We start from the raw sequence: 59,209 nt of genomic DNA, 5'->3' as shown, positions 1-59,209 counted from the left end.
TCACCCCCAAGAAGAAGCAGTTCAATAACCCCATCCTGGACCAGCCATGTCCGGTTCATACGAAGATGGATGAAGAGGGCAACCCCATATATGCGAAGCATACCACTCGACAGTGTCGCCTCCTGATCCAGGGGTTCGGCGAAGGGCAACCGAGTGGAAAGGACAACGAACAGGATGAGGAGGATAAGGAGGATCCGTTCCCCCAAGTCCATGCAACTCTCATGATTTTTGCTGACGTTGAGAGCAAGAGTCGACTGAAGCTGGTGAACAGAGAGGTGAACATGGCCACCCCCACCAACCCCAAGTTCCTCAAATGGTCTCAGACTGCGATCACCTTCGACCAGTCGGACCATCCGGCACATGTACCCACCCCCGGGAGACAGGCTCTGGTCGTCGACCCGGTGGTGGAAGGAGTTCGACTGCACAAAGTCCTCATGGACGGCGGCAGTGGCTTGAACATCATGTACGCCGACACACTCAAGGGGATGGGCATCCCGATGTCCAAACTCAGCGAGAGCAGCATGCAGTTTCATGGAGTCGTCCCTGGACGGAAGGCCAAGTCACTCGGCCAGATCACGTTGGACATCGTTTTCGGCTCCGACAAGAACTCCCGCAAGGAAAAGCTGGCGTTCGAAGTGGTCGACTTCCAGAGCGCTTATCACGCAATTCTGGGCCGCCCAGCGTATGCACGTTTCATGGCCCGTCCATGTTACGTATACCTGAAGCTGAAGATGCCAGGCCCGAAGGGTGTGATCACCATCACAGGCAATCGGCAGCGAGCCGAAGAGTGTCTGCGGCAGGGATCAAGAATCGCCGACCAGCAGATGGCCGTCCTCGAGCTTGACGAGTACAAGAAAACAGTCGACCCCGCCGACCTAATGCGCTCGAAGAAGCCAGCTTCAGAGTCTGCATTCCAGTCGGCGGGAGAGACGAAGAAGGTCAGCATCCACCCGACGGACGCCACTGCTGCCCCGACGAACATCTCCACCACCCTCGATCCTAAATAGGAAGCCGAGCTCACCCAATTCCTCTGTGAGAACTGGGACATCTTCGCATGGAAACCCTCTGACATGCCAGGTGTACCCAGGGAGTTGGCTGAGCACCGACTGCACGTGGATTCCACCGCTCGGCCTGTCCGAGAGCGCCTGCGCCGGTCAGCCGCGCACAAGAGGAAGGCAATCGGGGAAGAGGTGGCCAAGCTGCTGGCGGCCAACTTCATTCATGAGGTTCACCACTCCGAGTGGCTCGCCAATGTTGTCATGGTGCCCAAGAAGGATAAGTCGCTCCGAATGTGCATCGGCTTCAAGCATCTCAATAAGGTCTGCCCGAAAGACCATTTTCCGCTCCCCCGCATAGATCAAATTGTCGATTCGACTGCGGGTTGCGAGCGTCTGTCATTTCTTGATGCATATTCGGGCTATCATCAGATCCGTCTGTATGGTCCCGATGAGCTAAAAACAGCCTTCATCACCCCATTCGGGTGCTTCTGCTACATCACTATGCCATTCGGTTTGAAGAATGCAGGAGCTACCTTTATGCGCATGATCCAAAAATGTCTCCTCGACCAGATCGGTCGGAATGTGGAGGCGTATATGGATGATATCGTAGTCAAGTCATGCAAAGGTTCCGACCTGCTGACTGACTTGGCAGAAACATTCGCCAACCTTTGTAGTATGATATCAAGCTCAACCCCGCCAAATGTTCATTCGGCGTTCCCAGCGGAAAGTTACTCGGTTTCTTCGTTTTCGAACGAGGGATCGATGTCAACCCCGAAAAGATTGGGACCATCGTCCGAATGGAGAGGCCGGTCAGAATACACGATGTTCAACGGCTCACAGGTTGCCTAGCGGCTTTAAGCAGGTTCACCAGTCGACTCGGCGAGAAAGCACTTCCTCTGTACCGACTCATGAAGAAATCAGATACTTTCGAGTGGACAGACGAAGCCCAAGTCGCATTCGACGACCTCAAAGTCCTACTTTCCACCCAGCCGGTTCTTACTGCTCCGCTCAGTAAAGAGCCTCTTCTTCTGTACATCGCGGCTACAAATCAAGTCGTCAGTACTGTTCTTACAGTCGAACGAGAAGAAGAAGGCAAAGCATACAAAGTTCAGCGGCCAGTGTACTACGTCTCCGAAGTCCTGACTCCTTCCAAGCAGAGGTATTCCCACTATCAAAAGCTTATCTACGGGATCTACATGACTGCGAAGAAGGTGGCCTATTATTTCCAAGACCACTCGGTGTCTGTCGTTTCTGATGCTCCGTTGTCGGAAATTCTCCACAATCGAGACGCGTCAGGCCGAGTGGCGAAGTGGGCGATGGAGATGTTGTACTGCGATATCAAGTTCGAGGCCAAGAAAGCTATTAAGTCTCAAGCTCTGGCTGACTTCATAGCAGAATGGGTAGAACAACAGCAACCGACCCACATCTACTCGGCCCATTGGACAATGTTCTTCGATGGATCCAAGATGTTGAATGGATCCGGCGCTGGCATTGTGATCATATCGCCAAAGGGCGACAAACTCAAGTACGTGCTACAGATACACTTCGATTCCTCCAACAACGAGGCAGAGTATGAAGCTCTCCTCTACGGATTGCGCATGGCCGTCTCACTCGACGTCCGTCGCTTGATGGTCTACGGAGATTCGGATTTGGTGGTCAATCAAGTGATGAAAGAGTGGGACGTCAGGAACCCCACCATGACCACATACTGCAATGCAGTGAGGAAGCTTGAGAAGAAGTTTGAAGGTCTAGAACTTCACCATGTTCCGAGACTGAAGAACCAAGCAGCTGATGAGTTGGCAAAACTCGGATCCACTCGGAGACCAGTCCCGAGTGACGTCTGCCTCGAGCACCTTCACCTTCCCTCAGTCAAAGAAGATCCTTTTACAGAGGAACCAGTACAACCAAAGAGTTCAACAGATTCGACTGAAGTCGATGTACCTGATGTGGTTGATTTGATCATGGAGATTCTTGCTGTCATCCCCGATTGGACTGTGCCGATCATTGCATATATCCTGAGGCAGGAATTACCAGAAGACGAAGTCCAGGCCAGGCAGATAGTCCGAAGGTCGAAGTCATTCACTGTCATTGATGGCCAATTGTACAAGGAAAGCGTTTCAGGCGTTCTTCAACGATGCATCTCTCCAGAGGAAGGGCAGCTGATCCTGGAGGATATTCACTCGGGAACTTGCGGTCATCAGCCTCTTCGAGAGCAATCGTCGCCAAGGCATTCAGGGCTGGTTTCTTCTGGCTGCAGGCGAACGAGATGGCTAAAGATATGGTTGACCGATGTGAGGGCTGCCAGTTCTACTCCAACAAGTCCCACAAGCCGACGTCTGCGTTGAAGACAATCCCTCTTGTGTGGCCGTTTGCAGTGTGGGGATTAGATACAGTCGGTCCATTCAGGACAGACCAAGGTGGATACACACATCTGTTGGTGGCAGTCGACAAGTTCACGAAATGGATCAAAGCCAAGCCCATCAAGAAGCTCGACGCCTCAACAGCCGTCAAGTTTGTCAGGGACATCATCTCCAGATTCGGTGTACCTCACAGCATAATCACGGACAACGGGACAAGCTTTGACTCGGACAGATTCAAAGGTTTCTGTACAAGCCAAGGTATCCGAGTGGACTTTGCTTCCGTGGCGCACCCGCAATCCAATGGACAAGCAGAGCGGGCGAACGGACTTATTCTGCAAGGTTTGAAGCCCCGACTCCTGCGAGAGGTAGGACACGCCGCTGGCGCTTGGGTCACTGAGCTACCTTCAGTGCTTTGGGGTCTTCGCACAACCCCGAACAGATCTACATGGCGATCACCGTTCTTCCTCGTCTACGGAGCAGAAGCAGTCCTTCCGAGTGACTTACTTCACAACGCTCCACGAGTCGAACTCTTCTCCGAAACTGAAGCAGAACAAGCAAGGCAAGACGGAGTGGACCTTCTAGAGGAGGAGCGCGAGATGGCACTGACTCGCTCAACCATTTATCAACAAGATCTGCGGCGTTTTCACGCGCGACACGTCAGGAGTCGTACGTTCCAAGCAGGCGACCTGGTGCTCCGAGTGGATCAGCAAAGACCTCACAAATTGGCTCCTGCCTCGGAAGGACCCTTCATCATCTCAAAGGTGCTGAACAATGGAGCATACAGACTCTACAACGTCGACAGGGAGATAGACGAGCCGCGAGCATGGAACGAAGACCTCCTGAAGCGCTTCTACACGTGACCGTCGACTGAAGCAATGTAAAGAACAAGTATTGGTGAAATAATATAAAGCAGATTGAGTTTTTTGCAGGTTCAAAGTTCTTCCACGGTCACAGACTCCGGTCTCAAAAAAAAAACTTAGCTGCAATCCAGAATCGCCTAAGTATTAACCCTCTCCGAGTGTGCACTTAACGTCACACTCGAAGACTTAGCTGCGATCCAGAATCGCCTAAGTATGAACTTTCTCCGAGTGTGCACTTAACGTCACACTCGAGGACTTAGCTGCGATCCAGAATCGCCTAAGTATGAAATTTCTCCGAGTGTGCACTTAACGTCACACTCGGGGACTTAGCTGCGATCCAGAATCGCCTAAGTATGAAATTTCTCCGAGTGTGCACTTAACGTCACACTCGGGGACTTAGCTGCGATTCAGAATCGCCTAAGTATGAAATTTCTTTGAGTGTGCACTTAACGTCACACTCGGGGACTTAGCTGCGATCCAGAATCGCCTAAGTATGAAATTTCTCCGAGTGTGCACTTAACGTCACACTCGGGGACTTAGCAGCGATCCAGAATCGCCTAAGTATGAACTTTCTCCGAGTTTGCACTTAACGTCACACTCGGGGACTTAGCTGCGATCCAGAATCGCCTAAGTATGAATTTCTCCGAGTGTGCACTTAACGTCACACTCGGGGACTTAGCTGCGATCCAGAATCACCTAAGTATGAAATTTCTCCGAGTGTGCACTTAACGTCACACTCGGGGAATTAGCTGCGATCCAGAATCGCCTAAGTATGAACTTTCTCCGTGTGTGCATTTAACGTCACACTCGGGGACTTAGCTGCGATCCAGAATTGCCTAAGTATGAAATTTCTCCGAGTGTGCACTTAACGTCACACTCGGGGATTTAGCTGCGATCCAGAATCGCCTAAGTATGAACTTTCTCCGAGTGTGCACTTAACGTCACACTTGGGGACTTAGCTGCGATCCAGAATCGCCTAAGTATGAAATTTCTGCTGGAATTATGCCCTAGAGGCAATAATAAATATAGTTATTATTATAATTCCTGTATCAAGATAATCGTTTATTATCCATGCTATAATTGTATTGAATGAAGACTCATTTACATGTGTGGATACATAGACAAAACACCGTCCCTAGCAAGCCTCTAGTTGGCTAGCCAGTTGATCAAAGATAGTCAGTGTCTTCTGATTATGAACAAGGTGTTGTTGCTTGATAACTGGATCACGTCATTAAGAGAATCATGTGATGGACTAGACCCAAACTAATAGACGTAGCATGTTGATCGTGTCATTTTGTTGCTACTGTTTTCTGCGTGTCAAGTATTTATTCCTATGACCATGAGATCATATAACTCACTGACACCGGAGGAATGCTTTGTGTGTGTCAAACGTCGCAACGTAACTGTGTGACTATAAAGATGCTCTATAGGTATCTCCGAAGGTGTTAGTTGAGTTAGTATGGTCAAGACTAGGATTTGTCACTCCGTGTGAACAGAGAGGTATCTCGGGGCCCACTCGGTAATACAACATCACACACAAGCCTTGCAAGCAATGTAACTTAGTGTAAGTTGCGGGATCTTGTATTACGGAACGAGTAAAGAGACTTGCCGGTAAACAAGATTGAAATAGGTATACGGATACTAACGATCGAATCTCGGGCAAGTAACATACCGAAGGACAAAGGGAATGACATACGGGATTATATGAATCCTTGGCACTGAGGTTCAAACGATAAGATCTTCGTAGAATATGTAGGATCCAATATGGACATCCAGGTCCCGCTATTCGATATTGACCGAGGAGTCTCTCGGTTCATGTCTACATAGTTCTCGAACCCGCAGGGTCTGCACACTTAAGGTTCGACGTTGTTTTATGCGTATTTGAGTTATATGGTTGGTTACCGAATGTTGTTCGGAGTCCCGGATGAGATCACGGACGTCACGGGGGTTTCCGGAATAGTCCGGAAACGAAGATTGATATATAGGATGACCTCATTTGATTACCGGAAGGTTTTCGGAGTTACCGGGAATGTACCGGGAATGACGAATGGGTTCCGGGAGTTCACCGGGGGGGGGGGGGGCAACCCACCCTGGGGAAGCCCATAGGCCTTGAGGGTGGCACACCAGCCCTTAGTGGGATGGTGGGACAGCCCAAAAGGGCTCTATGCGCCAAGAAGAGAAAATCAAGAGAAAAGAAAAAAAAGGGAGGAGGTGGGAAGGAAGGGGGACTCCCTCCCACCAAACCAAGTCCAACTCGGTTTGGGGGGGGGAGTCCTCCACCCTTGGACTCGGCCGACCCCCTTGGGGCTCCTTGAGCCCCAAGGCAAGGTCCCCTCCCTCCCACCTATATATACAGAGGTTTTAGGGCTGATTTGAGACGACTTTTCCACGGCAGCCCGACCACATACCTCCACGGTTTTCCCTCTAGATCGCGTTTCTGCGGAGCTCGGGAGGAGCCCTGCTGAGACAAGGTCATCACCAACCTCTGGAGCGCCGTCACGCTGCCGGAGAACTCTTCTACCTCTCCGTCTCTCTTGCTGGATCAAGAAGGTCGAGATCATCGTCGAGCTGTACGTGTGCTGAACGCGGAGGTGCCGTCCGTTCGGTACTAGATCGTGGGACTGATCGCGGGATTGTTCGCGGGGCGGATCGAAGGACGTGAGGACGTTCCACTACATCAACCGCGTTCACTAACGCTTCTGCTGTACGATCTACAAGGGTACGTAGATCACTCATCCCCTCTCGTAGATGGACATCACCATGATAGGTCTTCGTGCGCGTAGGAAATTTTTTGTTTCCCATGCGACGTTCACCAACAGTGGCATCATGAGCTAGGTTCATGCGTAGATGTCTTCTCGAGTAGAACACAAAAGTTTTTGTGGGCGGTGATGTGTGTTTTGCTGCCCTCCTTAGTATTTTCTTGATTCCGCGGTATTGTTGGATTGAAGCGGCTTGGACAGACATTACTCGTACGCTTACGAGAGACTGGTTTCATCGTTACGAGTAACTCCGTTGCTCAAAGATGACTGGCAAGTGTCGGTTTCTCCAACTTTAGTTGAATCGGATTTGACCGAGGAGGTCCTTGGATGAGGTTAAATAGCAACTCATATATCTCCGTTGTGGTGTTTGCGTAAGTAAGATGCGATCCTACTAGATACCCATGGTCACCACGTAAAACATGCAACAACAAAATTAGAGGACGTCTAACTTGTTTTTGCAGGGTATGCTTGTGATGTGATATGGCCAATGATGTGATTTGATATATTGGATATATGAGATGATCATGTTGTAATAGAAATATCGACTTGCACGTCGATGGTACGGCAACCGACAGGAGCCATAGGGTTGTCTTTATACTAACGAGTGTGCTTGCATATGCGTTTACTATTTTGCTAGGATGTAGCTTTAGTAGTAATAGCATGAGTAGCACGACAACCCCGATGGCAACACGTTGATGGAGATCATGGTGTGGCGCCGGTGGCAAGAAGATCATGCCGGTGCTTTGGTGATGGAGATCAAGAAGCACGTGATGATGGCCATATCATGTCACTTATGAATTGCATGTGATGTTAATCCTTTTATGCACCTTATTTTGCTTAGAACGACGGTAACATTATGAGGTGATCTCTCACTAAAATTTCAAGACGAAATTGTGTTCTCCCGGATTGTGCACCGTTGCTACAGTTCGTCGTTTCGAGACACCACGTGATGATCGGGTGTGATAGACTCAACGTTCACATACAATGGGTGCAAAACAGTTGCGCACGCGGAACACTCGGGTTAAGCTTGACGAGCCTAGCATGTGCAGACATGGCCTCGGAACACATGAGACCGAAAGGTCGATCATGAATCATATAGATGATATGATTAGCATAGGGATGCTTACCACTGAAACTATACTCAACTCACGTGATGATCGGACTTGAGCTAGTGTAAGTGGATCATGAACCACTCAAATGACTAGAGAGATGTACTTTTTGAGTGGGAGTTTAGCGAATAATTTGATTAAGTTAAACTCTAATTATCTTGAACATAGTCTAAGTCCACTTTGAATATATTTGTGTTGTAGATCATGGCTCACGCGATAGTCATCCTGAATTTTAATACGTTCCTAGAGAAAGCTAAGTTGAAAGATGATGGAAGCAACTTTGTAGACTGGGCTCGTAATCTTAAGCTAATCTTACAAGCTGGGAAGAAGGATTATGTCCTTAATGCTGCGTTAGGAGATGAACCACCCGCTACGGCTGATCAGGATGTTAAGAACGCTTGGTTAGCACGTAAGGAGGACTACTCAATAGTTCAATGTGCAGTCTTGTATGGCTTAGAACCGGGACTTCAACGTCGCTTTGAGCGTCATGGAGCATTTGAGATGTTCCAGGAGTTGGAGTTTATCTTTCAGAAGAACGCCCGGATCGAGAGGTATGAGACCTCCGATAAATTCTATGCTTGCAAGATGGAGGAAAACTCATCTGTTAGTGAACATGTGCTCAAAATGTCTGGGTACTCAAACCGTCTAGCTGAGCTGGGGATTGAACTCCCGCAAGAAGCTATCACTGACAGAATCCTTCAATCACTGCCGCCAAGCTATAAAGGCTTTGTGTTGAACTACAACATGCAAGGGATGAACAAGTCTCCCGGCGAGTTGTTTGCGATGCTGAAAGTCGCAGAGTGTGAACTCCGTAAAGAGCATCAAGTGTTGATGGTGAATAAGACCACTAGTTTCAAGAGAAATGGCAAAGGCAAGAAGGGCAATTCGAAGAAGAGCGGCAAGCCTGTTCCCGATCCGACGAAGAAACCCAAAGCTGGACCTAAGCCGGAAACGGAGTGTTACTATTGCAAGGGTATGGGTCACTGGAAGCGCAATTGCCCCAAGTATCTGGCAGATAAGAAGGCGGGCAAAGAAAAATCAGGTATATTTGATATACATGTTATTGATGTGTACTTAACCGGCTCTCGTAGTAGTGCCTGGGTATTCGATACCGGTTCTGTTGCTCATATTTGCAACTCGAAACAGGAACTGCGGAATAGGCGAAGGCTGGCGAAAGATGAAGTGACGATGCGCGTAGGAAATGGTTCCAAGGTTGATGCAATCACCGTCGGCACAGTGTCACTTCAGTTACCGTCAGGATTAGTGATGAACTTAAATCATTGTTATTTAGTGCCTGCGTTGAGCATGAACATTATATCTGGATCTTGTTTATTGCGAGACGGTTACTCTTTTAAGTCAGAGAATAATGGTTGTTCTATTTCTATGAGTGACATCTTTTATGGTCATGCACCGAATGTGAGAGGATTGTTCATATTGAATCTTGATAGCGATACACATATACATAACATTGAGACCAAAAGAGTTAGAGTTAACAATGATAGCGCCATATTTTTTTGGCACTGCCGCTTAGGTCATATTGGTGTAAAGCGCATGAAGAAACTCCATGCTGATGGACTTTTGGAGTCACTTGACTTTGATTCACTTGACACGTGCGAACCATGCCTCATGGGCAAGATGACTAAGACTCCGTTCTCAAGAACAATGGAGCGTGCAAGTGACTTGTTGGAAATCATACATACCGATGTGTGTGGTCCGATGAGCGTGGAGGCACGCGGCGGATATCGTTATTTTCTCACCTTCACTGACGATTTAAGTAGATATGGTTATGTCTACTTGATGAAGCACAAGTCTGAAACATTTGAAAAGTTCAACCAATTTCAGAGTGAAGTGGAAAATCATCGTAACAAGAAGATCAAGTTCCCGCGGTCTGATCGTGGGGGTGAATATCTGAGTTTCGAGTTTGGTGCTCACTTAAGACAATGTGGAATTGTTTCACAGTTAACACCGCCTGGAACACCACAGCATAATGGTGTGTCCGAACGTCGTAATCGTACTCTATTAGAGATGGTGCGATCTATGATGTCTCTTACTGATTTGCCGTTATCATTTTGGGGCTATGCATTAGAAACAGCTGCATTCACTTTAAATAGGGCACCATCAAAATCCGTTGAGACGACACCATATGAACTGTGGTATGGCAAGAGGCCAAAGTTGTCGTTTCTTAAAGTTTGGGGATGTGATGCTTATGTCAAAAAGCTTCAGCCTGAAAAGCTGGAACCCAAAGCGGAAAAGTGTGTCTTCATAGGTTACCCAAAAGAGACAGTTGGGTACACCTTCTATCTCAAATCCGAGGGCAAAGTGTTTGTTGCTAAAAATGGAGCTTTTCTCGAGAAGGAGTTTCTCTCGAGAGAATTGAGTGGGAGGAAGATAGAACTTGACGAGGTTGTCGAACCTCTCATCCCTCTGGATGGTGGCGCAGGGCAAGGGGAAACCTCTGTCATTGCAACGCCGGTTGAGGAGGAAGTTAATGATGATGATCATGAAACTCCAGTTCAAGTTTCTGTCGAACCACGCAGGTCGATGAGACCACGTGCTGCTCCAAAGTGGTACGGTAATCCCGTCTTATCAATCATGTTGTTAGACAACAATGAACCTGCGAATTATGAAGAAGCAATGGTGGGCCCAGATTCCAACAAATGGCTGGAAGCCATGAAGTCCGAGATAGGATCCATGTATGAGAACAAAGTGTGGACTTTGGAGGTACTGCCTGAGGGCCGCAAGGCCATTCAGAACAAATGGATCTTTAAGAGGAAGACGGACGCTGACGGTAATGTGACCATTTATAAAGCTCGACTTGTGGCAAAGGGTTTTTCACAAGTTCAAGGAGTTGACTACGATGAGACTTTCTCACCCGTAGCGATGCTTAAGTCCGTCAGAATCATGTTAGAAATAACTGCATTTTTCTATTATGAAATCTGGCAGATGGATGTCAAAACGGCGTTCCTTAACGGTTTCCTTAAGGAAGAGTTGTATATGATACAACCCGAAGGTTTTGTCGATCCTAAGAATGCTAACAAGGTGTGCAAGCTCCAGCGATCCATTTATGGACTGGTGCAAGCATCTCGGAGTTGGAACAAACGCTTTGATGAGGTGATCAAAGCATTTGGGTTTATACAAGTGGTTGAGAATCTTGTATTTACAAGAAAGTGAGTGGGAGCTCTGTGGCGTTTCTAATATTATATGTGGATGACATATTACTGATTGAAAACAACGTAGAGTTTTTAGAGAGCATAAAGGATTACTTGAATAAAAGTTTCTCTATGAAGGACCTAGGAGAAGCTGCTTACATTCTAGGCATTAAGATCTATAGGGATAGATCAAAACGCCTGATAGGACTTTCACAAAACACATACCTTGATAAAGTTTTGAAGAGGTTCAAAATGGAACAGTCCAAGAAAGGGTTCTTGCCAGTTCTACAAGGTACGAGATTGAGTAAGACTCAGTGCCCAGCAACTGATGAAGATAGAGAGCATATGCGCTCCGTCCCCTATGCTTCAGCCATAGGTTCTATCATGTATGCGATGTTGTGCACTAGACCGGATGTTAGCCTGGCCATAAGTATGGCAGGTAGGTTCCAGAGTAATCCAGGAGTGGATCACTGGACAGCGGTCAAGAATATCCTGAAGTACCTGAAAAGGACTAAGGAGATGTTTCTCGTGTCTGGAGGTGACGAAGAGCTCGCCGTAAAAGGTTACGTCGATGCAAGCTTTGACACAGATCCGGACGACTCTAAGTCGCAAACCGGATACGTATTTATTCTTAATGGGGGTGCAGTAAGCTGGTGCAGTTCCAAGCAAAGCGTCGTAGCTGATTCTACATGTGAAGCGGAGTACATGGCTGCCTCGGAGGCGGCTAAGGAGGGTGTCTGGATGAAGCAGTTCATGATGGATCTTGGAGTGGTGCCAAGCGCACTGAATCCAATAACCTTGTTCTGTGACAACACTGGTGCCATTGCCTTAGCAAAGGAACCACGGTTTCACAAGAAGACCAGACACATCAAACAACGCTTCAACCTCATCCGCGACTACGTCGAGGGAGAGGACGTGAATATATGCAAAGTGCACACGGATTTGAATGTAGCAGACCCGCTGACTAAACCTCTTCCACGGCCAAAACATGATCAACACCAGAACTGTACGGGTGTTAGATTTATTACAATGTAATTCACATGGTGATGTGAGGGCTAGATTATTGACTCTAGTGCAAGTGCGAGACTGTTGGAATTATGCCCTAGAGGCAATAATAAATATAGTTATTATTATAATTCCTGTATCAAGATAATCGTTTATTATCCATGCTATAATTGTATTGAATGAAGACTCATTTACATGTGTGGATACATAGACAAAACACCGTCCCTAGCAAGCCTCTAGTTGGCTAGCCAGTTGATCAATGATAGTCAGTGTCTTCTGATTATGAACAAGGTGTTGTTGCTTGATAACTGGATCACGTCATTAGGAGAATCACGTGATGGACTAGACCCAAACTAATAGACGTAGCATGTTGATCGTGTCATTTTGTTGCTACTGTTTTCTGCGTGTCAAGTATTTATTCCTATGACCATGAGATCATATAACTCACTGACACCGGAGGAATGCTTTGTGTGTATCAAACGTCGCAACGTAACTGGGTGACTATAAAGATGCTCTACAGGTATCTCCGAAGGTGTTAGTTGAGTTAGTATGGATCAAGACTGGGATTTGTCACTCCGTGTGAACGGAGAGGTATCTCGGGGCCCACTCGGTAATACAACATCACACACAAGCCTTGCAAGCAATGTAACTTAGTGTAAGTTGCGGGATCTTGTATTACGGAACGAGTAAAGAGACTTGCCAGTAAACGAGATTGAAATAGGTATACGGATACTGACGATCGAATCTCGGGCAAGTAACATACCGAAGGACAAAGGGAATGACATACGGGATTATAGGAATCCCTGGAAGTGAGGTTCAAACGATAAGATCTTCGTAGAATATGTAGGATCCAATATGGACATCCAGGTCCCGCTATTGGATATTGACCGAGGAGTCTCTCGGGTCATGTCTACATAGTTCTCGAACCCGCAGGGTCTGCACACTTAAGGTTCGACGTTGTTTTATGCGTATTTGAGTTATATGGTTGGTTACCGAATGTTGTTCGGAGTCCCGGATGAGATCACGGACGTCACGAGGGTTTCCGGAATAGTCCGGAAACGAAGATTGATATATAGGATGACCTCATTCGATTACCGGAAGGTTTTCGGAGTTACCGGGAATGTACCGGGAATGACGAATGGCTTCCGGGAGTTCACCGGGGGGGCAACCCACCCCGGGGAAGCCCATAGGCCTTGAGGGTGGCACACCAGCCCTTAGTGGGCTGGTGGGACAGACCAAAAGGGCTCTATGCGCCAAGAAGAGAAAATCAAGAGAAAAAAAAGGGAGGAGGTGGGAAGGAAGGGGGACTTCCTCCCACCAAACCAAGTCCAACTCGGTTTGGGGGGGGGGGAGTCCTCCACCCTTGGACTTGGCCGACCCCCTTGGGGCTCCTTGAGCCCCATGGCAAGGTCCCCTCCCTCCCACCTATATATACGGAGGTTTTAGGGCTGATTTGAGACGACTTTTCCACGGCAGCCCTACCACATACCTCCACGGTTTTTCCTCTAGATCGCGTTTCTGCGGAGCTCGGGCGGAGCCCTGCTGAGATAAGGTCATCACCAACCTCCGGAGCGCCGTCACGCTGCCGGAGAACTCTTCTACCTCTCCGTCTCTCTTGCTGGATCAAGAAGGCCGAGATCATCGTCGAGCTGTACGTGTGCGGAACGCGGAGGTGCCGTCCGTTCGGTACTAGATCGTGGGACTGATCGCGGGATTGTTCGCGGGGCGGATCAAGGGACGTGAGGACGTTCCACTACATCAACCGCGTTCACTAACGCTTCTGCTGTACGATCTACAAGGGTACGTAGATCACTCATCCCCTCTCGTAGATGGACATCACCATGATAGGTCTTCGTGCGCGTAGGAATTTTTTTGTTTCCCATGCGACGTTCACCAACAGTTTCTCCGAGTGTGCACTTAACGTCACACTCGGGGACTTAGCTGCGATCCAGAATCGCCTAAGTATGAACTTTCTCCGAGTGTGCACTTAACGTCACACTCGGAGACTTAGCTGCGATCCAGAATCGCCTAAGTATGAACTTTCTCCGAGTGTGCACTTAACGTCACACTCGGAGACTTAGCTGCGATCCAGAATCGCCTAAGTATGAACTTTTTCCGAGTGTGCACTTAACGTCACACTCGAGGACTTAGCTGCGATCACGAATTGCCTAAGTATTAACTTTCTTCGAGTGTGCACTTAACGCCACACTCGGGGACTTAGATGCGATGCAGAATCGCCTAAGCACCCACATGCCTTCGACTGTATCCTACAGGTACACTCGGGTAATCAACTGACAACTACATGAGTTGCAGACCCTCATTGAGGCTCATGTGGGTGTCAAAACAACTGACAACTACATGAGTTGCAGACCCTCATTGAGGCTCATGTGGAGGTCAAAACAACTGACATCTACATGAGTTGCAGACCCTCATTGAGGCTCATGTGTATGTCAAAACAACTGACAACTACATCAGTACCAACTCGCCCCGAGTGCGACCTGATAGTCGCACTCGACAATCTAGCGGCGATCCTACCGATCCACTCGGTGACAATACGGAGCCAATCGGAAATTCCACGGACCCTCAATGAGGCTCATGCAGATGTCAAGACAACTGACATGTTCCGAATGTTTGCCTTTGGCTTCACCAAGAAACGCCAAACAAAAACTCGAGTCAAAATTGCAACAGAAGAGCAAAAGATTCGATTCAAAGTTCAACCAAAGATAGTGCCTCGGTGTAGATCAAGCTTACCCACACCGAAACAAGAATGTGACGGCCAACAACAGTGGCAAAAGTTTCTTACAAATCAACACTCGGCATACCGAGGATCAAGTTTTCTTACGCGTCGTCTGGAGTAGCGCCAGGACTGGAGGGCTCCACGAAGGTGTCCAGGTCGATTCCGTCGGCGATGCGGGTGGCACTTTCAAGGAAGGTTTCCATGAAGTCTTCGAATTGAAGTTTCTTCGTGTTGGCGACCTTCAACGCTTTGAGCTTCTCCTCGCGCACCTCCTTACAATGCACTCGGACCAAGGACAGAGCAACATCTGCACCACAGCGAGCCGCCGATTTCTTCCATGACTGCAGTCGGTTGGGGACCTCCTCCAGTCGACTCATCAAGTTCTCCATCTCCTGCCGCGACTCATCTTCCGGCCAAAGCTCCTTGTCGATCCGGCCGATGACTTCTCTCAGTCAACCGATGAAAGGACCAACTTTGCCCACGCGAATGTGTGCTGCGAGTAGATCTCGATTGGCGTCCTTGCCGAGTGGAACGTTCTCACGAATCGACCGCTCCACATCAGTTGCTTCAGCTTCAGCGTCAATGCAAAAATATGCAACAACAGGACAAGCAAACAATAAACGCCGAGTGTGACGCACATACCACAACCACTCGGAAAAAGCAGGACTTACCAGCCAGACGCGTCATCATCTGCCGAGCCCAGTCACTGACGTATTTCTCCTGCGCTCTGCACCGTTTGTTCAGCACGTCCATTTGTCCCATCAGAGCAGTCCTTTGTTTCCCCATCTTCTCAACTTCCTCAGTCAGCACTTTGTTCGCTTCACGAGCCTCCTCCAACGACTTCTCTCGTTCCGCCAGAACCTCCTTCATACCACCCATTGCAAGCAGTGTCGCATCCCGCTCACTAGCAAACTGAATCTTCTCCACCCTCAGAGTCTCATATGCTGTCCCCATTTCACAAGTTTTCTGCCAGCCAGCACCAAGAGACAATCAGACAATTCAACAATAAAACTCTAAGTTCTTCAGACCCCTGCCGACGCAAGCAGTCGACAGCGGTCTCGGGGACTACACCTAGTGGGTTCACTAAGAGTGACCTCACTGGCATGCAACTCAAGCAGGCCCGCCCTATTGAGATACATGTTACCACCTACGCCTACGAGGCTCATACTACCCGACCTGAGTAAAATTACTCTCGGAGACTCTTATAGTAAGTGCACCCCGACTGCCACAACTGTTTGCAGTCAACCATATTATTTCCATATCTGACCAAGGCAAAGACAATATGTATAAACACAACTGCCGGTGCAAGCACTCGACAGAAGTCTCGGGGACTATACCCACTGGGTTCACTCAGAGTGAACCCATTGCAAACATCATCCGATAACCGAGAACACCCAGTGGGTTACAAGAGAAAAGTAAATACTTACTAGCCCACTTACTCGGATATCTTCCCGCAGCTCCAAACTGTTGGGGAACGTCGCATGGGAAACAAAAATTTTCCTACGCGCACGAAGACCTATCATGGTGATGTCCATCTACGAGAGGGGATGAGTGATCTACGTACCCTTGTAGATCGTACAACAGAAGCGTTAGAGAACGCGGTTGATGTAGTGGAACGTCCTCACGTCCCTCGATCCGCCCCGCGAACAATCCCGCTATCAGTCCCACGATCTAGTACCGAACGGACGGCACCTCCGCGTTCAGCACACGTACAGCTCGACGATGATCTCGGCCTTCTTGATCCAGCAAGAGAGACGGAGAGGTAGAAGAGTTCTCCGGCAGCGTGACGGCGCTCCGGAGGTTGGTGATGATCTTGTCTCAGCAGGGCTCCGCCCGAGCTCCGCAGAAACGCGATCTAGAGGAAAAACTATGGAGGTATGTGGTCGGGCAGCCGTGAGAAAGTCGTCTCAAATCTGCCCTAAAAGCTCCATATATATAGGAGGAGGGAGGGGGACCTTGCCTTGGGGTCCAAGGGACCCTCAAGGGGTCGGCCGAGCCAAGGGGGGGAGGACTCCCCCCCCAAACCGAGTTGGACTTGGTTTGGTGGAAGGAGTCCCCCTCCCTTCCCACTTCCTCCCTCTTTTTTTTTCTTTTCCTTTGATTTCCTTTTCTTGGCGCATAGGCCCCCTTGGGGCTGTTCCACCAGCCCACTAAGGGCTGGTGTGTCTCCCCAAAGCCTATGGGCTTCCCCGGGGTGGGTTGCCCCCCCGGTGAACTCCCGGAACCCATTCGTCATTCCCGGTACATTCCCGGTAACTCCGAAAACCTTCCGGTAATCAAATGAGGTCATCCTATATATCAATCTTCGTTTCCGGACCATTCCGGAAACCCTCGTGACGTCCGTGATCTCATCCGGGACTCCGAACAACATTCGGTAACCAACCATATAACTCAAATACGTATAAAACAACGTCGAACCTTAAGTGTGCAGACCCTGCGGGTTCTAGAACTATGTAGACATGACCCGAGAGACTCCTCGGTCAATATCCAATAGCAGGACCTGGATGCCCATATTGGATCCTACATATTCTACGAAGATCTTATCATTTGAACCTCAGTGCCAAGGATTCGTATAATCCCGTATGTCATTCCCTTTGTCGTTCGGTATGTTACTTGCCCGAGATTCGATCGTCAGTATCCGCATACCTATTTCAATCTCGTTTACCGGCAAGTCTCTTTACTCGTTCCGTAATACAAGATCCCGCAACTTACACTAAGTTACATTGCTTGCAAGGCTTGTGTGTGATGTTGTATTACCGAGTGGGCCCCGAGATACCTCTCCGTCACACGGAGTGACAAATCCCAGTCTTGATCCATACTAACTCAACTAACACCTTCGGAGATACCTGTAGAGCATCTTTATAGTCACCCAGTTACGTTGCGACGTTTGATACACACAAAGTATTCCTCCGGTGTCAGTGAGTTATATGATCTCATGGTCATAGGAATAAATACTTGACACGCAGAAAACAGTAGCAACAAAATGACACGATCAGCATGCTACGTCTATTAGTTTGGGTCTAGTCCATCACGTGATTCTCCCAATGACGTGATCCAGTCATCAAGCAACAACACCTTGTTCATAATCAGAAGACACTGACTATCATTGATCAACTGGCTAGCCAACTAGAGGCATGCTAGGGACGGTGTTTTGTCTATGTATCCACACATGTAAATGAGTCTTCATTCAATACAATTATAGCATGGATAATAAACTATTATCTTGATACAGGAATTATAATAATAACTATACATTTATTATTGCCTCTAGGGCATAATTCAAACAGTCTCCCACTTGCACTAGAGTCAATAATCTAGCCCTCACATCACCATGTGAATTACATTTTAATAAATCTAACACCCATACAGTTCTGGTGTCGATCATGTTTTGGCCGTGGAAGAGGTTTAGTCAGCGGGTCTGCTACATTCAGATCCGTGTGCACTTTGCATATATTTACGTCCTCCTCCTCGACGTAGTCGCGGATGAGGTTGAAGCGTCGTTTGATGTGTCTGGTCTTCTTGTGAAACCTTGGTTCCTTTGCTAAGTCAATGGCACCAGTGTTGTCACAGAACAAGGTTATTGGATCCAGTGCACTTGGCACCACTCCAAGATCCGTCATGAACTGCTTCATCCAGACACCCTCCTTAGCCGCCTCTGAGGCAGCCATGTACTCTGCTTCACATGTAGAATCTGCTACGACGCTTTGCTTCGAACTGCACCAGCTTACTACACCCCCATTAAGAATAAATACGTATCCGGTTTGTGACTTAGAGTCGTCCGGATCTGTGTCAAAGCTTGCATCGACGTAACCTTTTACGACGAGCTCTTCGTCACCTCCATACACGAGAAACATCTCCTTAGTCCTTTTCAGGTACTTCAGGATATTCTTGACCGCTGTCCAGTGATCCACTCCTGGATTACTCTGGAACCTACCTGCCATACTTATGGCCAGGCTAACATCCGGTCTAGTGCACAGCATCGCATACATGATAGAACCTATGGCTGAAGCATAGGGGACGGAGCGCATATGCTCTCTATCTTCATCAGTTGCTGGGCACCGAGTCTTACTCAATCTCGTACCTTGTAAAACTGGCAAGAACCCTTTCTTGGACTGTTCCATTTTGAACCTCTTCAAAACTTTATCAAGGTATGTGCTTTGTGAAAGTCCTATCAGGCGTTTCGATCTATCCCTATAGATCTTAATGCCTAGAATGTAAGCAGCTTCTCCTAGGTCCTTCATAGAGAAACTTTTATTCAAGTAACCTTTTATGCTCTCCAAAAGCTCTACGTTGTTTCCAATCAGTAATATGTCATCCACATATAATATTAGAAACGCCACAGAGCTCCCACTCACTTTCTTGTAAATACAAGATTCTCCAACCACTTGTATAAACCCAAATGCTTTGATCACCTCATCAAAGCGTTTGTTCCAACTCCGAGATGCTTGCACCAGTCCATAAATGGATCGCTAGAGTTTGCACACCTTGTCAGCATTTTTAGGATCGACAAAACCTTCGGGTTGCATCATATACAACTCTTCCTTAAGGAAACCGTTAAGGAACGCCGTTTTGACATCCATCTGCCAAATTTCATAATCGAAAAATGCAGCTATTGCTAACATGATTCTGACGGACTTAAGCATCGCTACGGGTGAGAAAGTCTCATCGTAGTCAACTCCTGGAACTTGTGAAAAACCCTTTGCCACAAGTCGAGCTTTATAAACGGTCACATTACCGTCAGCGTCCGTCTTCTTCTTAAAGATCCATTTGTTCTGAATAGCCTTGCGGCCCTCAGGTAGTATCTCCAAAGTCCACACTTTGTTCTCATACATGGATCCTATCTCGGATTTCATGGCTTCTAGCCATTTGTTGGAATCTGGGCCCACCATTGCTTCTTCATAATTCGCAGGTTCATTGTTGTCTAACAACATGATTGATAAGACGGGATTACCGTACCACTCTGGAGCAGCACGTGATCTCGTCGACCTGCGTGGTTCAACAGAAACTTGAACTGGAGTTTCATGATCATCATCATTAACTTCCTCCTCAACCGGCGTTGCAATGACAGAGGTTTCCCCTTGCCCTGCGCCACCATCCAGAGGGATGAGAGGTTCGACAACCTCGTCAAGTTCTATCTTCCTCCCACTCAATTCTCTCGAGAGAAACTCCTTCTCGAGAAAAGTTCCGTTCTTAGCAACAAACACTTTGCCCTCGGATTTGAGATAGAAGGTGTACCCAACTGTCTCTTTTGGGTAACCTATGAAGACGCACTTTTTCGCTTTGGGTTCCAGCTTTTCAGGCTGAAGCTTTTTGACATAAGCATCACATCCCCAAACTTTAAGAAACGACAACTTTGGCCTTTTGCCATACCACAGTTCGTATGGTGTCGTCTCAACGGATTTTGATGGTGCCCTATTTAAAGTGAATGCAGCTGTTTCTAATGCATAACCCCAAAATGATAACGGCAAATCAGTAAGAGACATCATAGATCGCACCATCTCTAACAAAGTACGATTACGACGTTCGGACACACCATTACGCTGTGGTGTTTCAGGCGGTGTTAACTGCGAAACAATTCCACATTATCTTAAGTGAGCACCAAACTCAAAACTCAGATATTCACCCCCACGGTCAGACCGTAGGAACTTGATCTTCTTGTTACGATGATTTTCCACTTCACTCTGAAATTGCTTGAACTTTTCAAATGTTTCAGACTTGTGCTTCATCAAGTAGACATAACCATATCTACTTAGATCGTCAGTGAAGGTGAGAAAATAACGATATCCGCCGCGTGCCTCCACGCTCATTGGACCACACACATCGGTATGTATGATTTCCAACAAGTCACTAGCACGCTCCATTGTTCCGGAGAACGGAGTCTTAGTCATCTTGCCATGAGGCATGGTTCGCACGTGTCAAGTGAATCAAAGTCAAGTGACTCCAAAAGTCCATCAGCATGGAGTTTCTTCATGCGTTTTACACCAATATGACCTAAGCGGCAGTGCCACAAAAATATGGCGCTATCATTGTTTACTCTAACCCTTTTGGTCTCAATGTTATGTATATGCGTATCACTATCAAGATTCAATATGAACAATCCTCTCACATTCGGTGCATGACCATAAAAGATGTTACTCATGGAAATAGAACAACCATTATTCTCAGACTTAAAAGAGTAACCGTCTCGCAATAAACAAGATCCAGATATAATGTTCATGCTCAACGCAGGCACTAAATAACAATGATTTAAGTTCATCACTAATCCCGATGGTAGCTGAAGTGACACTGTGCCGACGGCGATTGCATCAACCTTGGAACCGTTTCCTACGCGCATCGTCATTTCGTCTTTCGCCAGCCTTCGTCTATTCCGCAGTTCCTGTTTCGAGTTGCAAATATGAGCAACAGAACCAGTATCAAATACCCAGGCACTACTACGAGAGCCGGTTAAGTACACATCAATAACATGTATATCAAATATACCTGATTTTTCTTTGCCCGCCTTCTTATCTGCCAGATACTTGGGGCAATTGCGCTTCCAGTGACCCATACCCTTGCAATAGAAGCACTCTGTTTCAGGCTTAGGTCCAGCCTTGGGTTTCTTCGGCGGACTGGCAACAGGCTTGCCGCTCTTCTTCGAATTGCCCTTCTTGCCTTTGCCGTTTCTCTTGAAACCAGTGGTCTTGCTCACCATCAACACTTGATGCTCTTTACGGAGTTCAGACTCTGCGACTTTCAGCATCGCAAACAACTCGCCGGGAGACTTGTTCATCCCTTGCATGTTGTAGTTCAACACAAAGCCTTTATAGCTTGGCGGCAGTGATTGAAGGATTCTGTCAGTGATAGCTTCTTGCGGGAGTTCAATCCCCAGTTCAGCTAGACGGTTTGAGTACCTAGACATTTTGAGCACATGTTCACTGACAGATGAGTTTTCCTCCATCTTGCAAGCATAGAACTTATCGGAGGTCTCATACCTCTCGATCCGGGCGTTCTTCTGAAAGATAAACTTCAACTCCTGGAACATCTCAAATGCTCCATGACGCTCAAAGCGACGTTGAAGTCCCGGTTCTAAGCCATACAAGACTGCACATTGAACTATTGAGTAGTCCTCCTTACGCGCTAACCAAGCGTTCTTAACATCCTGATCAGCCGTAGCGGGTGGTTCATCTCCTAGCGCAACATTAAGGACATAATCCTTCTTCCCAGCTTGTAAGATTAGCTTAAGATTACGAGCCCAGTCTACAAAGTTGCTTCCATCATCTTTCAACTTAGCTTTCTCTAGGAACGTATTAAAATTCAGGATGACACTTGCGTGAGCCATGATCTACAACACAAATATATTCAAAGTGGACTTAGACTATGTTCAAGATAATTAGAGTTCAACTTAATCAAATTATATGCTAAACTCCCACTCAAAAAGTACATCTCTCTAGTCATTTGAGTGGTTCATGATCCACTTACACTATCCCAAGTCCGATCATCACGTGAGTTGAGTATAGTTTGAGTGGTAAGCATCCCTATGCTAATCATATCAACTATATGATTCATGATCGACCTTTCGGTCTCATGTGTTCCGAGGCCATGTCTGCACATGCTAGGCTCGTCAAGCTTAACCCGAGTGTTCCGCGTGCGCAACTGTTTTGCACCCGTTGTATGTGAACGTTGAGTCTATCACACCCGATCATCACGTGGTGTCTCGAAACGACGAACTGTAGCAACGGTGCACAGTCGGGGAGAACACAATTTCGTCTTGAAATTTTAGTGAGAGATCACCTCATAATGCTACCGTCGTTCTAAGCAAAATAAGGTGCAAAAAAAAGGATTAACATCACATGCAATTCATAAGTGACATGATATGGCCATCATCACGTGCTTCTTGATCTCCATCACCAAAGCACCGGCACGATCTTCTTGTCACCGGCGCCACACCATGATCATCCATCAACGTGTTGCCATCGGGGTTGTCGTGCTACTTATGCTATTACTACTAAAGCTCCTTGCCATCGGGGTTGTCGTGCTACTTATCCATCAACCCTATGGCTCCTGCCGGTTGCCGTACCATCGACGTGCAAGTCGATATTTCTATTACAACATGATCATCTCATACATCCAATATATCACATCACATCATTGGCCATATCACATCACAATCATACCCTGCAAAAACAAGTTAGACGTCCTCTAATTTTGTTGTTGCATGTTTTACGTGGTGACCAAGGGTATCTAGTAGGGTCGCATCTTACTTACGCAAACACCACAACGGAGATATATGAGTTGCTATTTAACCTCATCCAAGGACCTCCTCGGTCAAATCCGATTCAACTAAAGTTGGAGAAACCGTCACTTGCCAGTCATCTTTGAGCAAAGGGGGTTACTCGTAACGATGAAACCAGTCTCTCGTAAGCGTACGAGTAATGTCGGTCCAAGCCGCTTCAATCCAACAATACCGCGGAATCAAGAAAAGACTAAGGAGGGCAGCAAAACGCACATCACCGCCCACAAAAACTTTTGTGTTCTACTCGAGAAGACATCTACGCATGAACCTAGCTCATGATGCCACTGTTGGGGAACGTCGCATGGGAAACAAAAATTTTCCTACGCGCACGAAGACCTATCATGGTGATGTCCATCTACGAGAGGGGATGAGTGATCTACGTATCCTTGTAGATCGTACAGCAAAAGCGTTAGAGAACGCGGTTGATGTAGTGGAACGTCCTCACGTCCCTCGATCCGCCCCGTGAACAATCCCGCGATCAGTCCTACGATCTAGTACCGAACGGACGGCACCTCCGCGTTCAGCACACGTACAGCTCGACGATGATCTCGGCCTTCTTGATCCAGCAAGAGAGACGGAGAGGTAGAAGAGTTCTCCGGAAGCGTGACGGCGCTCCGGAGGTTGGTGATGATCTTGTCTCAGCAGGGCTCCGCCCGAGCTCCGCAGAAACGCGATCTAGAGGAAAAACTATGAAGGTATGTGGTCGGGCAGCCGTGAGAAAGTCGTCTCAAATCTGCCCTAAAAGCTCCATATATATAGGAGGGAGGGGGACCTTGCCTTGGGGTCCAAGGGACCCTCAAGGGGTCGGCCAAGCCAAGGGGGGGAGGATTCCCCCCCCCAAACCGAGTTGGACTTGGTTTGGTGGGAGGAGTCCCCCTCCCTTCCCACTTCCTCCCTCTTTTTTTTTCTTTTCCTTTGATTTCCTTTTCTTGGCGCATAGGCCCCCTTGGGGCTGTCCCACCAGCCCACTAAGGGCTGGTGTGTCTCCCCAAAGCCTATGGGCTTCCCGGGGTGGGTTGCCCCCCCCCCCCCGGTGAACTCCCGGAACCCATTCGTCATTCCCGGTACATTCCCGGTAACTCCGAAAACCTTCCGGTAATCAAATGAGGTCATCCTATATATCAATCTTCGTTTCCAGACCATTCCGGAAACCCTCGTGACGTCCGTGATCTCATCCGGGACTCCGAACAACATTCGGTAACCAACCATATAACTCAAATACGTATAAAACAACGTCGAACCTTAAGTGTGCAGACCCTGCGGGTTCGAGAACTATGTAGACATGACCCGAGAGACTCCTCGGTCAATAGCCAATAGCGGGACCTGGATGCCCATATTGGATCCTACATATTCTACGAAGATCTTATCGTTTAAACCTCAGTGCCAAGGATTCGTATAATCCCGTATGTCATTTCCTTTGTCCTTCGGTATGTTACTTGCCCGAGATTCGATCGTCAGTATCCGCATACCTATTTCAATCTCGTTTACCGGCAAGTCTCTTTACTCGTTCCGTAATACAAGATCCCGCAACTTACACTAAGTTACATTGCTTGCAAGGCTTGTGTGTGATGTTGTATTACCGAGTGGGCCCCGAGATACCTCTCCGTCACACGGAGTGGCAAATCCCAGTCTTGATCCATACTAACTCAACTAACACCTTCGGAGATACCTGTAGAGCATCTTTATAGTCACCCAGTTACGTTGCGACGTTTGATACACACAAAGTATTCCTCCGGTGTCAGTGAGTTATATGATCTCATGGTCATAGGAATAAATGCTTGACACGCAGAAAACAGTAGCAACAAAATGACACGATCAACATGCTACGTCTATTAGTTTGGGTCTAGTCCATCACGTGATTCTCCCAATGACGTGATCCAGTCATCAAGAAACAACACCTTGTTCATAATCAGAAGACACTGACTATCATTGATCAACTGGCTAGCCAACTAGAGGCATGCTAGGGACGGTGTTTTGTCTATGTATCCACACATGTAAATGAGTCTTCATTCAATACAATTATAGCATGGATAATAAACTATTATCTTGATACAGGAATTATAATAATAACTATACATTTATTATTGCCTCTAGGGCATAATTCCAACACAAACTCCGTTGGTACAGGGATGCGATGGAGTCGTATGCCCTCTTGGCTTCTCCCGCCATCAGCTCCGCCTGCACCATGGCCCCCTTGGCCGCTCCCACTTGCTCCCCCGGGAGACGCTGGATGTTGAACTCGACATTCGACGAGCCTGGCATCGTTGGAAGTTCCTGGGGCATCCCAAGACCCGCTCCAGTAGGTTCGTCAGCCACCAGCGCCGTTTCAGTCGGCGGCATCGCCTCGGTCGGCAGCACGTCTGCGGCGAGAGCAGTGACTGGAGGGGCAGCCTCGAGAACAGGCTCCGCGGCTTGCTCAGGTATCCCCTGGCCGCCCTCGTCCACGCAAATCGCCCCTGATAGACCGAACGGCACGAGATCTCAGAAAAAGAAAGAGGCAAGACTTAAGATAGAATTCGCGTCGCGATAGTATAACACTCTCGGAATCACTACAACGCACCTGGCTAGGACGAGACGACGTTGTCCGCGTCCATGGGATCATCCTCCTGGCGCGCCGGAGAGGTGGCAGAGGTGGCAACCCTGTCGAGTGAAATTCATCCGACCTTCAAACAGGAGTTCAACCGAATATCATAAGAAGTTGAAGGAACAGAGCATTTATGTCGAGGTGACAGGAACGACGACCCTTATCCGCGGCAAAGCCTTCCGAGGTTTAGACCCACTCGGTTTGGCCGCCTTGGAAGTCTGACCCGCGGGCTCGACAGCAGCGTCCCTGGCCCTCTTGGTGCTCCGAGCACTCGGAACCACAGGAGCAGCAGGCGGAGCACTCGAGGATGCCGGAGGGGCCGAAGGAACCGCAGGTTCATGTCGGCGCTTGGTCCGGTGCTCTGGCAGCGGAGGCGACGAGTCGTGCTCTTCGTCATCCTCCTCTTCTTCACCAGACTCCTCCTCCGTCTCCCCACTGTCGGAGACATACTCGCCGCTCTCCACACTGCCCTCCTGGCTGCCTTCTTCCTCCTCCTCGTTCGTGTTCCCGTTCGAGACAGGAGAAAACCAGTTGGTCCACTTCTGCGTGAAAAACAGTCGGCGACATCAAACGACGGGCAGAGATTCAAGAAAGCGATAAAACTAAAACAGATACGTGCACTCGACAAATGGTATTCACCTGGTTCGTAGGAGGATTGTCCGCGCTGAAAGCCCTCACTCGCCGAGACCCTCTGGGGTTCTCGCAGGCGCCTGTGATCTGGAGCACCCACGACGCCACCTTCTCCTCGGTCACGCTCAAGACGTTGGTCCGAGTGGAGTCTTCGGGCCCCACGTAGTGCCACATGGCGTGGTCGCGAGCCTGCAGTGGTTGTATGCACCGACCAAGGAAAGTCTCCAGCAAATCCATGCCGGTGACCCCCCTTCTGACGACGTCTACGAGTGCGTCGACCAGGGGCTGGATGTCGGTCTTCTCCGCCTTTGTGAGCGCGAGCTGCTTAGGTGGAGCGGGACGATCTAAGCTAAAAGGAGGCAACCCTGTCGAGGCATTCAGGCAGGCAACGTCTTGGCAGTAGAACCACGTCGACTGTCAGTTCCTAACCGACTCACTCAGCTGAAGAGCAGGATAACTACTCCAACTCTTTTTCTGGAGACCTAAGCCTCCGCAGAGTTGGAGAAGATGCGTTTTATCATCCGACTGGCTGAGCCGTTTGATAGTCTGAGATCTAGCAGAGAATATGTGTTTGAACAACCCCCAATGGGGAGGGCAGCCGATGAAGCACTCGCACATAACTATGAAAGCAGAGAGATGGGCAATAGCATTCGGGGGAAAGTGATGAAGCTGTGCCCCGAAGTGGTTCATAATGCCCTTGAAGAAAGGATGCGGGGGCAGAGAGAAACCTCGATAGACATGGCTGAGCAGCAGGACGCGCTCCCCCTCCCGGGGTGCCGGCTCGACCTCATTCTCCGTCGGCAGCCTCCAAGACTTGTGCACGATCATCCCGTCCTCCACCAGTTGCAGCAGATCCCCCTCCGTCACCGTGGAGGGGAGGAAGTCGCCTTGGATCCACCCCGCCGGCAACGGCCGCTGCCGCCGCTGAGCAGGACCCGCCGCCTTCCCCTTCTTCTTCCTCGCCTCCATCTTGCTGGTCTGACCTTGGTCATGGCGGAAGTTGCGAATCCGCGGAGGGGAAGGAGGAGTGGAGAAGTTAGGTGCACTGGAGGCGGCGAGGAGGACGAAGCAAAGGCAAGATTAGGTGCGCTGGAGACGGCGAGGAGGACGAAGCAAAGGCAAAAGATCCGGCGGGCGTAACGAAAAACCCTTGCCGCTGGGATTTAAGTAAGGTTCCGACTGGGTCGCTGGCAGGTGACCCCGAAACCTTATCCCCCTACCGACCGCGGCGATATCAGTGGAGAAGTTGAAGGCGCAAGAATCGAGGCGTCAGGCGCTACTCGAGCGCGCTGGCGTCATCCCCGCTGAGCGCGCGGAAACCGAAATTTGAGGATCCCGGAAAATCCGCCGCTGTCAGTTGACTGGTCACGTCAAAAGATACCCTGGGAGCACTCGGTTTCCGACAGTTTGTTCCACAAAGATTTCCACTCGGATCATTGGTCAGAGAGGATAAAATGGATCGAAGCAGACAATGCCAAAGTCGCATCCGTTCCAGTCGGATCCAGACTTCAAGCATCGCTTCGTCATTCCAACCCCAATCCATTCGGGGACTAATGATGGGGTTATAGTCCTAGGGTAGGGTCATAGGCCTGCCCTATAAGTCCTACCCAAGGACTACCCCTCATAAGGGACAAGGCCCTTAGTCAGTTCCGACTGAATTAAGGAGTCCCCATCGTCCAGTCGGCAACAGGTCTTCGACCATCCAGTCGGAGACTAGCATTCGGAGAACATCCAACTAACCGACTAGCTGCCACTCGGAACATCGTAACCCCCCGTGGAGGGAAACGGTCGTACGTTCCCCTGTGCATTTATTAGCATTTAGGACGTACGTTACCGGTAACGTACGCATTCAATCGCCACTACTCCACCCCTGTACCGGAACCGTTGTGGAGGGCAGCACACTCTATATAAGCCACCCTCCCCCTCTGGTGCAGGGGTTAGAAACTCATTTGTATTCCATATTCCACTCGACAACAAGCTCCCAGAGCACTGAGACGTAGGGCTATTACCTCCACCGCAGAGGGGCCTGAACTCATACAATCTCGACGTAGCTAAGGCTCTACCCATCCTTTTCGTACCCTACACATCTACCGTCAGGCTTATACCCACGACAGAGTATTTGTACAATGCTATTTCTTTTTCAGTCTGATTAGTAACTAGAAGTTACTTATTGCAGGTATGCAGCTGATGCTTATGCAATATTTTGTGCGGGTAGGACGAGGGAGGTGGTACCTGATGATCACAAGTTAGTTGATTACTCGAATTATGTTTGCTTTAAGTTGCCCATAGCACATGTAGTATTCTCGACACATAAATTTTAACAAATTGCTCTGAGCTTTATAGTTTCATGGCTTTGTGAGATGCTAATCATGAGCTGAAAATGCTTATGAGCTTCTCTGAACTTCTCCATACACGTACTAGCACAACGACTTTGGGTACTGTAATTTTTGCAGCACCAGGAACCCAGCATCCATTGCAGTGCCACTCAGTAAGTCATACCGGTTGGATTGTTTTTTCTTACCGAGCGTAGCCGGCTCTTCCCCTAAATCAAACTCTCACACGAAGAGTCTGCCCTCCGCCCCTCCTCATGAAGGCCCATTCCCACTCGGCGGTAGCCCCCTCCCTCTCATGCCATGCTTCGTTTATGTCCTTTTTGTCTTTTACTTTCTTTTGACAACATGTTTTTTTTGTTTTGAATTGATGACCAAAGCTCCCGATTTCATTCCATTCAACAGATCCCTCGGTAACAAAAGGTTTAGCGGAAATTAACATACATAAACCGGCGCCCAACGGTTACCCCCATACGATTGAGATTGTTAGTTTGAATTGTACATCAATGCTATATTTTCGTGTTGAATAGTACAACATGGTTATTTGACATACATTACTGAATCCTATTTCTCATTTCCTAGCAGATGGATTAGTTCAGTTCCAGTACATGATTAGTGAAGTGCAAGGGGAAACAGATGTGGGTGACGCCATGCAGTCCTAGATGGGATAATTTTACATTCCAACTAGGGTTGGTTTTGTGTGGTTCATGTACCTTGGATACTTTTCTCCCTTAGATTAGTGTGAAGCTTGAGATGATATTACCTGACAAGCACTTTTGATGGATGCAACGAGTTATGTTTGCAGTTGTCGTTCATTTTTTGTTTTGGTATGTATACTCGTTGCCATCTGTTCAAAGTTTTTTTTTGAACTTGGAACACTGTGGTTCCTTTGTTCTTGAATGTACCTATTTATATTTTTCCTTTTAGTCAAACTGTTATAGGCATGTCTATAGAAACAATACTTCCACATTGTTGCTACCTGTAATGTTTGTCAAAGTCGAAGAGAAGCAAAATATGTTTAAAAATGCTCTTTTTAAAGAAATGTTCCAGTTTCTTAAAAATTGAACTATACTTAGAAAGTGTTCCAATCTTTATGAAAACATTAACTTTTATTAAAAATAAAAAGATCTGCACGTTTAACTTTATCATAGACGTTTAGTAAAATCGGATATAAAAAATGGTGCAGAATGACATGAATCTGGTTATGTTTATTTTGCCCGGTGCAACGCACGGGCATTTGTACTAGTACAATTCTATGCATTGATTCGATGCAAAGCTTGAGGGTATCCTCCTTTTCAAAAAAGAAACAAAAATATGGAAAAAGGTTCTGTATGAAATGCAGGTGGATTGAGTATACTGTGAATTTTATAGATGACTGAACATTGAAGCCTTGCCTATATGTTAGATCTAAATGAGTCAGGGATTTACGTGCTAGAATGTAGAGGCGAAATTAATAGACTTTGCTTCCCAAAGTTCTGCAGACATGGTTTTGTTCACTAAGTACGCACTTGAGAGCATAAATTATGTCAAAGTGTAAAACTCCACATATTCATTCATATTTATGTGTTGCGGGGAGAGGAGAGCATGTAGTTGTCACAACACAAATTAACAAGTCTCACTCACAGCACAACGCAAACAGTTTGTCACAAGTCATAACAAAATTCACAATCTTGTAATTATACGGTGACGCTGGACTAACTGAACACTTGAATACAAAGCTACCATTTCTCTATATCCAACAAACTAACTGAAAAGCTACCATTTCTCTATATCCAACAAACTGACTGAAAAGCTACTGTTCCTCTGAAACCACGTCCAAAGTTCAATACTTCACATCATACTCACAAAAGGCTCCAACATTTCTCCACAGAAACTTGAACAACATTCATGCAGCTACACGGCATAATGGTCTAGCCTTGGTGCTTTAGTCCGCTGCAGTAATAAGGATACAGTGACATCAAAATATGACAAGCTACTGCAGTATAGATGGATCATTGTTGTAGTGTTTAATAATAAGATTGATGGCTATGTCATCAATCATAATGTTACCATTGTGAAACGGCAGCCGGTTCTTCGTGATGGATGGATGGCCCATCTCATGGCAGTGGCATCCTGACCCCAGCTTGATCTGAATAGATACAACTAGAAATGAGACTGTGGTATTCCAGTTTCATAACATCATTGTTCTTAGTGAACATACAGCCATTGATACTTCATGTCCCAAACATAACTGTTACTAAGAACCTATGTATATAATTTGCTAAACACAGAAAAACTATCATACAATGCGCTACATGTTTAGATGCCTTGAGTGTAGAAGGTTATGCAAGGAGTGACTTCGAGAGCCATTTTCGCTCTGGAACCCTTCTCGTTTACTTGAATTCGTCTCAAACTTAAACAACCCGGTATTCCTTCAGAACTTTCCTCTTCCCTTGGGCTGCCCCTCCGGTGGCGGTTCCGGGGCTCTAACCCTAGCCAGCCGCCGGAACACCCACGCGGTGCCCTCGCTACCGCCGGCCCTGGCCTTGGTGGCGGCAGGCCCGTTCCCATAGGGACGGGGTCCTTCGCTCCTGTGCAAGCGGTGGAGTTTGGGAACCTGTGCGTCGGCCCATGAGTTTCTAGGCGGCGGTGACTGTCCGTGGCCATGGGGATGGCGCAGCGGTCAGATCTGGTGGCAGCGGCAATGTGACCTCACGGTTGTGGCTGTAGGAGGCACGCGAGGGTGCGTCGCTGAAGCTGCAGGCCCAAGTAGTCGTGGTGGCCCTTGTGCCAACAGTTCGATGCCCGATGGGGGGCGGGGGCTCTCCTCGTAGTAACGGCTCAAGATGTTATGGTGCACTAGACGACATGGTGCTGGTAGGAACCGCTGGCGTCGATTTGGTTCTGTCCATGGTTGAGCCGGCGTGGTTTCCCTAATCCAGATCTGGTCGATTCGATGGTGGTGCTTGTCGTGCTATGTGATGTGACTACTCTCACTGTGGTGGTTGGCCTTCTTGAGCAACACCAGTGGACACTGGGATTTGCGGCAATGGGTGGAAGAAACACCCGTTTCATGATGGCCGAGGCTGACAATGGCGACGTCTGCATGAGTACTTTCCTCCTTGGAGGCGTTGTTTTGGCATTTTGGCCCTGACCATGACTCCCTCCCTTGTACTCGGGGGAAACCCTTGTTTCGACTCTCCAGACCAGGCGACAACAGCATCATGCCATCGTCGCCTCCTTAGAGGCGCCGTCTAGGTTGCTCAAGGAGTCCCTAAGGCCCAATGCACACCATTACCGGCGATCTCTCAACGACGCCTTCTCCAGGTCCGTTCAAGCCCACCCGTCCACTTGTCAATTTCCTCTAGGTGCAATGGTGGTGGTACGTTGGTTTGGGTTGACGTGGAATCTTGGTCATGTTGTGAAGGTTTTCAGCACTGGTCGTGTCGTCGCTTGGTTGCTTTGTGGCTTGCCTCATCGCCATTGGCATGAGGTTGGACTAGGTGAAGCATGTATCATGGTAGGCGTGGTGGGTGTGGTTGCTAATCCCTGATATTAGCATAGTAATGTCAGTAAGGCGTAGTACCCAGCTTCTTTGCCCCTTCTTTTTAATGCAATGATACACATACTTATGCATATTCTAGAAGAAGAAAAAAACCTGCCATTGTACTCAAGAAGACGACGTCTTCTGGAGTGCTTAATTTGAGTTTTTGGTCTGTGATTGTGAATATAGGCCCCAAGCAGTACTGAAGTAGCATGAATCAGTTGGTATCATGTACATCCATACTCCGAATACACAAAATGTTGCACATAATAAGCTATTTTGGGGCAGATTACTTCCAATTGGCCATGTAATCTGCAGTTTAATTCCCACCATCTTGGGTTTTCACTTGGGAAGATATCATTGAAGTTCAGTGTCTTATGGTAAATTTGATATTTGGGTCTGTATGATTTTCACAAGGGAAAATTGAGTATTTGAACAATGTTTGATCTAAAAACAAAAATAACACCATTACTTTCTTTAACTTCCAAAGTAACAGCCAAAGCATGCTAGAATTAGTTTAACTTCTAATTGTCAAGCAGATATGTTGTACTCCCTCTGTCCCAAAATAACTGAACTTTGTACTAGCTCTAGTATAAAATTGCACTAAGCTTAAGACACTTATTTTGGGACGGAGGGAGTAGTTATCATGGTCTGTTGTTCGAACAAAGTAAGCATTTCATGCTGACCGTACGGCATACTTAAACCTTCAATATACCCACTTATACTAGTTAAATGTTTACTTCATGTCATTTTGTTGTATTGTTAATGCTTTGCTTATTTTACTTGCCAACGCAAGGTTATGAAAAGGTTCCCGGGAGTAAGAATTACTGTTGTTGGAGATGGAGCATATATGTGCGTCATTATTCAACTGCTAACTATTTTCTGTTATCAGCAAGACACCGATGACGGAAAATGGGGCGGAAAATACGCATCCACGTCAATGATACATAATGATTATATTTCAATGCGTTAATGCATAAAATAAAAGAGAGATCAAATATTGCAGGTAGTTTATTTCAAAAACTCTTACATTTACATTAAAGATTATGTTAATTACATCTCCACAGAGAAAACCCCACATTAAGAGTTCCAACATGACTATAACACATAAAATAAAAGGGAGATTAAGAGCCTGTTTGGGACTGCTCTCCTCCAGAAAATTCAGCTCCGCTCTAGAAAACGTAAGCCAAACGGGGTAGCTCCACGATATACCGCTCCATAAAAAAACTAGAATCTCGGGTCCAACTCCTTGTTTTTTGTGAAGCTCCCTAGGAGATGCTCCATAAAATTATAGAAGCTGGAGTTGGAAGAAAATTACCCACCACTGCCACCAGTAAGTGGATACCCCTTCGTTTCTTATCTCTCATCCAATCAAATAGATCCTTTTCACTAAATTTTCCATCCGTGAAGCTGGAGCTAAATGAGAGCCAAACATTCTCTTGAAATGGTTGTAAATCTATATGAAACTGCTCTAAAGTGGATTTGATGAAGCGGAACTGATTTTGATGGAGTGAAGCAGTCCCAAACAGGCCCTAAACATTGCAGGTACTTCATTTCAAAAACTCTTACATTTACATTGAAGATTATGTTAATTACATCTCCGCAAAGAGAACCCCTCATAAGAGTTCCACCATGAGTATTAGATCACATTAATTTCCATGTATGTTCCAAATACATCAAATTTTCTAGGACTATTCGCTATTGTGACATTTGGCTTGATGTGCCCTCGCTAAGTGAAATTTGAAAGACTACTATTACATCTCTAGTTGTACCCGATCAAGAAGTCACTTTTCTACCAATGGAGGGGTTCACACCTGTTTTGTCAAAGTCCACAAAGAGGAAGGAGGGTTGCTCCGAGTTCTACAAAAGGGGCTACTCATGTGATGTCACTTCAACTCCGGTATCAGTCATGAAAGGAAAGACAGTTGAAGCAGAATCATTCGACTGCCGACAGTCCAAGGACAAGGGAAAGAAAGTGATGTTTGAGAAATCTAAGTTTCCACCACTTTCTTTCCCTTGTCCTCGGACTGCTGCGTTCGAATGGTTCTGCTTCATCTGCCTTTCCTTTCATGACTGATACTGGAGTTGAAGTGACATCAACATGAGTAGACCCTTTTGCAGAACTCTGAGCAAACCTCTTTCTAGCAGCCCTTGTTTTCCTCTTTATAAACTTTGAAAAAACAGGTGTGAACCCCTCGATTTATGGAGAAGTGACTTCTTCTTGATTGGGTACAACTGGAGATGTAGTAGTACTCTTCCAATCTTCACTTAGTGAGGTCACGATAGGACCAATTGGCACATCGAACCAAAGGTCACCAAAGCAAATAGTCACAAACTGCTGTACTTGACTTCCATAACGTACGAAAATGTAGGAACCATATTTTAGTCGTCGAAAAAATGATTTTTTTTGGAACATAAATTATGGAAACTCATGTGTTGTAATGCTATGTAATAGTCATGTTGGAATTCTTAATCAAGTGTTCCTCTATGGAGATGTAATTAACATATTTTTTATGTAAATGTAGGAGTTCTGGAAATAAAGTACCTGCAATATTTGATCTCTCTTTTATTTTATGCATTAATGCATTTAGATATATTCATTCTCTACCAATGACATGGACGCGTATTTCCCGCCCCATTCTCTACCAATCTCATATGTGCTTCTGTTCATGAGCATTATACGGTATTGAATAATTTGGAGCACTTTATTCTTGTTTTCCATATATATAGCAAGAATTACAACTCAAGGAGTCTAGCCGAGGTTGAGACTCATAGACTAGCCTAGACTATTGCTGGACTAGTCCACATGGTACTGTAGTACTCAACTACTAACAGCTACTACCTATGTGCTGGTTTATTGGTCCCGTTCATATTTTGTGTTAAACTTTGACCATAGATCTAACTAACGAAATGTTAGTGCATGCCATAAAAAATTATATTGTTGGATTTGAATATAATTTTCAGTGATATTGTTTTTTATGACATGCATTAACATTTTGTTAGTTAAATCTAAGGTCAAAATTCTGCACAAAATACAAAGAGAACCAACAAACCAGGACGGATGTAGTACTATGTAATACTCCGTATATACAACTCCCTCCGTTCGAAAAAAAACTCTCGAGTTGCTTCCCGAGCAAGGAGAAGTCGCAGACCACCGCCGTAGTTGCCCTGCTCCATCACCACCACAACTCCCCCCGCCGCAACTGCCTCCTCCACCGCTCCCTCTCGGATCCAGACAACCACCGACAGGAGAAGTAGCCGACGAGCCCGAGCTCCCCCTTGCGAGCTCGATGAGGAATAAGGCGGCGACGGCGTCTTCTTGGCTGTTATGCCTACCCCTTCAATTCCTTACTGAAATTGTTCGATACTACTACATGATTTATGTGTCAAAACTGATTTTTTTACTGAAATTGTTCGACAGGCATAGAGAGTTAGTTACTGAAATTGTTCACGTTCTATACTTAGTATGCTCGAGATTCTTGGCAGATATAGCAATCGAAGGCATGTTGACATAGCTTATAATCAATTTCTGCTTGATGTGGACGATAGAGACATTATGTCATGACATTTCTGAAGATTCAAGAAGAGAGGAAGAAGCAGAGAGACACACGAAAAGTGACGCTGTCAGGCTGCTACGAGCTGGACTATTTTTGCACATATGGGCCGTCAAGTGTCAACATTTTCTTGATCTGCACATTGTGCAAATGCATATGGTATGGGTGCTGCTAGGCTCCAAATTTGTAAATGGTCCAAATTGGAGAGTAGTGATCTAAGGCTTTGTTAGGTGGGCAAGTGAAGAAAGCCCGGTGTCCTAAATCCTGGTTTACAAATTGAAGAGGAATTTCCATAGCACATCAGATCCTGGTTTTGATGTGTAGAAGGAAGGATGATTCTTCAAGTTGAAGATCAAATCCAGATGCATTACTTGTAACCTGATTCGGGATTCGGGATTCAGGCTTTGTAAAATACCAATATTTTGACTGCATTTATATGTTGGCATATGCACATGTTCAGATGGAGTATATTGGCCACATCTCTATATTACTGATTGTGTATAAACTGAAAATAAACCATGTTTTACTCTAAACTGAAAATAAACAATGATGTTACAATGACTTATTGAGTAAATCAGTTTTTCACAAGTTTGTTGTTACTGAAACTGTACATTCACTTTAAACTTCATTGATTTTAACTGAAGAGGATATTTAGCTAGTGTTTCACCAATCATTCGTATCAGTGTTGTAGTGTCACTGATGCTTCTTTTCTTGAGCACTATAATCACTGATGTCCTGTGGTCTATCTCATCGCAACAAAACCAATAACAAAAAATGCAATCTTGTTCTGCAAATGCTGTATAAAGCCTTGATATGCCTTGTTCATGTTTCATTGAACTTTTGCCCTATGTTCGCTCCACAGCCGGACACCCCTCTTTGAAGTGTGGTTCTTACACTTGTTATCCTATCGTACAGGGGTCAGTTACGGCTTTGAATACCACAAGCACATTTTTACTGCTCTCAGTTTAAGTCACAGATTTGCACAAATTCAGAGAGGTTTACAATTTTTCTGGCCTCTTGATACATTTTTTTTATATCAAGAACTGTCGATTTGTACTGCTAACTTATTAGTCCCTCGAGCAGGTACTGTCAACTTGTACTGAAATATGTCACTGTGAATCTTTACAGCTAAATGAGTACCATTGTAAAACAACAGCTAAATGACTGATCATGGTGTACTTCAAATGACTGATCATGCGAACAAAAAGAAAGGAAGTTACCACATACAGCCATGAACCAACTAGGTGTAAAACAGCTAGCTAGCACTTCGTTTCTTGACCATTATACTAGTAGCATTGTTGTGTTGAGTGAGTGCAACGTGTCATTGTGCAGCCTGAACTGAATAAAGAGTGTTTACCGGTCGAGGGATTGGACATGAGGTCAAAAGCAGAGGAGTGCAACATAATCTTTGATCATGTCATTTCTCTGAACCCTAAAGGTGCAGCAGGAGCACTTAGTTAACTGAATTTTTTTGCATCAACATTGCAACATTTCAGCATGTTAACTCAATTCAACTTCTCGCATTTTAGTGGATGTGCTTTCTCCCATTTTAGTGAAATTATCTTCAGCAACTATCAGCATTTGAAAGAGCAGCAACAGCAATTATCTTCAGACTCACAGCATTTGAACAGCAGCAACAGCAATTATCTTCAGACTCACAGCATTTGAACAGCAGCAGTAGCAAAGGCGAGTGGGGCAGACTCACCAGCACCAGTAGCAGAAGAGGCGGGGCGAAAGGGCAGAAGCATCATCAAAGGTCCACGTCGGCGTCGCCCACCAGCAGTAGCAGCATCAGAGACGGGAGTGGCCGGAATTGTCCACGGCGCCGGCGGCCGAAGTCGGAGGCGCAGGTGGGCGGCGAAGGTGGGCGGCCGTGGGCGGCGAGATTCATCGGGGCCGGCGGCGCAGGTGAGCGGCCGTGGGCGGCGAAGGTGGGCGGCCATGGGCGGGGAGATCCAACGGAGCCGGCGGCGCAGCTCTAGGCGGGCGGCGGCGCAGGTGGGAAACCGATGATGGCTGCAAGGCACAGGCGACGGGGGAGGAAAAAGGAAGGAGATGGAGTTCTTGGTGACGGGTTTAAAACTCCGAGGGATTTTTTTGCAAGAAAGAAAATACACTGTCCTCGCGACAAGCTTTACTGGACGGAGGGAGTATATATATATATTATAGTCCAATATACAATAAAAATTGAGTTGATCCAGAGGAGGATCACAGCAGCATAGGAGAACAGCAAGGGGAGGAGCACAACAGAGGGGTGGATCCAGGGGAGGAGCAGAACCAGAGGAGGAAGGGCGTCGTAATGCTTCTGGGCACCGTTGGCGATGGTGGTGGGTGGCAGCGGCCGCGGTGGGTCAATGGGCGGTGGTGGCAGCAGCCTAGTACCAGGTGAGGCGGCTTGTTGTGGAGCGAGCCTAGAAAGCTAGGGTTGCAATTTTTTCCCTCCTGCCGGTTGAGCGCTGCTCACTTATCCCGGCCAAATTGAGTCGATCGACTTAAACACCCAGACTAGACTGGACTAATCGATGATTAGTCGCTCCAACGCTCGACTCAACGAGCTAGTCTACACGAAGAAGCTAGTTGACAATCAGATTGAGACTAATAGACTAGTCGCATGACAACTAGTCAAGACTAGTCGTTAGACTCATACATCTATTTTGGGCTTCATAGTCCATTATGAAACTGAAGCCTTTAAGATTGACTTCCGTTGCACTTACCAGAACTCCATTTCTATACTAACCATTTCCAAAATTTGCTGCATTTTTTGTCACCAAATTTAAAATATTCTGTCAGTAAGCTAGAATACTTTGCAGAAAAATAAGATTGAACTCCACATTGGTTTTGTATATCCCAACCTGTTTCCATCACAAGTTGTAGTTGTCAAATTTATCTGAGAACAATTTTTGTATTCAGTACCAAAAAAATTGCTGCTTACCAGAATGACACACTCAAAACAAGCGCTATGCCTTCAGGCTGTAACTTAATATTGAGCATTTTACGACACTTTTGGATTTCTAGTAAGTTATCATAGCAGCAGTGTCTCTTGCATAAGCATTCACTGCTCAAACTGAGCAGCAAACTTGTTACTTGCACATACCTTATGTGGCGTTATTCTAACCCTCTTAGATGTTATGTTGTGTATTTTAGGCTGCTGCTCCCAATACTATTCTAACAACTTGATTTTTCCGAATCTTGCAGTTGTTTCATTATTTGTGCTAATGTGCTCTAGTGATGACGCCACTCCTTATAAACTCCTCATTGGTCAGCTAGTCTTGTTGATTCTGCAGTAAACACACTATGATCCATAACCCGAATTAACAACTTGCTAGTTTAATTGAACAAGTCAGTCTTAGTTGAAGAAACCTATTTTTTCCAGGGCTTGGCCATCAGTACCTTTATGGTTATTTTAGTGTACTTTAAAATCTTAATTAAAGATCCATTGTACTTCTGTACTGAAGAATGGTGTTTAAGAAACAAAATTTTCTGATCGGATTGGAATGCACGTTTCTCATACAGATGATATATACATGCTAGGCTGCTAGCAGCTGTTAATATGACCTTCTGGAATTGTGTCGAAGCCCCTAGTGGAACAAATCCCAGCAAGAATTGGGTGTGCACTGAAGGGTGGAGGGCATTGCTGAGTCCCCAGAGTCAATTTAGTACTCCCTTCCTCACAAAATAATTGAAGTTCTAGGTTTGTCCTAACTCAAACTTCATTAAGTTTGACCAAGTCTATATAAAAATATATCAACATATACAACATTAAATTTGCTTCAAAAATCAAAAGATTCATTGAAATATATTTTCATATATACATTTGATATTGTAGATCTTAGCAATTTTTTCTCTAGACTTGTTCCAACTTTAAAAAGCTTGACTTAGCACAATTCTAGAACTTCAACTATTTTGGAACAGAGGGACTACAAGGCAAAATGTTCTAATGTTAATGCTTTCTACCGCTGCAGCAATATGGATGAACCATTGTTGCAGTTGACAAAAATAACCGACTAAACGCTTACCAGGCAAAACAGTTTCCGATTCATGTGGATGGTCGCCACGGCCACGTTTTGACTGCAGTGGCATTACGATCCTGACATGTTCTGGAAAGACAAAATTCCTACAAATTAGTACTTTATTCGCTAACTGCAAGAAGCAAACATATTGAAGTTGTACAACGTTCAAAGAAGCTAGTACCTCGACTGTAGAAGCTCACATAGGGTATGCCAGTCTGGACGAACATCTTTCTGTGTACCTTCTTTGTTTGGCCAGAACGGACCTCGACTGCGAACAGGCCAGCTTCTGTATTTAGGAAGATGACACTAGCACCGCTCACGAAACCAACCACCGAGGGTCAACCACTCACTAAGGTTTTGCGCACCGTCCAGTATGCTTTTGAGAGGGCACTAGGAGGGAGCGACGTTTGAAGCTCGACGACCCTGTGTTGCCCCCTCGCCACAACTCCATTGGGACCATCCTAGCGACGTTTGAAGCTCGACGACCCTGTGTTGCCCCCTCGCCACAACTCCATTGGGACCATCCTCCATTAACAACACATAGAGTTCAGAATCCCCCATGCTCGCAAAAACCAGCGCACCTTCCTTCCTCCCCAATGAGTTCACCGTGTGGCTGGTTCTGCAAATTGATCGCGGAAAGTTCTTGCCCACATCATACACCACCATTCTTCTGCTCCACTCGCCGGGAAAATAGACTTTCTTTCCCATAACCGCGGTGTGCCCGGTCTCCTCAATGGCATTCGTGTACTCCATGGTGGCATGGCATTTGTGTTCTCAATGGAGATCATTTGGCTCCACTCGGCAGCCTCAGACCAGTAGACGCAGGCGAATGTGGTGCTCTGAATCTCGTTCGAGCCCGCGAAGGCCACCAAGAAGGGACCGGCATGGCAGCCCAGGTGGTCACAGCCGTCCTTGCCACAGAGCACCGGAGCCACCCAGGTTATCTCCTCCTGCTGGTCGTCTGCAGTCTCAATTATCTCCGACAGCTTGGGGTCGGTGGAAACACCCCACTGGCGGTCCGTGATGGGGTCCCAGACAATGAAATCCGCATGCTTCTCTCTGGGTGTGTAGAAGAGAACGCGGCCATGGCGGGAGTCGGCCGCGTGCCAGTTGCGGCGGTCGCGAACGAGCGGGCAGGAGGCTCCGGTGGGGTCGAATGGGGCGACGCCATGGCTTTCGTAGGATTTCTTGTGGAGGTTGCCCAGCACCGGGGACGCGCCGTGGAAGAAGGCGGGGTCTGAGATGATTTCGAGCCAGGTGGTGCGGACGGCGGAGGCGCGGACTAGGCTCGCCGGGTCGTCCGGCGGGATGCGGAGCAAAATCTCGCGGGTGGCGCCGTCGACCCGACCCAAGTGTGGCGGCTGGGCGGCGGCGAATTCATGGTGGGGGGGTTGGGGACGAGCCTCCCTCCCTATCGCTCTATCACCATTAGCGGCGGGGCTTGGGAGGCTGCGTGGAGAGCCGTGCACCGGCCGGTGAGTCGAGCGGGGCGCCGCCGCTGCGCGCAGTCGGAAAAAAGGGAGTGGACTCGCAGTCTCGCACGATTAGGTGTAGGGTTTTTGGTCGGATGGGCTGGGCTACTTTTTTTACTTTAATGGGCTGCGCTTCTTTTCTTTTAGTCTAATGGGCTGCGTTACTGCCTCTTGCTCCAGTAAGTGGACCGGCCATGTCCCCTTCCGCGCCTTCTTATTTTAAATCTGGAGCAAGTTAAGCAAGCGCTTCTTCGAAAGTCTTCCGGCGATCACTTCCATGCATCGTCATTTGATGAGTTTTCAGTTGTCATCATGTGTCGCGTTTTGAGCGTTTTCTTTGTTTTTTTATTTTTTATTTTTTCGCACGTGTTTTCGTCTTTTTTGAGTGATTTTTTCCAGGGTTTTTCCGCACAGCCGTGCCTCTCGAAAAAGGAAAAAAGCATATTTTCTGCTTTCTTTTTTCCCGTGAAAGATACCGTTTTGCTTCCGCGAGAGGCACGGCTATCGCGAGAGGCTGTGCCTCTCGGAAAGGAAGAAAACACATTTTCTACTCTCTTTTTTTTCGCGAAAGGCACGGTCGTTCTTTTTGAAAAGGAGAAAAACGCGTTTTCTGCTTTTTTTTTGCGAGAGACACGATTTTGCTTTCGCGAGAGGCGCGATTTTGCTATCACGAGAGGCACGGCACGTGTCTCTTAAAAGTAGAAAAAACGCGTTTTCTGCTCTCTCTTTTCTCCTTGAGAGGCACGGTTTTGCTATCGCGAATAAAAATTATATCTGTATACATCTATATGTAGTATGTAATGAAATCTATTGAAAGACTTGTACTTAGAAATGAAGGGAGTAAGAATTACGCGCAGCTCTCCTGCATGGTTAATTAAAAATAAAAAATCTAACTATAGAAAAAGGTAGCGAACCCAACAATATATCACATAAGGAAAGGAAAAGCTTGAGGCGAGCGATGGATAGATCAAACGCCTCAGCGCCTCACCAAACCACAGGCGCCTTCTCACAAACATGAACGAAAAGCAAAGGTCAGGTCAGCACGTCATCCATACCTTAGGTGCATCCGTAAGCGTAAAAATCAAGCGGCGCCGCACATACGTCCTCCCGTGCGGCGGCCCGCTAACAACCCAGTAATTACGTTCTCACGTACGCATGTTCGAGATTAGATTAAAAGTGGATATGTCGCTTTCACCTCTCACTTTCCCTCCGTCGCTTTCACCTTTCACTTTTCCTCACTTTCTTTTCTGACTTTTTACTGACACATGTACAGCCGTGATACTACTCTGCATGCATCAATTAAGTTGTTTGGTTACCATGTGTTAAAATGTGTTTAGCGATCAAATTACAAATCAATTAGCTGCCACATTACAAGTGCATACTTCTGTGATTATAAGCACTTAGTTGTCAGATTTAAATAGGCTTTGTAGTCTCATTATAAATATTTCGTTATCAGTTCTGAAAGTATTTATTTGCTAGGTATACAAAGTACTTAGTTGCCAAAAAAAGATTAACATGAGTAGTTGTCAGATTTAGAAAAAAATAGTTGCCAAATTAAGTGTTCTTAATTCTAAATTAGAAATGCTTTGGTCGCTAGATTATTTTTGGGTTTTTATAGTTGTCAGATTTAGAAAAAATAGTTGCCAAATTAAATGTACTTAATTCTAAATTAGAAATGCTTTGATTCGTTAGGTTTTTTTTAGGTTTTTGTTGTTGTCAGATTAGAGGTACTTGTTGCCAAATTTAAAAAATGTTATCAATTCCAATCTTGTTGCATGTTTAACCGTTTCTAGTGCATTGATTGAGAGCAGTTTAACAGTACGTGTGTACGGAGAAAAAAGTTGTCACAATAGCGCAACACTCCAGCAATCTACTGTTGATTACACTGTAGCACCAATAGTGCTATCATATACTACTAGTCGGAGTAGGAGACATACTGTAGCATATATTTATACTACTTCTTCTCGCTGCTCTCTATGTAACCTGTTGTGCATCACTGCATGCAAAAGGAACTGCTTCGGTGCTTGATGAGGGAACACGCATCTCGGTCGCCAGATAAAGGGAACGCGCATCTCGGCCGCCAGATAAAGCACGCGCGATGGAAAGGGAAGCGTGCCGCTGCACGGGAAGGATTGTATGCACACGTTGCTACTTAGATTTTTCCAAAAATCAATTCGTCATCCATATAGCGAAAACATAGAGTTCAACACCACACCAAAACAAACCGACCACTACCACCACTACCATCTCTGTCACACACTACAACATGCGTCCATTCATTCTGCCAAACACAGTCCAGTCACTGGTTCCTGGCTCCCCTTGTTCTTGTCTTCTTGATCGACCTTCGGAGGCGCACGCACGTACGGGGATGGACTAGAAGGAGGCGGCGGCCGGGAAGCCCGCGGGCAGGAGCAGCGCGAGGTAGCCGACCAGCAGCGCCGCCAGTGCGACGCCGGCGGTCGCCGTCGAGGAGGCGGTGCCGGCGCTGGCGGCCTGCTGCGCGCGGGAGTTGGCCGCCGACGCCGTGTTGTCCTTGGCTGCAACTGCAAGGAAAGCGAAACCGGCTTTGATTAATTTCCAGACACACGTACGATACGGCAAAGGGTAAAGGTACGTCCGTGAAAAGCGCCATTGATGGCAACAAACGAACACAACACATGGGCTATGGTTCAAACATCTTTCGGCGAGTCTTCACCGTGCTAACGAATCAACAGGGGGAGGAGAGTGGAGGCGCGGAACGGACGGAATGGCTCAGTCACCTGGAGCTGCAGCGGCGCCCTTGTCGCCGCCGGGGCTGAAGATGGCGGCGTCCTTGGAGTTCGGAGGGAGGTGCAGCAGCTCTGCACACACACACACACACACACACAAGATGGGCATGGCCAACAGTCAGTGCTTCAGCTTCAGTTCATCACAGCACAAATTGAAGAAACGAAACGAGCTCCCATAATAGATCGACAGCCTAGCTGTATATATATGGTACCAGTGTGCCGGGCTTTGTAAAGAAAGGGGAGTAATTTGGGAGGGTGGCTGGTGAACAAGCCCTGTCACGGGCCAGACCGAACAAGCCACAGGGCATCTCTAGCTAGCAAGCTAGCTGACCTGCACGAGGCGTCCCTCCAAAAACACAGCCACGAGACGTCTACCGTTTGTGCTGTGGAACGTGGCACGGCGGCGGGATGGTCGACGGCGAGCGAGGCCGGTGATATCACTGATATGCATGTAGATGTGGGTAGGTAGGAGGGAGGGGAGACGTACGTGGGCAGTGGGAGACGTTGGCCTTGGTGTTGCGGCAGGCGGAGGGGAGGGCGAGCGCGAGGGAGGCGTTGATCTTGATGCCCAGGTTGGGGTCGTCCTTGTCCTTGACCAGCACGCAGAGGCACTTGGGGCTCTTGTCCAGCACCTGGCTCAGCCCGCCGCAGCAGTCCGGCGCCGGCGACCGCGCCTGCCCCTGCACGTACTGCAGGCACGGCGCCAGCCCCATCAGCTGCTCCGCGCACTCGCTCCGGTCCGCGTCCATGTCCGCCCCCACGCACGCCGCCATGATCACCACCGCCGCCGCCACCATCACCGGCCACTGCACCGCCGTCGCCGCCATGATGCCTCGCTTTCTCGATCTCTTCGCTGGCTTTGCTGCTCGGCTAGCAGCTGCCGATGTGCCTTGAAGAGTGGCAGTGGAGTGGGTGTGTGGGAGTGAGGGTGAAGGGGTTGGTGAGGCCGGGGGGGGGACAGTTATAGCGGACGGGGGCGGCGTAGGCGTGAGCCAGACATGGTGACGTGCCCGATCGCACCACGTACGTACGTACATGCGTGGCTGATCGACAGGAGGGAAGCATCTGCTAGAGTTTGCATGCGTTGCAGTGGGAGAACGGTAAAAAAGTGCTCACACGCACGCATGTCGAACAGCAGTTCCCAGGAGAGAAACGGGGCTTCAAGTGTTCGGACATGCGCATTCAGGAAAGGTGACAGCGGTTGAGACGAGAGAAACGGGCCGTGGCCTCGCCGTGATCTCCTCGTTGCGGCCGGCCGGCTGGCCAGGGACCCGGACGACTTGATTTCTTCACGACATGCAGGCCGGGTAGATGGGGGCAGCAGCAGCCAATAACTCCGGCATTCATGCCGTGCCGGAGAAAGAGATAGCAAATGCAACTGTGTCGCTCTCGCACACTCATGCCCGTCTGAACTCTGAATCTAACCTCCATGTGGATGGCCTGCAACGCTGCAAACCAGCCTGCCTGCCACCAACACCAAGCGGAGGAATTATTGTGCCTCCGGTTGCTGTTGGATCTTATTACAACACATGCACACCATCTAATTTAGCGTACACCATACCAGTTTATCAGTATTGTCTATGGTACCACCACGGGTCTCGCTCTCGCCGATCCTCTCCAGGCCGGAGAGCCGAGCTCCGGCGTGCAAACGAGGAAACCAAAGGAAGAAAAGGAAGGTTGAGGCGACGCCAGTAAGACGAAGCGCAAGGATTGCGAAGCACGCGACTACGAGGCAACAACAGGTGCTCATCACGTGATTATGCATGGCACATGAGGCCGAAGTGATTTCGGAGGAGGCACTCCGCATGTACGTGGACTTGTTCTCTCGACCACTTTCAGCCGCGCATATTGCCGCCGTGCTGGCCCTGTTTGGATGGGAGTCATCGTCAATGCCGCTGGCGGAGGGGGTCGCGGTGGTCTAGCTGATCTGCGGCGTTTCGGTGGTCATCTATAGGCTTTCACAATGAATTCACAACCTCTGAAAGTAATTGTGTGGAATGTGCGTGGTCTATATGCCCCGGCTAGGAGGAATGCAGTGTATCAAGTAGTGGTGGCGGTGAGACCGACCATTGTGTGCTTGCAGGAAACAAAACTCCATGACGTGTCTTTGACACTTGTGTATTAATGCTTGGGCAATAAATTTGGAAAGTTCTTCTACTTGCCGGCTGATGGGACACGTGGTGGTATTTTGGTGGCATGGGATGATACGGTCACCCAGCTATCCAACCCCCACTATACGGAAAACTCACTCACGACAATTGTTAAGTCGTCGGGTGAGCAGGAATGGTGATTAACCTATGTGTATGGACCACAGGATGAGCGGAAAAAGGTTGCATTCTTGCAAGAGTTGGTGGATATTCGGGACTTGCACGCTGGGCCATGGCTCGTGGCAGATGACTTCAACCTTTTGGTGAACGGGGAGGATAAGAGCAACGCGTTGATAAATCGAAGAATGATGGGCAGATTTCGTGCGAAGCTAAACACACTCAAACTAAAGGAGCTATGTCTTAATGGGCGGAGATACACTTGGTCAAATGAGAGGCAGCATGCAACACTTGAGAAGATTGACCATGTCTTTGTCTCAAATGAGTGGGATGAGGCATACCCTACTTGCTTTATCCCAGCTCTAGGGACGGCCATATCGGATCATTGCCCATTGATGCTAGACTTGAATATGGAAGTGTTCATGCAAAAGAGGTTCAAGTTTGAGTCTTTTTGGGTCAAGGTGGATGGCTTTATGGAGACGGTTCAGACGGCATGGAACTCAACTCCGCTCGCTTCCAATGTTTATCTTACATTACACAATAAGCTGAAGGCAACAGCTAAAGCCCTGCAGAAATGGAGTGGTCGGTGGATAGGTAATGTGAAGCTGCAGATTTGCATTGCTCTTGAGGTGATTAACAGGCTGGATATCGCCATGGATTCTCGAGAATTATCGGCTGCGGAAGTGGAGCTTCGTAGATGTTTGAAGAGAAAACTCTTGGGGCTATGCTCTCTGGAGCGGACCATTGCGAGGCAACGATCGCGCTTGTTGCAGCGGAAGGAAGGGGATGGGAGCACGGGCCTGTTCCAGCATGGATGATTACTACTCCATGGCTTTTGGGTCATGTGAAGTGCGGACCCGTGCGCTCAACCTGGAGGCGCTTGGGCTGCCGCGTCGGGACCTGGCTCATTTGGAGGAGCCGTTCTTGCCAAAGGAAGTGGAGAAAGTGATCAAGGCTACGCCCCCGGATACAACACCGGGGTCGGACGGGTTTACAGGTCGTTCCTATGCAGTTTGCTGGCATATCATACAAGATGACTTCATGGCTGCAATGAACTGCTTTTATGGTGGAGATGTCAGAGGCATGGCAGTGATCAACAAGTCTCTAGTGACCCTTCTGCCGAAGAAAGAAGGGGCGCTGGACGTGGGGGATTTTAGGCCTATCAACCTGGTGCATGGGGCTGTCAAGATCTTTGAAAAAGTGCTTGCCTCGAGGCTTGTGGTGGAGCTGCCAAACCTGGTTGGGAATCATAAAAGTGCCTTTGTCAAAGGAAGATCGCTCCACGATAATTTCATGCTAGTCCAGAGTATGGCGAGGCAATTGCATGCGCTCAAAAACCCTACGGTACTCCTGAAGCTAGACATTTCCAAAGCTTTTGACTCAGTTCAGTGGCCGTTCCTCCTCAAGGTCATGGAGCAACTCGGTTTTGGACCAAGATGGAGAGCTTGGGTGTGTGGGATTCTAGCCACATCGACCACTAAGGTCATGGTGAATGGTGACCCCGGAAACATAATTTACAACTGCAAAGGCTTGCGGCAAGGCGACCCTGTCTCACCGATGCTGTTCATACTTACTATGGAGCCACTGCAACGTTTGTTTGATTGGGCAGTGGATAGAGGGCTCTTGCACCCCCTGGAGACAACCGAAATGAGGAAGAGGATCTCTATTTTCGCGGATGATGTGGTTCTGTTTGTCAAGCCGGAGCCCATGGACCTTGCGGTTTGCAAGTGCATTTTTGATCTGTTTGGAGAGGCTCGAGGCTGCATATCAACATGAGCAGTTCAGTGGCTTTGCCGATACGTTGCTCTGACCATAGTATCAACATGGCTAGCCCGGAGCTTGGGTGTTTGGTGGGATCATTTTTCAGTTTGTTATCTTGGACTCCCACTGTCTTTGAGGAAACTTTTAGCTACACAACTTCAATATCTCGTGGACCAGATGGCAAACCGGCTGCCAAAGTGGAAGGCCGCTCTCATGCCAAAGAGTGGTAGGCTGACTCTGGTGCATTCTGTCCTGTGTGCTATGCCCATTCACGCTATGATGGTTTTAGATCTTCCGATCAAGATGATTGCCGCCATGAATAAGGTGTGCCGGGGATTTCTGGGTTGTCGCAAGGCTGAAGCAAATTGTGGGAACTGCGTTGTGGCATGGGAGGCTGTGTGCGCTCCAAAGTGGGCAGGAGGTTTAGGCCTGCCCAATTTGAGATGGCTCAACTTAGCTATGAAGGCCAGGTGGCCTTTGATGTCTACTACGCAACCTTCTTCTTGTAGACGTTGTTGGGCCTCCAAGTGCAGAGGTTTGTAGGACAGTAGCAATTTTCCCTCAAGTGGGTGATCTAAGGTTTATCAATTGGCGGGAGGCGTAGGATGAAGATGGTCTCTCTCAAGCAACCCTGCAACCAAATAACAAAGAGTCTCTTGTGTCCCCAACACACCCAATACAATGGTAAGTTGTATAGGTGCACTAGTTCGGCGAAGAGATGGTGATACAAGTGCAATATGGATGGTAGATATAGGTTTTTGTAATCTGAAATTACAAAAACAGCAAGGTAACTAGTAACAAAAGTGAGCACGAACGGTATTGCAATGCGTGGAAACAAGGCCTAGGGTTCATACTTTCACTAGTGAAGTTCTCTCAACAATGATAACATAATTGGATCTATAACTAGCCCTCAACATGCAACAAAGAGTCACTCCAAAGTCACTAATAGCGGAGAACAAACGAAGAGATTATTGTCGGGCACGAAACCACCACAAAGTTATTCTTTCTGATCGATCCATCATAGAGTTCATACTAGAATAACACCTTAAGATACATATCAACTAAGACCCTAATGTCACCTAGATACTCCATTGTCACCTCAAGTATCCGTGGGCATGATTATACGATATGCATCACACAATCTCAGAATCATCTATTCAACCAACACATAGAACTTCAAAGAGTGCCCCAAAGTTTCTACCGGAGAGTCAAAACGTGTGCCAACCCCTATGCATAGGTTCCCAATGTCACGAACCCGCAAGTTGATCACCAAAACATACATCGAGTACTCACATGAATCCACGTGTGCCAACCCATATGCATAGGTTCCCAATTGTCACAAACCCGCAAGTTGATCACAGCAGATAGACACGTGCAAGACATACATCAAGTGTTCTCAAAGACTCAATCCGATAGATAACTTCAAAGGGGAAACTCAATTCATTACAAGAAGGGAGAGGGGGAAGAACATCATAAGATCCAACTATAGTAGCAAAGCCCACGGTACATCGAGATCAAGACATCTCAAGAACACGAGAGAGAGAGAGAGAGAGATCAAACACATAGCTACTGGTACATACCCTCGGCGCCGAGGGAGAACTACTCCCTCCTCGTCATGGAGATCGTCGGGATGATGAAGATGCCACCGAAGATGGATTCCCCCTCCAGCAGGGTGCCGGAACGGGCTCCAGATTGGTTTTTGGTGGCTACAGAGGCTTGCGGCGGCGGAACTCCCGATCTAGGTTTCTTTTGGGGGGTTTATGAATTTATAGGAATTTATGGCGGTGGAATTGCGTCAGTTGGGCCCACGAGGAGGTCACAAGCCTGCACGGTGCGACCAGGGGGGTAGGCCGCGCCCCATGGGCTTGTGACTCCCTCGTGGCTCTTTTGGCCTTCTTCCAAAGCTTCGGGGGTCTCTTTTGGTCCAAAAAAATCATCGTAAAGTTTCATTCCATTTGGACTTCGTCTGAAAAAGGGTCAAAAACACGAAAAAAAACAGAAACTGGCACTTGGCACTGAGTTAATAGGTTAGTCCCAAAAAAGATATAAAATAGCATATCCATGCATATAAAACATCCAAAGTTGACAAGATAATAGCATGGAACCATAAAAAATTATAGATACGTTGGAGACGTATCAGCCTTGGTTACAACAGACTGATGGCAGCAGACCGTGGAGTGAGTTTTCTATCAAGGTGCCAGACGAGTCAATGAAGCTATTCCAAGCGTCCACTAGATGCACTGTTCGGGATGGAATGAACACCCTCTTCTGGTAGGATCGGTGGCTTGACGGAATGAGGATACAAGAGCTTGCAGCGGCCTATGATCTGGTGCCAAGCCATGTGCGAAAAGCATGCATGCTCGGGCATGTCCGGGAGACGTGGGCTACAAGTGTTGGCCCCAACTTGGGGGACGAAGCCTTGCATCAATTCCTACAACTATGGCAGAGGATTCAAAATTGGGAACCAATGGAAAGTGCCCCGGACAACATCTCTTGGTCTTGGGAGACGAGTGGGAAATTCACAGTCCGGTCGGCCTATGCCGCCTGGTTTTGGGGTAGAGAGATCATACCCACCGTGGACCTCATTTGGAAATCAAGAGCTCTGACAACATGCAAGTTCTTTACATGGATCGGTTGGCCAGGAGGGGATTACCGCACCAAGACAAGTGCCCACTTTGTGATCAAGAGGAAGAAACGATCGAGCATGTTCTCTTAACGTGAGCTCTCGCTAGAACGGTGTGGGCAGGGCTATTCCAGGCTATGGGGAAGATTGATTGGACACCCACTTCAAATGAGTCCCTCCGGACTTGGTTTTGCAGCAAACAAGGACTCCCCACCATTTCCAACAAAGACCTACACACGCTACTTGTGCTGACGATGTGGGAAGTATGGAAGCATAGGAACGCAGTCGTGTTTGATGGGGCAGCGCCTTCAATTGCTCATCTTTTGCACAAAATCTCCTCGGAAGGTAGAACGTGGTCGTTGGCCGGGCTCATTAAAGGAAATGTAGATTATGTGTTTGCTGGTCTAATACGGTGGAACATTGGGGAGGAGTAGACTATGTTAGGGTAGAGTGGAGTTGTTTGTGTTTTAGTGAGGTGTATCACGATGTGATGTAAATAACTGGTGGAGGCGTTCTTCGCCTTTCTTCTATCAATATATGATATGCGCACTCGTGCATATTCGAGAAAAAAAGTATTGTGTATATGATTGTAACCAAGTTACTAAGTACCCCTCGATGGGATATTGACTGAATTACCTTTTTTCTTTTCAGTGAGGCTCTTATTATTTATTTTTCCTTTTGACGGGATGAGGCTCTCACGGCATATCGAACACCAACTCTCAAACCTTCGCTAATCATCAGGATCACAGATGCCATTTAACGCCATCCTCTATCAGTCTATAGAACGGTCTGAATGTAATTTCTTTCACGAACTGGAGACAAACATGAAGATTTTGAAAGTCCGGACCGCTTCCAAGCCCGATTATGTCCGTCCTGACTTACTAAAACAAACCTTCCGCTCTTCTCACGTTTTTCAATCACACGCGTCGTGTCGCTTGCCGCGCCGCATTCACACAAAGCATGAAGCGGCCATGAGTTGACCAGACGGGAAGACACCACACAGACGCGACCTCTCGAGCATCGTCGCGTGATGAGAAACCAACTCCAGCAGTTGCACCTCATTAAAGCGGGCTGACCGCCCCATCGCCTGGCATGGCCGCGTCTATTTATGTCGCACTCGGCACTCCAGCGACGTCCTGAGGACCGCACCGTCCTTCTTCCCCTCGTAGAGTCTTTCCTTCTCTCCGATCTCTACATCCTCTTCGAGCCAAGCCAACGACGATGTTGAAGTCCTAGTTCTATGCGCCGGCAGGCGGCACCGGTGGAAGCTCGTCGTCTGGTGGATCGTGACGTCGCCGCCCTCGCTCACCGGGGCCATCAGTATCCACGACGGTGTGCTCCTACGTCACTGAGGATATAGTCATATCCTCCAGCGGGGAGGAGGAGCAGCAACAACAACAACCACGTCTGCTATCGGAGGCGGCGGTTACTGGAGAAGAATTTATCCGATAGATGGAGATCATAATGGAGCGTTCGATGCCACCGTCACCAGTGCGCGTGAAGGAGGAGCCAGTCTCCCCACCCCGGGTCCGCATCAACCCGAGAAGGCATGCTCACTCCGGCAGGTGAAGGGCGAGCCAGCAACCCCGACGCGCAATTGTGACCTCCACATCGGCGGTCGCGTGAAGCACGAGCTCGCATCCCTACAACACCTCCGCCACGTGAAGCCAGAGTCGGCGTCGTCCCCTCCGCACAACTGCTCTGCACAAATCGAAGGGCCATTGGCGCCACCTTGACGCCACCACCCCTAGAGAAAGGAGGAGGTGTCATCTGCGATCGCCAAGGTGTGTGGCCGCATCCACCATTATGTGGGAGGCGAAGATTTCGGCGGTGCCTCCGGCTCTTGGGTCATGGTGTTCGAGTATACCTGGTCATCGGAAACCCGACCCGACCCAACCCAAAATTTTCGAGTCGGGTCGGGACGGTCTTGTCCATCGGGGCAGGCCTAGGCCTCAAAAGCAGCCCGAACAACATGTTGGGCCAGGCTTGGGCTTCAATTCTGTCCCAAATTTAGGCCCGACCAGGCCCAATCATCTTCTGTAGTGAAGCCAACAAAGCAGCCCAACTCCGAAGGATGCTCGGTCTACATCGCGATCGAGCCCCCACTCCCACTCCTCCTTCGGCCCTGATTGGATCGTCATTTCTATACGATACTAGATCATTGAAGGCGCGCGTTGTTGCGCCCGTCTATTTTTACTATGTATTGGTAGGAATTTTCACAAATATTTGAAGTAAAATGAAACTTAAAGCTAAACTGGCATGCCAGCAAATGTGAGAAAATATGCTAATATTGAATTGTGTGTTGTTGCAGTGAGTACATGCAGGTTTCAAAATGAGGATGATCTATCTCACAGAGTTTCTCATCAGTCACATTAGAAATAAAGATAAAAAAGACATTTTTCAATCTCATCATTGGTCGTCCTAATCATTAATTTAAGAATAGATCATTCAAGCCGGATCATTAAAAGAATCTCATGACATAACACTTACTTTTTTTATCCCTGGCATACAAAAGGACCCATGGCTCAGAAGATGCTTTACAACTAACACATTATACTTGACAAAACATATATCTGACGTTAGCGAGTTCTTTACAAAGAATGTGATTTAGAAGGTTTAATTGTCGATGCACAAGATGCCTTCAAGATTTACAACCCTATCGAATATCATGGGGCTCTTCTTTAATCTGTTGGTTCAGGAATCATCTAATAGCACAATACATGAAACAGATTACACCTTTAACATTTTCCAGAGCACTAACTCTTTCATCATGAAACGGAACCATACAAAAAGTTATATAATGAGGTTAAATCTAACCTTCAATGAAGAACCAAAGCTTACACTTATGGACTATTTTTACATCATCAACTCACTTCTTTGACCAGCTAGCTAGTGCACTCAAGGGAACACTATGAATTGACATAGTCCATCTAGTTGATGCAACTTACCATAAAGCATTAAATGACAACAACAGACAGCTAGGTTGAAACTTGGCATCATCGGGGGAGAGAATCATACACTCACTAAGAAAATCCAAGACAGTCGTTTCTTGGTCCGATGCCTCGATGAATCTGAAGTTCAAAACATAGCCTACGCCTTAATTAAGCATTATCATTTTTTTGTGGTGAGAACCAACATGCAAAGCCATTGAAATAAACCTGAGAAACATTTTACACGGAAATGCTCAATTTTCATAACAAGGTTCAGCTAAAAGGGGAGGAAATCTCTATCAACTCACCCTAGAATGGGATCAAACTTGACATACCACTTCTAATGGTAATCACAAAACCTACAAACACATGAAGGGGGCAGATCAAATCCTCACAGCACAACTATCGAACCAGCAAGAATTTTGTGGCCCATCACCGCTCATCGAGATAGAACTTATGACCTACCCTCATAGGTTGCTTTATTGAGAAATTCGAAAACTTCTTGAAAGCAGCAGCTATCGTTGGTGCCATTGGAGTTGCTTCCCATTGTTGCAAAGTTGGCTTGCTACTGTGATAACCCACAAGTGTAGGGGATCACAACAGTTTTCGAGGGTGGAGTATTCAACCCAAATTTATTGATTCGCTACAAGGGGAAGCGAAAGAACATTCTCAAGTAATAGCAGCTGAGTTTGTCAGATTCAACCAGACCTGAAAGATTAGTGTCTGCAAGCAAAGTATCAGTAGCAAAGTAGTATGATAGGAACGGTGCGAGAAACAGATCTGTTGACGGCACTATTTCTAACTGTTGTATCAATGGCGCCAGTAAGTTGCACATGGACGGGGAACTATTCTTCCCCGGCAACGGTGTCGAAAAAGGGTCTTGCAACAAGTAACAACGAAGTAGCAAGGAACAACAGTAGCAGCAGCAGTAGAGTAACAACAGTAGCAACAGTAGTAGCAAAGTGGCCCAATCCCTTTTGTAGAAAGGGACAAGCCTGGACAAAGTAACGTAGCAAGGACCAGTAGTAAAAGACTCGTAGGCAGTGGATCGGTGATGGATGAGTATGCCGGATGTGATTCATCATGTAACAGCTATAACACACAGAGATAAGTAACTAGCTCCCGTTCGTCAATCTAATGTAGGCATGTATTCTGTATGTAGTCATACGTGCTTAGGGAAAAGAACTTGCATGACATCTATTGTCCATCCCTCCCGTGGCAGCGGGGTCCTAATGGAAACTACGAGATATTAAGGTTCTCCTTTTAATAAAGAACCGGACCAACGCATTAACACTTGGTGAATACATGAACTCCTCATACTATGGTCATCTCCGGGAGTGGTTCCGGCTATTGTCACTCCGGGGTTGCCGGGTCATAACACATAGTAGGTGACTACAACTTGCAAGATAGGATATAAAACACACATATATTGGCGACAACATAATAGGTTCAGATCTAAAATCATGGCACTCGGGCCCTAGTGATAAGCATTAAGCATGGCAAAGTAGTAGCAACATCAATCTAGAACATAGTGGATACTAGGGATCAATCCCCGTCAAAACTAACTCGATTACATGATAGATCTCATCCAACTCATCACCGTCTAGCAACCTATGATGAGATTACTCACGAACGGTGAAGATCATCATGGAATTGTCGATGTAGGAAGGTTGATGATGACGATGGCGACGATTTCCCCTCTCCGGAGCCCAAAACGGACTCCAGATCTGCCCTCCAGATGAAGAACAGGAGGTGGCGGCGCCTCCGTATCGTAAAACGCGATGAATCCTTCTCTCTGATTTTTTTCCGGGCGAGACGGAAGATATAGAGCTGAGTTTGGGGGCGGTGGTGCCACGTGGGCCCCACAAGCCCTCATGGCGCGGCCTAGGGGGGTGGCCGCGGCCTGTGGGCTTGTGGCCCATTGGCACTCCCCCTCTGGTGGACTTTGCGCATGTATTTTTCTTTTATTCCAGAAAAATTCTCCGTAAATTTTCAGTACATTCCGAGAACTTTTATTTCTGCACAAAAACAACACCATGACAATTCTGCTGAAAACAGCGTTAGTCCGGGTTAGTTCCATTCAAATCATGCAAATTAGAGTCCAAAACAAGGGCAAAAGAGTTCGGAAAAGTAGATACGACGGAGACGTATCAACTCCCCCAAGCTTAAAGCCTTGCTTGTCCTCAAGCAATTCAGTTGACAAACTGAAAGAGACAAAAGAAAAACTTTTGTAAGAGGTGCTCTCTAATTGGTGCTTTTGTAAGAGGAGGATGATTCAACAGGAACATAAATAGACAGGCCCTTCGCAGAGGGAAGCATTGATTTGCAGAGGTGCCAGAGCTCAAGCTTTGAAAACAGAGATAAGAATTTTGGGTGGCATGCTTTCATTGTCAACGCAATGAATAAGACTTCTCAACATCTTCCACGCTACACATGCTATAGGCAGTTCCCAAACACAAAAGTAAAGTTTTGACTCCCCCACCACCAATCAATCACACTCCACGGCTAGCCGAATCCTCGGGTACCGTCCATACCAACATCAATCCTGGGGGAGTTTTGTTTGCAATTATCTTTTCAATTTGAGCATGGAACTGGGAATTCCAATTACAGGCCCCTTTCTCGTGAATGATAGTGGATAAACACATATCAAGGATAACACGCCTAGCATGGAAGATACCAATAGCCCCCTGTCACCACATGAGCGGTTCGGGCATGCAAAAGAGATTATTTCTTGAAGGTTTAGAGAGTGGCACATGCAAATTTACTTGGAACGGCAGGTAGATACCGCACATAGGTAGGTATGGTGGACTCATATGGAACAACTTTGGGTTTATGAAGGTGGATGCACAAGCAGTATTCCCGCTTAGTACAAATGAAGGCTAGCAAAAGACTAGGAAGCGACCAACTAGAGAGCGACAACAATCATCAAAATGCATTGAGATTAACTAACATTGAGTGCAAGCATGAGTAGGACATAAATGACCATGAACATGAACATCATAGAGGCTATGTTGATTTTGTTTCAACTACATGCGTGAACATGCGCCAAGTCAAGCCACTTGAATCATTCAAAGGAGGATACCATCCTATCATACTACATCATAGTCGTCTCAACATTCATGTTGGCAACCAAGACAAACCATTATAAGCTCCTAGCTAAATAAGCATGGCATAAGCAACTATGATCTCTAAGTTGTCATTGCAAACATGTTTCTCTCACAACAAAGCTGAATCAGGCACGATGAACTAGTCATATTTACAAAAACAAAATAGATCGAGTTCATACCAGGTTTTCCACGCTCAGTCACTTCATCATATATCGTCATTATTGCCTTTCACTTGCACGACCGAATGATGTGAACAATAATAAGAGTGCTCGTGCATTGGACTAAAGCTGGAATCTGCAGGCAAACACAAAGGAGAAGACAAAGTAATATGGCTCTTTGAAAGCTAAACATGTATGCATGCAAGAGCCACTAAACATTGTAACCATGGTCTTCTACCTTGACCCAAAGAAAAAGAAAACTATTTACACGGGAAAGCTCCCAACAAGCATAAGAAGAAAAAGAAAATCTTTTTGGGTTTTCTCAAACTAGACAGACAAACGAAAATAAAACGAGAAAAAGGAAATAAACTAGCATGGATGATACAGTGGCAAAGTGTGAACACCGACGAACAAAGTGAAAGCATAAGCAAGAATGTAAAGTCGGTGAGAACACGTACTCCCCCAAGCTTAGGCTTTTGGCCTAAGTTGGTCTACTCCCAAGGAGGGAAATAACCAGGTCCGGGGTACTTCGGAGTGGACTGAGGATGCCACTGCTGTGTGAGCTCCTCTGCCTCCCACTGATAAACTGTCGTCTGGTACTCGACTGGTGGCTCGGGCATGGGCACCTGTGGTTGGGCTAAGCCCCAATATGCGTAGATGTCCGAGGGCATAATAGTGTACCTGCCTGCATGAAGATTGAACAAAGAAGGAGCAGGAAAAGTAACAGTCTCACGAGTACCCTGACTAAATACCAGGTTATAAATCATCCTTCTATTTATATCTCTATCAAGAAAGTCATGGCGAACCATGCTATCGTAATATAGATATCTCTCGGGAAGAAGAATCTCTTCTTCCTCCTCCAGTCTAATAGGTATCTCAAAGTGTCTAGCAAGACGAGTAGCATAGATACCTCCATAGGCAACACCTTTAGAACGGTTCAGGTTCAACCGTTGAGCTACTATAGCGCCCAAGCTATAAGTTTTATCGTTATAAAGGGCTTCACGCAAGACCGCAAGATCTGGGGAACTACGTGACCGAGCTTTCCCACGGCCAATAAAACATTTTCCCACAAATAGTGAGAAGTACCGAAGCACGGGAAAATGTATGCTAGCATCTCTAGCGCAAGACACTCCTCTCTCCTCTCCTACAGCAATTGTACCGATGAAAGCGGCCAAGTCCCGTGGACGAGGTTCATGAATATCCCCAATGTAAGGTAATTTGCAAACATTGCAAAAACCTTGGAGTGACATGCGCTGGGGGATATCATAAAGTTTGAACTCAACCATAGGAGGATTTTTCCTCGGATAGAAATTAAAGCTTTGTATGACGATATTAGTGAGGAGGAGGTATTGCGGACACTTATCTTCAACGAAGGCGGTAAGGCCTACGTTCTCTACCAAGTGATAAAAGTCCTCATAAATTCCAGCGGCGCGTAAGAACACGTCGCTTGGCCACTTGCACGCTCGAACTTCTGCGACTCGAGGGACCAGATACTTGGGCTTATTCTCACTTCCATCATCCTTGGGGTCACGACTTGAAGAGCCTCTTAAGAACCTCCTCATCTTTTCCCTTTTCTATCTCTGAAATTTTCTGAAATTTTTAGTGACTCTAAGGAAAAGTGAACAAGGCTCAACGAAACTCGTAGCAACTACTCCCACAAGTGCCTAGAGGCCATATTACGCATGAAAACTACTTGGGACCAGCTAAAATCAGCATGCAAAGCTCAAGAACATGGTCACCAAGGCAGCAAAAATACGTGGAGTATAAGGCACTAGAGCAAAAACTAATTGGACCAATGGAGGAGTCACTTACCAAGGAGTAATTTCCCCAAAACAGTTCGTAGAACGGTGATTTGAGCAAAGAGATCGAAAATCCCAGCAAAAGGAGCAAGAACACGGGTTTGAGATGTGAAACGATTTTTTCTAGAGGTAGGAGAACCAGATGAGAGCAAGAATGAGTGGAGGGGGTGCCTGTGGGCCCACAAGCATGGGTGGCGCGACCAGGGGGTGCCCACGCCCCAAGGGCTTGTGGCCCACTGGTGTGGCCCCCAGACAAGCTCTTTGTCTCAGAATTTTTCAAAAAATCCAGAAAAAATCATACTTGATTTTCACGGCGTTCGGAGAACTTTTATTTTCGGGGTATTTTTCTACGGGACGCTAAAACAGAAAACAGGGAAAACTAAACTAAATCTATCATTTTTCTTCTAAGCAACCTAAAGTGAAAGCTTGGAACAGAGGTTTGTGACT

General features: G+C 47.2%; 2 protein-coding genes and 1 long non-coding RNA gene across 4 annotated transcripts; 1 reads left to right on the top strand and 2 right to left on the bottom strand.

Moving 5' to 3' along the window:
* Positions 1 to 28,680: 28,680 nt before the first annotated feature.
* Positions 28,681 to 29,737, top strand: LOC123447054. 2 transcript variants are annotated; one of them, XR_006631466.1, is made up of 2 exons: positions 28,681 to 28,708; positions 29,379 to 29,737. It is a non-coding gene; the product is annotated as an uncharacterized LOC123447054 (long non-coding RNA). The 2 variants fall into 2 exon arrangements; XR_006631465.1 differs by having other exon boundaries at positions 29,376 to 29,737.
* Positions 29,738 to 30,380: 643 nt separating this feature from the next.
* LOC123450759 lies at positions 30,381 to 41,548 on the bottom strand. Its single transcript, XM_045127860.1, has 5 exons — positions 41,528 to 41,548; positions 40,062 to 41,415; positions 39,887 to 39,967; positions 30,843 to 30,921; positions 30,381 to 30,725 (listed from the first exon to the last, which is right to left on the bottom strand). The coding sequence occupies exons 1-2, from the start codon at positions 41,546 to 41,548 to the stop codon at positions 40,483 to 40,485; spliced, it is 954 nt and encodes a 317-aa protein (XP_044983795.1). The 3' UTR covers positions 30,381 to 30,725; positions 30,843 to 30,921; positions 39,887 to 39,967; positions 40,062 to 40,482.
* A 1,961-nt stretch (positions 41,549 to 43,509) lies between these two features.
* LOC123447053 (non-specific lipid transfer protein GPI-anchored 14-like) lies at positions 43,510 to 45,065 on the bottom strand. Its single transcript, XM_045123615.1, has 3 exons — positions 44,608 to 45,065; positions 44,112 to 44,192; positions 43,510 to 43,895 (listed from the first exon to the last, which is right to left on the bottom strand). The coding sequence occupies exons 1-3, from the start codon at positions 44,945 to 44,947 to the stop codon at positions 43,726 to 43,728; spliced, it is 591 nt and encodes a 196-aa protein (XP_044979550.1). The 5' UTR covers positions 44,948 to 45,065; the 3' UTR covers positions 43,510 to 43,725.
* Between the last annotated feature and the right edge of the window lie 14,144 nt (positions 45,066 to 59,209).

This window comes from Hordeum vulgare, chromosome 4H (assembly GCF_904849725.1).
Source record: "Hordeum vulgare subsp. vulgare chromosome 4H, MorexV3_pseudomolecules_assembly, whole genome shotgun sequence".
Taxonomy (NCBI): Eukaryota; Viridiplantae; Streptophyta; class Magnoliopsida; order Poales; family Poaceae; genus Hordeum; species Hordeum vulgare.
This window is presented reverse-complemented; position numbering and strand designations above follow the sequence as displayed.

Bases quoted from the DNA above. Each gene is read 5' to 3' on its own strand.
- LOC123447053 (XM_045123615.1), bottom strand. From the start codon at position 44,947: ATGGCGGCGACGGCGGTGCAGTGGCCGGTGATGGTGGCGGCGGCGGTG. The intron at 44,193-44,607 runs GTACGTCTCCCC...GTGTGTGTGCAG, and splicing joins CAACGTCTCCCACTGCCCAC to AGCTGCTGCACCTCCCTCCG. The intron at 43,896-44,111 runs GTGACTGAGCCA...CTTTCCTTGCAG, and splicing joins GGGCGCCGCTGCAGCTCCAG to TTGCAGCCAAGGACAACACG.
- LOC123450759 (XM_045127860.1), bottom strand. From the start codon at position 41,548: ATGGCCGGTCCACTTACTGGA. The intron at 41,416-41,527 runs GCAAGAGGCAGT...TAATCGTGCGAG, and splicing joins TGGCCGGTCCACTTACTGGA to ACTGCGAGTCCACTCCCTTT.